General features: G+C 41.9%; 1 protein-coding gene across 1 annotated transcript; it reads left to right on the top strand.

The window, feature by feature from the left end:
* Positions 1-39,339: 39,339 nt before the first annotated feature.
* Positions 39,340-60,725, top strand: SLC30A5 (solute carrier family 30 member 5). Its single transcript, XM_048503425.1, has 16 exons — positions 39,340-39,566; positions 41,442-41,564; positions 42,730-42,796; positions 44,003-44,088; positions 46,083-46,170; positions 46,574-46,661; positions 48,309-48,385; positions 49,661-49,831; positions 51,754-52,042; positions 54,381-54,589; positions 56,014-56,171; positions 56,569-56,698; positions 57,507-57,738; positions 58,271-58,497; positions 59,082-59,210; positions 59,956-60,725. The coding sequence occupies exons 1-16, from the start codon at positions 39,490-39,492 to the stop codon at positions 60,124-60,126; spliced, it is 2,322 nt and encodes a 773-aa protein (XP_048359382.1). The 5' UTR covers positions 39,340-39,489; the 3' UTR covers positions 60,127-60,725.
* The last annotated feature ends 223 nt before the right edge of the window (positions 60,726-60,948 follow it).

Consider the following 60,948-nt stretch of genomic DNA (forward strand, 5'->3'; position numbering starts at 1 on the left):
AGCCTTGCAAACAGAAAGCCAGACCAGCAATCAAAATGTTGGAACTGAACTTATCTCCCTATTCTATTCTGTTCATAGGATACTGTTTCATGTAAAGTATTGACAGCCAAGCCCCTGTCTGTAGTCTAACGTGGTACAATCCCTTCTACCAACTTATTCCCATGTCCTTTTCCTGTAGAGCAGAACATCCTACTATGGAAAAGTGGCTTTGCTTTTTTTCACTTTCCCTGGCAACACTGTTGAGCTTTTAGAAGGCAAAAACCCTCCCCTGCTTAAGATGCAATGGTGGGAAAGATCCACCTGCTGATGTTTTAAAATGCGGCTATTAAAGGCACTGGAGCCCCACCACATTTTTAAAAATGTAACTCCAGAGGAAATTAGAATATAGAATAGTCAGTACTCACTGCAACCAATGGAAACAATGAAGTGTACTTTTTTTGCAACTGAATTATCAGCAGAGATCAGGAATAATAATCACTGTGCTGCTTACGGCTCACTTTGCAATTCTGTCCACTCCATTTGTTCTCGTTTGTTTCCATACACATTTAAAAGAAGATTTTGAAACGGTGTCACAGGATACCATTTCTTATGGTCTCATAAATTCAGCACCACAATCGGTATTTTTGTGAAGACCCTGCCCTGCTGTCTCCTGCACAATTAATCCTGCGGCCTCCCATAGATCAAAGATTAACCAGAGAACATGAAGTAGAAGAGTGTCACAGCTGCAGTGAGACTGGGGAGGTCAACCCCTGATGTTGCTGCAGGTTTTTACCACATACTTAATATTTGCCAGCCTGTTGGACTCCACATCTGGCTCCCTTAATTTAGAATGGTGATACACTGTCCAAAATAATTTAAAATAGTTTAAAATAATTCACATTCAGGCAACTTAAATTGCACTTCTGCATACCTGCAGGGAAAAGTGATAATCGTATATTTCTTTCAATACATCAGGAGGTATCCAACCCTTTAAGAACACAATGGTCCAATAACTCATGCCAAATTATCCAATAGATGCTTGGTGATTCTATATTTCAGGTAAATGATCAAGAAGAGAAGAAGATTTTGAGTTTATTCCCCACCTTTCTCCCCTGTAAGGAGTCTCGAAGCATCTTACAAACTCCTTCCCTTCTTCTCCCCACAACAGACACCCTATGAGAGTTCTGAGAAAACTATGACTAGCCCAAGGTCACCTAGCATGTAGGAACAGAGAAACAAATCAGTTCACCAGATAAGACTCTGCCATTTATATGGATGAGTGAAGATCAAACCAGGTTCTCCAGATTAGTGTCCGCTGCTCTTAACCATTACACCGTGCTGTATGTCTCTGAACAAAATATTTTAGTTATCAACAGAAAGTTCCTATGGAATGCAAATTATGGAGTGTCCATAATTCTTGATCAAAGGGACATGTGGCCTATCTAGGCAAGAAAAACATTAATCGGGGGCTATAGAAAGACACAATGCCATGCTGATGGACAGTTTCAACTAGATATATAAGAATCTGAAGACATCGGATGGGACAGAGACAAAGTTTTCTTCTACTTCTTTTTGGTAAACAACTTAAATTCAGGGGAAATGTAAATATGTCCAATAATTACTTTCTTATCAAACCGAAACTGATGCTGCTGTTTTAGCAATATAAAAGACATAATTGATAATTTAGCACCATGGTTCTGCACCTTTTTTTCACTCACATACCCCTGGAAACCCATTTCCCTGAAATTTTACCCCCATATTAGCTAAATGTTGATAATAAATACAGTTGCTGTTATTTCAAAATTATATGTTGTAACTGCAATTATATGGCCCAATAATGGGATTTAAAGCAATGGAAAAATAAGATGAGCAAACAATGCATAATTTTTTACCCTCAAAATTCAAAAGATAAAATGAGCTCAAATTAATAGTTTGTTAACATAAAGACTACATTGCATATACTTTTTTATTACATTTATTAACATGTGAAATCTCCAAAAGGAAAAGAGGGAGGATGGGAGAGTGGCACCGCACAATAAATGACTGAGCCCTGAGTTTGGATAGAAGGTGCCTCTGTCCTGGACCTGGGTTCAGGGGTATATCTATGCAAAATGACAGCCAAGGCAAGCTCTCAAGAAGTAAGCTAATGTTAATTTTAAAGCAGGGGGGTAGCAGGGGGAAGAGGAACAAGTGCAGCTTCCCCTCCCCACCCCTCCAGCTGCCACTGAAGAATTTTTCTACTGGCCAGAACCGTACACCAGCACAGTGCCTGGCAGAGGCATAGCCAATGCAATGCTCCAGCCCTCCTGCTGCCCACTGTGCCCTACAGCCACAGCCAGGATGGAGGGTACCTAGTGGCCTAGCATGCAGTCATGCAGACCAAAGAAGCAGTACCAGAGACAGGCAGACCCCCTGCTACCACTGTGCATTCCTCCTCGCTTGCTGGCAGGACAGAACTGCCGACTACTTTGGTGCCTGCCTAGCCATCACTGGGGGCACTGGAGGAAGCAGAAAATGGTGCAGCGAGTCCACCAGGAAAGGAGGAGGCTCCTTTGCTGACCCTAAGGGGGAAGACTAGGCTCAGCAACAGAGGAGGAGGGAGGTACAAAAAGTGCAATCAGAAACCCCAAGTATATGGCACCCAGGACAAATGCCCTGACTTTCCTCATCCTGGATACACCCCTGCTGCTAATTTACACCTGGGGAAGAGAGCATGCAATATGGATTGGAGACATCATGCATCGGAAGGATGGGTTGACTCTTCTCTCATAAATGTTCCCCTAAGCTTTAAAATTCAAGAGATGCAATAGTTTTATAACGTCGTCAGTAATGAAAAGCATGACTCCCACTCTAGGTGGAGTCAGTTCATGTACACCAGAGGCCCTGTTTCCACTCTGGCCAGTAGCATCCATCATGCCTTGGAGGCAATTCACTTCATCTTGCCCTGAGACTGAAACTCCAATAACTGTGGCACTGCGGCCTGTTCCCTGTTCCTGCTGAGGAGTTCTGAACTCTGGGTTTGCTCAACCATCTTCTTTACCCCTTCCTGGGAGGCCTTGAAATGGTTCAGCAGATTCATTGGGCCATCAGCTACTACTTGGCTTTGTTTGCTTCTGTTCATTCCATTTATGTTGTAACTTGGGGAATGGCTGGAGAGCCATAAGTGGTTGTGTTTCCAGCAACTGGCTGCACAGCTTCTACTTTTTAGTTAATTATGAAGTGTGTTCCGCCCAATCGGGGTCTGCAACCTGTGGCTCTCCAGATGTTCATGGACTACAATTCTCATCTGTCCTGCCAGCAAGCGAGGAGGAATGCACAGTGGCAGCAGGGGGTCTGCCTGTCTCTGGTACTGCTTCTTTGGTCTGCTGGCAGGGGCTGATGGGAATTGTAGTCCATGAGCATCTGGAGAGCCACAGGTTGCAGACCCCTGAGCCCAATGTTGTCCAATACATTTTGTGAAACAAATAATTTGAGTGATACCACTTTGGCATTCTTAAACGATTGGAAATAACCAAAGTGGCTGCCAAACTATTTTGGCAACAGAGCAGAGTTCTTTGAGTTAACATGCAATTCATCAATTCAATGTTTGCTACTAATTAGAGTAATTATAGCTCAAATTTGCTTCATATTGACTTTATGGCACACTTAAAGAAACAATCCATTTTCCTTAACATCACTTGCTAAAATTTGTTTGATCACAGTAACCCAAAACAAAAGCCAAAAAATCACTTAAGATCAGCAACAATAACAAATCCAGCATGAGTATCAATAACAAAAAATTATGTTTTTGTTTATAAATATCTATAAATAATAATAATCTTTTTATCTGCAGAGCTGGATTAATGAGGATATAGCCTCATTAAAAGCTTTCAAACTTTTGCATTAGAGAGTCAATCTTTTTTAGTAGATGTAAAGTTTGTGCTATAAGGGAGGACAGATCAACCAATTCAGAGCACATTTTGGTAAGAAGATTCTCTTCCATTGGTGGGGAACATTCCTTATCTGCATGGTTTGAATTCAAGTCATTATTGTCAGTTTGCTGAGTTAAACTAACTGATGTTTCCAATTGCTCCTCATTTTCTGAGTTTTCCTCTAAAGGTGAAAAATAGTTTTGGATAGGAACTACTGCTAGGAAGGTCTCCGTAACTTGGGGGGCTGCTGAAAAAGTTTGATTTACTTTGTTTCAATTTTGGTTGGTCTGAATTATTTGGTGAATCCGTTCTCTTTTTCTTTTTCACTGCCTGATTCTTATTTTTGTTAGAGATTTGGTTTTCAGAAGCTTATAAGCTGAGCAGAGTATATACATCACAGTCTTATCAGTAGATAATAAATATACAGTTCCCTGAAGTGGGAAAACCGTTTCTCTAGGAGGGTGAGGTACAATAAGATAAAACAGTCATCCTGGCAACTGAAAACACCCTTTATTCAATATATGTTGGTGCTTGACTTTTATGTGTGGTTTTTTGTATACAGATAATGTCATCATCTTGTTTTTGCCATCAATTAAAGATTTTTTGTTCTCTTTTAAAGGGAATTTAATCCATGTACATTAACCAATACAATCTTCATTTTACTTTCTAGGCACAAGGGCAGAAGTTTGGTACAGTTTATCTTCTTCTTTATTGGTTAACCCTTTTAGCTTATCTGCTAACTTGTCCTTAATAAAGTCTTTCTTCAGGCTTGCAAATGGACTGCTACCCAGATTTGTACTTTCTGGGAAGTCTTTTGAGGATTTCTCATCCTTAAGGTGTTCTGCTAGCTGTTTTGCTTGCTTCAACATTGAGGGGGGGGCGGTTCTTGCCAGTGGGCAGAATAACCTCTAGTGCAAAAGGAATACTCCCTAAGTGAATGTTGCTGAGAGCTGTGTTATTAACTCCCAAAGTGAGGCACAATGTTCTAGAAGTACAATCATAAGTAGTTTTACTCTAACCCCCTGAAATGAATGTGCTTAGACTGGAGTAACTCTCCTTAGGATTGCACTGTTAGTTAGCAAAGTTAATTTTAAAGTTTCCACTGCAACATATAAATAACTGATTAAAGTTTTTTTTTTTAACATTAGCTACCTTATCAGGATCACTGTTCTTTCCATCATCTCCTTCCCACAAACTGACCTCTTAAATCACTCTTACCTTGAGAGTCAAACAAGGACTACCATTCTGTACCAGCCAAGGGAAGACAGAAAGATGGTTTTAAAAGCAGTAACAAGCAACGTTGCTTATGCCCCAGAAATATTCATATTACTGTGCAAATACAGGGCATTTGTGGTAAGAAAACCAATTTCATTAAGAGAAGCCTTATCTGCAATGATATTTGATTAACAAAGAAAAGTCAAACAGACTGTGCTTTCACTTTGGCAACCAATTCCATTTCCTGGGTACAAGATCAAACTCTTTTTTTTAAAAAAAAGGAGATTATTTTTAGATGCAGAAACTATTTATTGCCTGCTATAGGCTGTTCCATCACTGTTTGCTGTCACTTTCGTAAATCTTTTGGATGAATGAACTGGGTGCATTTGAACATGAGCATCCCTCCATGAAAGCTGAAGAAGCCTGAAATCCTCAGTAAATAAAAAGAAATCTATAAGTATCTAAGAAGCCTCTCCCTCTATTTATGTATAGTGTAGACTGAAAGAAAGTTTGCATGAACTTTTTAAAATATGCAACTCAACCACAGTAAAGTATCATTTGTTACAGGATAGAGAATGTTCAACATTAGTTCGAACTCTCCCACTGAAACCAATAGGACTTCAGCATTTATGTGTTATTTAGGATACTTCATGCCACTTCTTCCAAGTCTTGCTTGAAGCATCTTATAATTAAAAACATAATAATGTAAATAAAATCCATAAAGATCAGCCATTGAAAAATAGCCATTGGACGTAAATAGCATAAAAAAATCTATAAAGCAGAGCAACCCATTATAAAACTCACAATAAAACCTGGATTAAAATATATGTTTTGGCCTGGAGTCTGAAAGGAAGTAAAGTAGGTGCCAGGTAAGACTCAAAAGGGAGGGTGTTTCAGAGGCAATGTGACACCCTATAACCGGGCTGATGGGAATTGTAGTCCATGAACATCTGGAGTGCCATAGGTTTGCCACCACTGCCCTATAAAATGCCCTGTCTCTAGTTACCACCCACTTAACTTCTCAAGGCAGGGGCACAGAGAGTATGGCTTGAGAGATGGATCTTTATTGGTGGGCTGGATAGTACCGGGGGAGTTGTTCCTTAGGTACCCTGGCCCCCAAGTCACATAGGGTCTTAAATGTAAGAACCAGCCCTTTCGTTTGTGCCCAGAAACTTATTGATAACCAGTGCAATACAGTATAGAGGTGATACAATTCTTGTAATCAACCCCTGCCAGTGGTCTGACTGCCACGTTTGGACCAGCTGAAGTTTCCAGCCCATTTTGTTAGGATTTGCAAGTGTCTGTCACAATCCTGACAACAAGGGGTTAACTGTGTGCATGTTAATTAGCTAGTGAGGTCAGTGTCTTGCTATCAATTCATTAATGAGTCATTGGGCAGTTAATCCGACATTGCTTAGGTGAAGCAGAGCACGTAGGTCAGAGGTTATAAAGTTAACTATGTTTTCTTTGTCTCACACACACGAGGTTTTTCTTTGCTACCTGTAAGATGGATTCACCTTAAGAGGTGAAATGCCTAGGCCACATGTGGGCTCACATGTGCCTAAGTTCTGCAACTAAGTTTGTACTAGAATAGTAAGGATTTGTTATGTTTATTCCATGTATACCCTACCCTGATTTAGTTAAGTAAAGTTTCTTTTTATAATCACAGCAAAAGTCTCCTGGTCTTTCCTCTCACTCTGCTTATTACCCAAATAGGGAAACAATTCCCCAACACATTTTCCAATGCATCCACATCTCATCACCATAATCTAACTTGGTTGTAATCACACAGCCAGATGAGATCACACATTTCAAGGAATGGTTGTAGCTGGAGAACAGTTGGAGCTGATTCAAAGGAGCTGTGTGCCACAGGAGAAACCTGAGCCTCCAACTGTAGGCTAGGATTTAGTAGCACCCCCAAGCTATCAACCTGCTCCTTCAGGGGAATGCAATACCCTTCAAGAGACTGACTCTGGAGTCCACTAGTAGCCTCTCTTTGCAGTTCAGATTTTTGTTAGTACTTAAAAGTTTAACACCACCAAATTGGGGGGGGGGGGTTTCACCAAATATACATTTTTAAAAAGAGTTTCTGATTTCATCTGCACTGAGTGTTAACACTCCATATGCCCAGACAACTTTTCCCAGTAGTTTCACATAAATATTAAATGGAATGGGGACAAGATGGAACTCTGTAGGACCCTATAGCATAAACACCACAGGGCCATGAAATAGTTTCTCCCAAATTAATTTCTGGAATCAGATGGTTAAGAAGGAACAGAATCACTAACGAATGGTGCCCTCTCTCTCAGCCTCGCTAGTGTCTCCAAAAAGACATCATGAGATGTCCAGAAGAATCAGTGGGGATGCATTCCCCATTTACTCTCCCTGTACATCCGCACACATGCTGAAGAAAAGGAATCACTAAAAAAGGGACAACATGGAGTACACATTAGACGAAAATCTTGGGATAAGTCCCCATTGCCATCCAATTTGATGGGTGACCTTGGGCCAGTCAGTCTTTCTCTCTCAGACTAAGCACTTTTACAAGAGTGTTTGAAGACAAAATAGAGGAGGGGAGAATAATATATGCCCCCCTGAAGTAACTGAATGAAAGGCAGGATAAAAATGCACCTATATCACCGAACAGGGTTATGTTCTGAGATATAGTAAATCCTCATGGACAAAGCTCAAGAGAACCACCAATCACCCCCAGTTTATCCTGAGGCAGATAACTTGGACAACAGAGAACCTGAAAATATCCAAGTTGTACCTTTTATTAGAGCCAACCAAAAATGACACAAAACATTCTGCAACAGAGAAACTGATCCAGAAATGTTTTATTTTGAGAAATACACTTATTCCAATTAACCCCCTGAACACCCACAGTGTCACTGAGCTCCTGCTACTTATGGATTGAGGAAGAGGGGGTCTCGCGGGCACTTTGCCACTGTCTTTTAAATTATCATTTCCTGAACTCGACATGAAATTCTTCTGCTCAGTACAGAAATTTGCTGCAGCACAAGAGCTAAATAACAGAACACTAGCAGATGTGACATAAATGATGTCATGCTCAAGTATTTCATTACGCATGCAGCTCCAGGCTTCTTCCAAGGAATAATTTATTACATTTTGTCAATCTCATTCTTAAGTATCCACATCATTTTTTAACATCATTTTTCTTCTGGACATCTTTACACTTTTTGCACATGAAGATCGGCATCGTAACAGGGCAGGCAGTGAAGTTAGCAATTTAGAAATAATGTTATAAACAAGCAAGTGGGTGTGGGAAGAGGGAGAGTGGAGGGCCGATCAAAAAGCAAAGGCAATCTGAAAAACTAATGTGCCTCAGAAATAATCAGGTGGGAGTGGAAAGCCCAAGGAGAAAACTTACTAATGTATCCTTCTGCCTAGGTGCAGAGCTGTGGGGAAAATGCTCACCTGTCGTCAGCTCGTTCTTTCATTCTTTTTCCCTTTATCACCTCAAACCTCAACTTTGGTGTCAAAGCTTTCTTCTGCCATGTATCATCTCAAATAAACACCAGCCTACACAGAGAAGACAGGGACTCCACGGAGGGCCAGAGTGAGACTGCACCTAATTAAACCACACTAACCTGAAAGCAAAACAAAACTGGCCAGAACTCTGAAGTAATCAAACCACAATTAGGAACGTTCAGTGGGTTTTTTGTCAGAAAAGACCCTCTCAGCCATCATTATATGCATTTAGAACACTATTTTCCCTGGCCTTTGGCTGAAGAAATGGTTTCTCCCTTCTGGTAACATGAATTTTTAAATAGGTTTTATGAATTTTTAAATGGGTTTTTATTAATTTTAACACGTTCTGTGAATTTTGGTAGTTGTAATACATTTTGTGGGTTTTTTATAAGTGTCATTGTTACAGTGTTAAAGGTTTATCAATATTTTATTATTTTTATCTTGTGCTGTAACCCCCCTGACACCTTCAGATATAGGGTGGGCGAAAATACATAAAAATAAACAAATATAGCCACAGGTTTACCAATTAACTAATTGTTCATATATCTATTACTTTACACAGAAGTCATTACCATATTTGAAACTGGCTAACTCTAAATCGTTTAATTTTTCTTGTTTTAATTAATTCCTGAGCCCCAAGAACTTTCCCCACCAACTAGCTTTGACCTTTCTGCTTGTTTTCAATTGGGTCCAATGAGTTGGGTCCAAACCCAATTCAGATTCTCCACATCCAAAGAGGAGTTTCAGGGAATGGATTTTTTTAATGAAGGAAAGCCCAAGTGTGTTCAGAGCAGTGCTGTGGGGAGACGAAGGATCAGTGGCATACCGCCTATAGAGACATTGGGTAACCCCTGTCCCCGGGCACACACCTTTCGGTTACATGGTGCCTGAGGCCGAGCCCAGCCACATGGTGGGGAGGCCCCTCCCCCACAGGGGGATAACACCAGCACCTGAGGCCGGGTCCAGCTGCATGGCCAGGGGATTGCGCTGGTGCATGAGGCAGGGCCCAGTCGCACAACATGAGCCCGTTGCAACACCCTCCCCCCACCTCCCAGCAGAGGTGGTCTGCAGAGAGCAGGCTGCCTCCTGCCCTCCCCAGGCCCTGGGGAAGGCAGAATCTGGCATGCAGGGAGGCAGGGGAGCTCAGACGGGCACCGTGGCAGCAGGCCAGCACAGGAGCCAGCTTGTGGCTGCAGTGCCCATCTGAGCCGACCCCAAGCCCCACCCCCGAGGACCTGGGGAGGGAAAAAGGCAGCTCCGATGGGCACCATGCTGGCAGGCCGGCTCCTGGGCTGCCTACCACAGGTACCCTGCCCCCACCTCCCTGTATGCCAGCTTCTGCCAGGAGGCAGCCTGCAGGGAGGCAGGGAGGCTCAGACGGGTGCTACAGCAGCAGGCCAGCTCTGGAGCCAGCCTGCCACTGTGGTGCCCATCCAAGCTCCCCTCGAGCCCCACCCCTGAGCACAAGGAGTGCAGAGTTGGGGGGCGGTCCGGAGCAGGTATTGTCCCTGGGTGCCATTTTCTCCTGATATGCCTCTGGGAAGGATTCCTACCTCCCCCTGAAGCTATTTTCTCCCACAATGATGGGGGGGGAGTTATTTCCCCATTTTTGCAGTTCTGCATGTATAGAATACTCTATGCAAAGCAGCAAAAAAATGGGAAAATAACTCCTTTCCCCCAGCATTGTTTCCACATGAGAAAATGACTTGGGGGAGAAGGCAGGAGCCTTCCCCCTCTTCCATATGAGAAGGATGACTAACTTGCTCATGTTGTTGCTGCTTGGTATTTGTCCACATCTGTCAATTTCCTCACCTTGATTTCTTACTTTAATCCTCTCTGGATTCTATGTATATTCCTTTATATCATCTAGACTGGTGGTAGTGTTTCATTAACCTGACAAAGATAATTATTGTTGGTGTTTGAGTCATTGCTTTATTGGTATTTTTAGAGTTATAGGACCTCTCCCCAGGACATTTTTGCTCTAACCAGTGGTAAAATTTGAGTTGGCAGGTCTACAATCAAAAACATGAGAGATTGTAGAGGAGAGGTAGTTTATTTCTTTCCATCACTTATAGTCTACATTTCTCACTTGGAGTCAACTTCTCACATGCCTTGAATGCCCTTGCTGTTGTTGCTATAAGTCGACTGCAACCTGACAGCACTTCACACATGCATGTAGACCTCTATAATATCTCACAGGGCAGAGAGGAAGCAAACATCGTGAATTATATTTACTATGAAATCCTAAACTGATTTACTCCATACTACTGTAGTCTATTCAATAAGGCTTAATCCAAGGAAAGTGTTCTTAGGTCGATTCCCCATTGTCAATTAATTGCGTGATACTTTCACAAAATATCAAGGATTCAGGAAGAACTCCCCACTGCCTGATCGACAAACAAGGATTCATCCCGGTTCTGGCGCTCATTCTCCCCCTTATCCCGCGTCTTTGCCGATCCTGCTTGAAAGTACTATTTTTTTAAAAAACACATCTTCGATCCAGTTTGGAGGGGAGGATCAGGGGTCTAATCCTCGTTCAAATTTCCCAACGTGGAATGTGACGCAGATGCCTTACAACCAATCAGTGCGTGCGATGCTGTTCTCGCAAGAGCACAAGAGAATGATAACCAACCAGAAACTTGGGCTGAGGAGACATGCTGACGTGCTGACATCATAACATGAGCACATTTTTGCGGGAGAAAAAAAAAAGGTCCCCCCCCCCCCAACACAGCATGACAGCCAATCAGGAGAGACCTGCCAAGCCAATTGTGTGATTGTGGGGATTGTTACATTTCTTGAATCCAAGATAGGCCTAGATGTCTTCACTGGAAACATGCTGCAGTGGGGAGGTTGAAACTTCTATGAAAAGGTGCAGTTTATTTTCAAACTTGGTTTGATCTAGATTGAATTTCCCGGTGGGGATTCGGCCTTGGTATGCACTGTTATGCTCCCATGGCAGTGCATAGTGCCAAAGCCAAGTTGTTGTTGCTGTTGTTGCTGTGACAGGGAAATGCAGTATATTTTGTTTAAAACACAAGAGACAGGCAGGTCACCCTCTTTCCTGGGGAGGAAGAAAGAAACTCTTTGAATTTTAGTCTGAACAGAAATGGATTCCAGTTATGGAGATAGCCAAGCAGGATTTAAATGTCCATTTATCCACTTGCTAAGAAGGAGAAAGATAGATTTTTGTTTGTTTAGATATCCAGAGTTAGGGCCATAAAAGTTAAGGGCATGCAAACAGGGAGAAATAAAGTAGTGTGCATCGACCAGCCTGTGTTTCAGAGTTCCAGCTTAGTTTATATCCATTCCTTGGAAAGGATTGTCAAGGTAAACCCAATGACTTGAACAATTTTGTTAGCTCTTGTTTTTGTTTCTTTTTTGTTAGTTCCTGTAACATTCCTTCATTGTTCTGATACTAGCTTCCTGTGCTCCAAGAAAATAAAGCTGTTCATTAGTAATAGAGAATTTTTTTTCTTTCTAGAGAGCTGAGACTGACCAAAAGAGTTCTTACACAAGCAAATGGCTGCTCTGCTATGCATAGACTAAAATACTTGAGAGGGGCATTTGAGAGTAGCAGCTTATTTATTGTATTCTATGTTGGCAGGTGCCCTGAGCCTGTAAGGAGAAGGGTGGCATACAAATCAAATCAAATAAATGAAACGCAACAAAAATCCACCTGAATTTTTGTAGTATTTTTCTCTCTTTGAAATAGTGATGTATTCTGTGAACTGTGCGTATGCTAATGAAGTCTGAACTTTGTGAGACTGAGAGGGAAAGAGACCTTGAGCTTGTAGTGGACAGCTCAATGAAAGTGTCAACCCAGTGGGCTGCAGAAGTGATGAAAGCAAACTCTGCATTGCAGATTATTAGGAAAAAATATTGAAATTAAAACAGCCAATATTATATGTCCCTGTATACATCTATGGTGTGACCTTGTACCCAAATTGGTCTGTTCTGTTCCTTTAATTAATTGGGGGAATTAGCTGGAAAAAGTCTGGCAATGCAAGAGGCGAGTATGGGGTCTCCACCAGTGTATATAGAATCAGTCCCCTAAGAAATCCACTCAAAACCAGAATTGAAGTGAAAGCACACAGAATTTAAGAAACTTAGGAAACAAAGAGATGAATAATAGCAGGAATAATAATGGTATTGGGAGGGTGATACTTACCATTCCAACAGTGAAGTAGTCCGAGGAGAGAAAGAAATGGCCAGCACTTCTCACAAGAAGAAAATCCAAATGCAGAAAGCCATGGATTTGGGAGGGGTCTAGTTATATGAAAAATTGTCCCTCTGGCAAAGTTAAGAGGGGCAGTCTTCCTGGAACATTGCAAGGTTCCATTCCCAGGTACATGTTGTGGAAATGGTTTGATGGGATTAAAACCTGGGAGAGTCCAAGACTTGATGAGATTTGGCAGGACTGATGAAATTAAAATGGGCCTTCCAGTATTGATGTGTTTGGACCAGGGGTCTGCAACCTGCGGCTCCAGAGCCGCATGCGACTCTTTCATCCTTGTATTGCGGATCCATGTGGCTTGGGTCCTCTCAGCCTCCTTCGGAGAGTCACCCTAAGAGTTAATGGGAAAGAGTCCCCGTTCTAGAGAGGCACAGCCCGAGACAGCTACTCCAAGCCACTTCCAGCTTCCCTGTTCCAGCTGCCTGGTTGGCTGATGACGGTGATGACGGTGCGGGGCGGGGGCGGAGCACCACTGGTGGATCCTTTTGAACAGGTGAGCGACAAAGGGCAGGAAATGGGAGGGAGTTGCTGGAGTGCAGATTTTCAATGCAATCCTAACCTCAGTCCTCCCGCCTTGAATGGGCATCAGGGGTCGACCCTGCTTTGGGTGGCCTCATTTCCCCCTCTCCTGGGTCCTTCTTGGGGGGTGGGACCACATGAGGGACCCCAGCAGCATCACCTTGGGTTGCAGACCCCCCAGCAGCCCCACTGAGCTCCAGGGGCTTTCCTAGCAGATGGCAGCCTGGTTGAGTCCAGGTGAGAAAGACAATGTCAGGTTTTAAAGGAGTTATTACCTGCAGCCCTCCAAGGTTGCACTTGTCGGGGCTGTTTGATGGGGAGGCGGGGGTGGGTGGGAATTGTTTGCTTCTGCATTGCCAAGGAGGGCAGGAGCGCATGGGGAAAGCCTTGCACGTGGATCTTGGAAGGTTTACTTCAGACTAAACCAGTGAGGGTGCATTTACTTCTTGCACCAACAGGGGTGCCCTTTAAACCAACGGAGGGGGCAAATACATCAGCATGAGGCTTCACTACTCCCCAAAGCTGTCTCCCTCACCCCACCCCCCAGTTTGGGCCATAAGACTGTAAGTCAGTAGAAATGAATAGGCAAAGGGGCTGATCCAGGCACATGGGTCAATGAGGAGGCTGACAAAAATAGAACTGGCAGGAAACAGGAGAGAGGTTAGGACATCTTCCCCTTGCATACATGCATAGATTTCAAGCTAAGCAGAACACATTAGGTGTCATTACCCAAAAAGCAAATTAGGGTTCTGTCGAAGGTGTTTTTAAGAGTCTACCACAAATATGGAAAGCAATTAAGTCAGTGGGGAAAGGATGCATTTTTCTCTCCTTTGGCAGGCTATTATCCAGCTATCCACCATATTTAAACTGGTACAAATGGGAGTTTCATTTTCTTTTCAGATTAAAGTCAGGATGCAAATGAGAATTTTATTTTGCACGGAGGAGTGACAAAGTATGGCCCTGAATCCTTCATGATTACAATCTTCCATCATTTTGATTTTATAATTACTGAATGGAATCAATCAGCTTTCAATTGTTACCTTGGTGAAGGATTAAAACATCATTACATGTCATACATATTTCACACTTTAGCAAATTTTAATAAACTGAATGCATGAGAAATGGTTGCATTATCTTTCATAGAAGTGGGATGCTAATGACATTTCTATTGATTTTAATTCATATTTGTTGGTCAGAATTACTCAGATTCAAGCAAGGAACGGTGTCCCATAATTACTGCTAACAAATGAAGACTACAGAACACTGAACCAGCCAAAATGAAATCATTAATCAAAAATACTGTAAAATAATTGTCTACAAGTTAGGCAGGTCTAATATTTTTAATGACCATCTTTTATGGTATATTGATCTGTTTATAATTTGTACATGTAGATGATTTCTCTATCAGAATTTTAAACAGATTTTTAAAAAGGCACTGCAAAATGAGCATATGGGAAGATGATGTAACTGAAGAAGAAGAAGAAGAGTTTGGATTTATATTCCCCCTTTCTCTCCTGCAGGAGACTCAAAGGGGCTTACAATCTCCTTGCCCTTCCCCCCTCACAACAAACACCTTGTGAGGTAGGTGGAGCTGAGAGAGCTCCGAGAAGCTGCGACTAGCCCAAGGTCACCCAGCTGGCGTGTGTGGGAGTGTACAGGCTAATCTGAATTTCCCAGATAAGCCTCCACAGCTCAGGCGGCAGAGCTGGGAATCAAACCCGGTTCCTCCAGATTAGATACATGAGCTCTTAACCTTCTATGCCACTGGTCATCTCACTGGTGGAAAATTACTAAACGTGGTACAGTGATGACTGGAGGCCACATTTCCTGCATGTTGGTCCTTCAGGAAAACTTGTTGGTTACTGTGATAAAACAAAATGTTCTAGATGAATCACTGGACTGATTGAAGTTGGTACTTCTTATGTTCAGGTATGAGGAAAAAAAACATTTCTGGGACAAAAAAAATTCCCCACCATAATTGCTGAAAACATGGTCTAGAACCATGATTCTCACTTTGAAAGTGAGGTCCAATGGCCATTCCCAAACAAGCCGATGGTCCAGGAGAAAGGCACACTACTACTCTGTGAAACAGCCATAGCTCAATGATATAGTACATACTTTGCATACAGACAAGTACAGTCCAGTTGTCTCCACTATCACGAAACAGGGATGGAGAAGATCTTTACTTGAGACCTTGGAGGAGTATCTGACAATGGAGAACATACAATGCTGGGGAACCAATGTGTTCAGAACTGGAAAAATATGCAATCCATCATCATCATCATGAATACACAAGTACTTATTTCAGTCTGGCTGTCAAACAACCAGTACAGTGATGCTATGTGAAAATGCTGATTGGTCATTGGCAGGCTTTCCAGAAAATTCCCACAAGGACCCTTAGTTGAGGGGGATCATATAGGGCAATTTTCAAAGTATTTACATCCTGATAATTTTATTCAACATTAAAGATTTGTCTAAGAGAATGAAGATTAAGATTAAGAAACTCTAGTGATGGGCTCATTCAGACACATTTCAGAAAAATCTGATGAAGTATGGTTTCGTTTAAAATATGTGCTTCGGTAACAATTTGCAGTACTTCCATATTTGTAACCTATTCTTTGCTCACCCAAAGTGTAATTTCACCTTTTCGATACTTAGATTCATTTTTAAAAAATCAGGACTATATCAGTATAGGAGGGAAACGCTGATTAAGAGAAGAGAGGAGAAATGTGTGTGTAACCTCAGCTTGTGGGTTCTGTGGGGCAGTACTTGGAAGGAGTTGCAAAGAACCAAATTTAAACAAAACAGTTTACTTCTCTTTACAAATAACATTAAACATCAACATTTAACATTACAATTCAAGGTCCTGTTCAGGTTGCATTTCAAGTCCTTCTAGTTACAGTCTACTGATACTGCCAAGTCCAATTCTTCTTTGCAAGTGGGTTGGCTCCTGAAGACTCCAAGGGCTTGATGAACAGGATGCAACATGATGAAGGTTTCCAGGAGAACTCTCACCCATTACAACCACAAAAAGAAACCCTGAAACAATAAACTCCAACATTTACAACATAGCAAAAACAAACAACTACCTTCCCAGTAGTTCCCAATAATATTGCAGTTTACCTTAACAAGGTGTTAAGGGCTTATAAAACCAAGGTCCGAGTCTAGTAGCCTTGTCTTCTCCAAAGAGCTCTGCAGCCTTTCTGCTGCTCTGAGTCTCCACCCCCTTACTGGTTCAACCCATTCTGGGCATGGGGGTTACATGTGCATGGTATAAAGGGAAAGAAAAATGTATTTCTTCATGGAAAAGAGCAAGCACAATGAAGAGTAAGCACATGTGATTAGTGGAGGAAGACTCTACAAGGCATGTCCATCTCCACTACCAACCTGGTGTTGCTTAGGCAGTTGCCAATTCTTTCCCCTCGCTATCTGCAATCAGTGTATGTAGGAGACCTGTGACAAACACTATCCCATTTCTTTAGTTCTTGTTGATTAAAATGAGCACTGCAAAACTTCACATTTTTATGAATGTTCTAATGCATGAAGATGAGCCCCTTGTAATGTAATATGATGGTAATATTCTAATGTTGTAATGCAGGAAGATGAGCCCCTTGTAATGTAATGTAATGGTAGAAGGCTGGAAAACATTTTAGAATGGCCCTGTACAATTCTGCCAATAATTCTTGAAAAAAATCACTTGGGAAGCTAACTTTATGAGGACAACTTACAACCATCATCCATCAATAGGTATTTATGCACAAAACCATTATTCATTGTACTTAGAAGGTATGGCTGGCTGGCTGCCTATTTTACCGTTCAAGGCCATTTCAAGATCTTAAAGAGCTTATTCCAGATTAGTTTCAGTTTTCCAGTATTCTGACCACTCTGAATGCATGAACTTTGAGTGCCACAAAACTATTCAGTATATATTAAACATTTTTTACTCCAAAGTTTGGCAGGCAGATTCATATTGATTGGTACTAGAGAAATAAGAGGCATTTATGTGAGGCTTTTTGGTGGTGATAACAGAAGATAAGAAAACATTCTTCCAGTGTTCCTGTCCATGTATGAGAAATCTAGTTGTTTCAACAGTCCAGTTAGGCCAGAAATCTAAAAAAAAGTTATTCTTCTTGGACTTGAGACACACACTGTTCTGTATCCTACCACTCTGCTCAGCAATGTTTGAAGCTTTCCTCCAGCCTAGGGAACCTTTGACCACTTACGTTTGAGGACCCTGAAATCAGGCTCTATCCCTGAAGACTGGAAGATGGCCAATGTCACACCAATTTTTAAGAAAGGATCTAGAGGGGACCCGGAAAATTACAGGCCAGTCAGTTTGACATCTGTTCCTAGTAAATTAGTAGAATCTATCATTAAAGATAAAATTATTAAACATGTAGAAAAGCAAGACCTGCTGAGAAAGAGTCAGCATGGCTTTTGCAGAGGCAAATCCTGTCTTACAAACTTACTGGAGTTCTTTGAGGGTGTAAACAGGCATGTGGATAAGGGGGAACCAGTGGACATTGTCTACTTGGATTTCCAAAAGGCTTTTGACAAAGTTCCTCACCAGAGACTATTGAGAAAACTCAGCAATGAAGGAATAAGAGGGGAAGTCCTCCTATGGATTAAAAACTGGTTGAGAAACAGGAAGCAAAGAGTGGGTGTAAATGGGAAGTTCTCACAATGGAGAGATGTAGGGAGTGGTGTCCCCCAAGGATCCGTATTGGGACCAGTGCTCTTTAACCTATTCATAAATGACCTGGAAGTAGGGGTGGGTAGCGTGGTGGCCAAGTTTGCAGATGACACCAAATTATGTAGGGTGGTGAGAACCGCAAAGGATTGCGAAGAGCTCCAAGCGGACCTTGATAAATTAGGTGAGTGGGCTAAGAAATGGCAAATGCAGTTCAATGTAGCAAAATGCAAAGTGATGCACATGGGGCAAAAAATCCAAACTTCACATACAAGCTACAAGGGTCAGTGCTATCAGTCACAGACCAGGAAAGAGATTTGGGCGTCTTAGTTGATAGTTCCATGGGAATGTCAACTCAATGCATGGCAGCTGTGAAAAAGGCAAACTCTATGCTGGGGATCATTAGGAAAGGAATTGAGAATAAAACTGCAAAGATTGTCATGTCCTTATATAAACCAGTGGTGCGACCGCACTTGGAGTACTGTGTCCAGTTCTGGTTGCCGCATCTCAAAAAGGATATTGAGGAGATAGAAAAAGTGCAGAGAAGGGCAACAAGGATGATTGAGGGACTGGAGCACCTTCCCTATGAGGAGCGGCTGCAGTGTTTGGGACTCTTTAGTTTGGAGAGGAGACGGCTGAGGGGGGATATGATTGAAGTCTATAAAATTATGCATGGGGTAGAAAATGTTGACAGAGAGAAATTTTTCTCTCTTTCTCACAATACTAGAACCAGGGGGCATTCATTGAAAATGCTGGGGGAAAGAATTAGGACTAATAAAAGGAAACACTTCTTCACGCAACGTGTAATTGGTGTTTGGAATATGCTGCCACAGGAGGTGGTGATGGCCACTAACCTGGATAGCTTTAAAAGGGGCTTGGACAGATTTATGGAGGAGAAGTCGATCTCTGGCTACCAATCTGGATCCTCTTTGATCTGAGATTGCAAATGCCTTAACAGACCAGGTGATCGGGAGCAACAGCCAAGCAGAAGGCCATTGCTTTCACATCCTGCATGTGAGCTCCCAAAGGCACCTGGTGAGCCACTGCGAGTAGCAGAGAGCTGGACTAGATGGACTCTGGTCTGATCCAGCTGGCTTGTTCTTATGTTCTTATGTTCTTAAGCTTCCTGAGGTTGGAAGATGGCTGCAGACTTTGCTGGGTGGTGTACAGAGTTGCCACCTCCAAGTAGGGAAATTGGTCTCTAGCCTTGGAGTTCCCAGGTCCATAATCCTGGGAGCTCCAAGACTAGTTACCAAGAGGGAGTTTAATGCAAGGAATCCTGGGCATTGACATGAGAGGGAGATTGCTGGAGCCCTTGCCCACTCTGACAGCTGTCCAGTGACTGATAGGCAAAGTTCAGTCTCTTTAAGAGCCTGGGAGCATGCTGCAGACACAGCTCCTCAATCCATGGCCCTGCCCTTTCCCTCCCCTTTGTTTCAATATCCAAAGGACCAGGCCCCTGCTCCAGCCAGTTCCTGATTGGTTCTGCCTGCTCTGTCCATCGCAGCCCTGGCATCACACTTAGAGACCTGAATGGGATGCACCAACATAGTTGCTGAGGGTGTTGATGCAGTTGCAACCTCAGCAACCCAGCTTCTGAGCGTTTTCGCACACACTGTTTGTTGCAGATCTGGCATGTGAGGTCGTTGCCGTTTCACACTTTTTTTGCACACACTTAAGCCAAAATGTGTTCCGACTCCCTTTCTGTGCCACATTCCAGCCGTTGTTCCGCATTTTTCCTGTCGCTCGATACTTGTGCAACTTTCTTGGAAAATGCAGTTTCCACCCACAATTTGGTGCCTAGTTGCGAAACGAAAGTGGAGCGAAAGTGGATCAAGTGGCAGCAAGGGTTTACGCCCACCATGTGACGAGATTTGATCCATCCAATGGGAGTGTGACTGGGCGTTCTGGCTGCGCGCGCACATTCCTTTGTTCCTTTTGGTTCTCACTCGACTTCCCCCCCTCATCCCGTTCGGTCGTGTACGCCTTGTAGCTCGACCCACAGATGGCCTCTTGAAGGGTGCTTAAAAAACCGCCACCCCTTTCTGCTTTTCTCTTTGTCCCTCCCATTGTCCGGAACTGAATGGCAGGCAGCTGAAAGCGAAAGCCTGCTTGCTTTGGCGGAGCCTAGGAGATGTTGCTTAAAGGATGCGGATTTTCAAGGAGGGCTGGAAAGAGGCCCGGCTTGCATCTTTGAGAGGAGCAGAGAATATTCTCTTGTGCTGTCATGCACAACGGGTGCCTTATTTGCCTGCAGACCTCCTTTGGGGGTGGGGTGGGATGTGTGTGGGTTTTTTCCCCCGTTTCCCTTCTCATCCTGCTAAAGTAGGGTAGAGAAGAGGGCATTCCACTGTTTTCGTCCCCCTCTCTTTCTCAAGGATCCAGTGCCGAAAAGTCCTCCTGGGAAACAGAACAAAGGTATTCCTGTGCCTTCTCCCAGAGCGGGAGAAGAGAACCACTGAGAAAACACCCCGGCCAGTGGCGTAGGGGGTTAAGAGCTCGTGTATCTAATCTGGAGAAACCGGGTTTGATTCCCAGCTCTGCCGCCTGAGCTGTGGAGGCTTATCTGGGGAATTCAGATTAGCCTGGGCACTCCCACACATGCCAGCTGGGTGGCCTTGGGCTAGTCACAGCTTCTCGGAGCTCTCTCAGCCCCACTCGCCTCACAGGGTAACTTAGGCCCCACCCCCGGACTGCCCCAGGACTGCACGCCAGCCAATCAGATTCGTCGTTTGCGCCGCATTCCTGAGGAATGCAAAAACCCGGGAGTTGCGAAGCAAGCGGAAGATGTGTGACTACCGGGCCATGTGTGAATGCCTTCGAGCGACGAAACTACATTAAAAAGGTAAGGAATCAATGCGGTTCGCTTTTATTTTGGAATAAAAAGTGTGTGCGAAAACGCCCTCTATGTCTTTTTTCTGCCTCTTGGAACCCTTCAGGGAGTGGATTAGCAGCATCATGATTACATGGGTGGTTGGCTGCCACAGCACAAGCAGCTTGTTGGATTGTACTGTTATAGCATCAAAACAGGGTCATCAACTGATTTTGAATATTTTTTTTACGTGTTGACACATAATATAATATATTCAATTACAAAAACATCATCAAGTTCTTTCAAAAGCTATAAGAATGATCTGATCTGAGATAGCAAATGCCTTAGCAGACCAGGTGTTCAGGAGCAGCAGCAGCAGAAGGCCATTGCTTTCACATCCTGCATGTGAGCTCCCAAAAGCATCTGGTTGGCCACTGCATGTAGCATGTGATGGGTCACTGCAAGCAGAGACTAGATAGACTCTGGTCTGATCCAACAGGCTCTTTCTTATGTTCTTGTTCTTCAGAACGAAATGAGCAAGAGTCCATAGAACCTTCAGGACTAACTAAAGTGCCAGAAAGGTTGTTAGTCTTTAAGGTCTATTGGACTCTTCTTCATTTCCACTGCTACATACTGACTAACCTGGCTACCCATCAAAAAGAATAAAATGCTATACAGTTCTACTTTCTCTCCCAGACTTAATGAATATGTGGGTTTTTTAATTGGATATATTCCAGAACTGTTCTAACCAGAAGAAGTGTCACCTATTTCCTGCTCCACCCATATCTTTATGATGTGTCCACAGTAGGATGATTAATTTTGCCACCCTGCATGAAGTTCAAGTCATATTTAATTTCTCCCTTGGAAAAGGGTGATGTAAAATGAAGAGATATTTGCTTGCAATTGTTACTAAGTTATTTCTTAGATAACATTCTCATATATATGACTTACATGGTCAGAAAATGTTGTGTTCCAGTGGTCTTTATAAACAAAGTCCAAATTTTAACAAATTGTTTGAAAGAACTCCCTCTCCTTTCACATCACTTTAGTCAGAAGTGCTAATAGTACAGATTCTTTCATATCTATTTCCAGTTCTATATCATTATTCCAATATGATTTTTTTTAATAGCAGAAGTACTTTAGGTTTTATCAGTGACATTACATATTTTTGATTTGTTTCCAGAACAGTATAATTCATTGGCATTTCCAGAACATATATGCATTATATCCAAAGCTACAGTATGACATCACCAACAATCTAATCAGTTCTATTCAGAACATTAATATGTTTCAACATCAAGGGGATTAAATATCACCCTACCTAGGTTTTTTTTAATTAGTTTTTCTCCAAACCATAACACAATATAAACAACATATTTCATGCTCCCAGCTACAGAAAGAAACAAAGAAGCATTATAATAATTCATAAAACAGATCTCATACCTCATTATTTCAAGACGTTAAAAACAACTCCAACACTCAATAAATTTATCTGAATAGCAAAATGATTTGTCTGGACCATTTGATGTGTTAATTGAATTAATAATGCAGTATTCCACACACACTGGAACCATTCGAAAGGAGGCTCTAACTTTTTCCCATATTTGAAAGGGCAACAAACCCTTTTTAAAAAGCCAAGAGAATAACTTTTGGAGGAATGGGATATATGGCAACCCAACATTTCATCAAAAAACTGAATTACCAATTTTCAAACTCAATTTAGGTTTTGGTTTGGCACAGAAACGAGTTGTCACCCTTACTGGTGACCTTTGCCAGGACAGGGAAAGTGTGTCCTTGTTGATTCTCCTGGTCCAAAGCATTGGATACTTTTAGTCAATTAACATAACTTCTCTAGTTTTTAATTAAACATTTTAATACCAAACTGGACATTTAGAAGAACACTATCACCATCACCACAGGGAGGTGTTAAGTAAATGGCACTGTAGAATCATACCACAATACTTTAGCTTGGTTAGAACATCTCATACCAGATTCAGGCCTGTTCCTCACAGGCCAATAAACATGTGTGTAGGACACTAAAAAAAACACAGCGGGGTGCTGTGTAGTTTCCGGGCTGTATGGCCGTGTTCTAGCAGCATTTTCTCCTGACATTTCACCTGCATCTGTGGCTGGCATCTTCAGAGGATGAATATCTCTACGTGAGAAATTGTTCCAAGACATCCTCTGAAGATGCCAGCCACAGATGCAGGCGAAACGTCAGGAGAGAATGCTGCTAGAACACGGCCATGCAGCCCAGAAACCACACAGCATCCCAGTGATTCCAGCCGTGAAATACATTAAAAAAAACATTTTGAGGGGGAACTTCTCACAGTCCCTGCCCCCCAAATGACTCTGCCCCATGTTATTTCCCCAAACCCAGGTTTTTGAAAATCATTAAACAAGCAAGTGTTTTCAAAAATCCCTGGTGGCAGTCACTTGCAAGTGAACCAAGCAGAAGGTGCTTTATTTGCCACCCTTTTTCTTTTTTTAATTGTGCGGCTTGCATCTGCGAAGCTATGCAAGTCAGATGGTCATGTGGGACATAGGCATGGCTGTGGGGGTTCATCTGTGCATGCCTGCATGACTTGCATGGGTGGAAGTGATTTTTAAAAATAGATGCATTTCGGTGCTAAAACCTGGATTGTTTCCATGGGCCCCAATCGCTGCCTGCACATGTGAACACAAAAACAGGAAAACGGGTTCCTTCATCCCAACTGCAATCCGTTATACATTGCTGTCTGGAATGGGTCTCAGTTTTTCTCTTTCCTGAGCAGACAGATGCGAAACCAACTCCATTTAGCAAGTAGAGACCAAAGGCACTGGAAACATTGAATTAATGCACCATTTCCCCAACAAAACTTTTATTTTCTCCCCAGTGAGTACCAAAACTGGCTTACAACATTTCTTCTCCTTCCAATTTAACTTCACAACAACCCCCCTGTGAGGTAGGTTAACCTGAGATACTAAGCAGTCCAACATCACCCAGTGAGCTTCCATTGCAGAGTGAGGAGTCAGAGTGGCTCTCCCAGATTTTGGGTCAACACTCTAATCACAACACCTATATAGACAAGTTCTCGCAAAGCATTAAGGCATTGGTGCCACTAGTTTTCAGATTGATTTTTTTTTTGCTATTAAAGCACAGCAGATTTATGGTAGCCCCATGGGGTTTTCAAGGGAAGAGATGTTCAGAGATGGTTTGCATTGCCTAACTCTGCATCAGAACCCTGGTATTCATTGGTGGTCTTCCATCCACATATTGACCAGCTTAGCTTCCAAGATCTGACATGATCAGGCTAGCCTAGACTATCCAGGTCAAGGCAGCTTTCAGATTAGACATCCCAAACTGTGTGCTATTTACACCCATAAACAGCGTCAGATTGCTTTATAGATCGTCAGTTTACTATGGCTATGTTAGGTGACATGCTGGGTATAAATGTCTTACAGCCTGTGCCAGTAAGAGAAGAGTGACCCTAAGCATCATGTATTTAGCTAAAAATATGAAAAGCTGCAGAAAACAACAACACAAATCAAGGAAGGAGGAAGAGGAGGAGAAAGGAACCTCTTGACTTTCACCTTAAAGATCCAGTAGCACTCTGCTAAATATTGCTTTTGTCCAGTTGGCAATGAAATACAAGTAGTACAATGCACACAAAAAAAATCTCTGAGTAAAGGGTCTAAGGAAAGCCCCCAAGCAACTCTAGTAGTTTCAGAACTTTTGTGTGAGCTGAGTGCATCTATTCAACTTTTCACTAAATGCCAGAACAAACCATATTTTTAAAACAGAATGTGAGCAGTTGACCCCAGACCCTGAAAACAGGAAATCAGAGCTGGGAGCTAAAAGATCAGCATTACTTATCATTCCAAAGATTCTTTGTTATGTTTTATTGCTATTTTTATTATACATATATTCTGAAAAAATATTATAGTATTTCTAGCTCCCACCAACACAGAAGAACGTAAAAACATAGCAGCAAATTTCCATCTATAACTGAAACAGGCAGCATTACCACTGTAAAATTCATTTCTATTTAAATTATATTAACAGGAAATTAGGAAGACATCTTATCAGGGTTATTGTTTGCTTTATAATGAAAACAAATACAATTTTAAAAATCAGCATAAACGTATTGAGAATTCAAAAATGGATGTAAACCATGTTTATTACAATCCCCATGTGTAGAGTATAATGACTGGCAATTTAGGTATGAATAACAGATGTGAAGCTGCTAAGAGAGAAAGGAGGTGATGCAAAGAACAGATTACCTTGCACAGATACAGGAGGTGTGCAAAAAAAAATATCTGCAGAGTAAGATATAAACACCAGTACATCAGTCCATTGCCATATATGACAACACCAAACACTTGTGGATTCAGTCTGGTGTTCTGCACCAAAAGCTAGCAATGCTTATAATAAAGCAAAATTTGACTCAAATTGTCTCTGTCTCCATCTTATAAACATAGATTAAAGCATAAATTACAACACAAAATTCCAAAAGGGGAGGAGTGGCATAGAAATCTAGTAAATAATAATGGAGGCATGGACAAAGGCTAGGTGTATGGTGGGGCAGAGAAATAAATATCATTTCAACAACACAGTTGCATGCTCGCAGGAAGTTGGCTCAGAAACAGATTTAAAAAAACATTGCAGTTAAAGTGCTTGGGAAAACAACTGAGGAAAAATGAAGGGAAAACGTTTCTGGAACCAAACAGAGGGGGAAAAAACAAACAGAATTAAAAGAAAACATGTAGCATTTGACTACAAAAGTACCTAATAAACGACTTGTGCAGAAAAGGTACATCTTTTCATTCCATACAAGCAATTAAGAAGCAACAAGATGTAATAGATTTGCAAAGATCTCATTTATTATTACTGCCTTTACTTTCATCAGTTAGACTTAAAATTTGGTTTTTCAAACCTCAACTGTAAAAACAAACAGAATTACACTGAAACTTGCTGTACTTTTATTTGTGACAGCCTTTGGCCAGCATTTAAAATGAAACATATGTGAAAACTGTACAAAGTATAGTAAGGCATATATGCACAACATCTTCCCAACATTCAGCCTAGAAAAATACCAAATATTATATTACATAACATCATAGGTCATCAAATACATAGCTATTAATATGACCTTTATTCAGTAAAGTACTCCTTTTCTTTGAGGCCACAAAGCAGAATTTCACTACATCATAAGAAATTATAGGCCTTTTATCTCCCAACAATAATTTAATAATTAAACTTTCATTGGCAACAGAGTGATTTAAGTAACTGAAGTGATATATTCAAGGATCAATAATAAGCCTTCTAATTTCAGAATAAAGATCACAGTCCAGGAGAGAGAGGCTCTATCACTTCTTCTGTGCATGAACATTTGCACATCTTGCATGGTTCATGATGAAGTCTACCAGAGAGGACAACAGAAGGTAGACCATCAAATCAGGTTCTAGGAAAAGTCCATTTTAATTGAGGTGATTAGATTAATAGGGAGCCAGGCCTACGAAAAGGCTTACCGAGACTGAGAAAACAATGGCAAAGAGGAGAAACGCTAACAGATCTTTGGAATGCCTTGTTGAAAAGTGATTTTTCCGACTGTCTTTGGTTGTGTTTTAACAGACAATTAAATTTTGGTTTTCTCTACACTGAAACTTAAAACCTAGTACCATAGCAAATGAAAAGTTGGTTTTGCACAGATTGACAACCAGGCTGTACTAGCATGTACTGATGCCTTGTTTTGCACAGTATTGTTACAATATCTATACACTATTGTTACAAAAGAGCCAGTGTGATATAGTGGTTAAGAGCGATGGACTCTAATTTGGAGAAACCAGTTTGATTCCTCACTCCATGAGTGGCAGACTCTTACCTGGTTAACTGGATTTGTTTCCCCACTCTTCCACACAGAGCCTGCTAGGTGATCTTGGGCTAGTCAGCATCTATCAGAACTCCAGTGGTGTAGCACCCAGGGGACAGGGGGTGTCTTGCACTGGGCGCGTGCCAGTGCGGGGGTGTCTCGGGGGCGTTCCAGGGCATGGCAGGAGCGCAGGGCACACATGTGCCCCAGGCGCAGTTCCCCCTCACTACGACTCTGCAGAACTCTCTGAGCCCCACCTACCTCACAAGGTGTCTGTTGTGGGGAGAGGAAAAGAATGAGTTTGTCGGCCACTTTGAGATTCTTTACAGTTGAAAACAGTAGGGTATAAACTCTTCTTCTTCTTCTTCTTCTTCTTCTTCTTCTTCTTCTTCTTCTAATTAAAAATATTTTTAAATTACAAAGCCTTGCAAAACCTGGGGGTTCAACTCTATATATTACTTCAGGGAGGTGCTAAAGCTGCAAAATATTTACTAGGAAATAAACTCTTCTGAATACAAAGATACTTTGTTCCAAGCAAACATGCCTAGTATTAATCTGGTCCAGTTTAAGTAGTGATAGATTTGGGGGGGAACACCCAGAAAATAGTTTCCAACATTTGTATTACCTCAGGATGTACAAACTGAGTTAGTTTGTACATCCTGAGGTAAAAAAAAATTTTTTGTCAAGCTAACACTAGGTATTCTCGGCCTCCTTCGAGTTCAGTTCATGGCCTGATCATTGCTTATGATCTAGTCATCAATTTATCAACAATTATGTTGAGATCTTGCCGAAATTCTCATCGGCGTCTGTTGGATGGCTTTTTGCCAAGCTCTGCACACAAGCATCATTGTGTCTGTTGTCTCTTACAGCTTAATAGCACTGCTGCAGAAGGAAACTTCTTTGCTCTGCAGCCAAATTAAAATCTATCACAAATGACTGGAAAAAATAGATCTGACATTTTGCTGCCTTTCATTAATGGTTTTGATTGCTTGCAGCCACCAATATGAGTGATTCAGCAATTTTTTTCAAATATACCTGGTTTCAGGGACAGGTAGTTTTCCACAATGATAGCTGTTCGGATTCTTAATGTCACTTTTGGAAGGTGCATGACATATTATTCTATACCAGGTTTTGCTGGTTGCAACTCCAGCAATTGCAAAAGTCATGTTTAACATGATTGGTTAAGTGCATATATATAAAACTGATACCTGCACATGTGCAAAAGAAGGCACAAAACTGATGAGCATAGAAGAAGAAGAGTTTGGATTTATACCCCACTTTAGAATGTCTTAAAGTAGTTCAGCCACGAGGTTACAAAAGCATGGATCAGTGTGTGGCCATAGCTAAGAAACAAGAGAGTTGTTGGTACAAATGCAGGTGGCAGAAGGAGTTCTGGCCCCTACATCAACCTGTTTCTCAATCACCAAGGTTGTGCCCATGAGCACACCCAAGATCTTAGCCTGCTCTGCAAAAGCCAACTCAACGTAACCCATAACAAGAAAATCCACATCCTTGAGAACATCAGCCTTTCCAATCAGCGTGACTTCTTTCTTGTCTGGATTCAGCTTGTACAGCTCCTGAGCAATGCAACAATCATTTAAATGATTTTTTTTAATACAGAACAGACAAGGGGGAGACAGAGAGGCAGCAGCAGAGATTGGGGGGTTGAAATGGGAAAACGGAGAAGAGGGGGTGGCAAAAGGATTAAGGAGAGGAAGCAAGAAGGCAACTGTAAAGGTGGGGTGCCCAGAATGATGAGATGTTGGATGAGATGGACCACTGCAGGGCTCTTCTTATGTTCTTAAATTGCATTCAGTAAACAGAAGAAAGATGTAAACATAATGACACAGCACAGTCCTCACATGGGAACTCTATCAGTTTAAATTTCACAAGAGGTGATTTTGACAAAAAAAATCTCACTAATACAAGTAGTCCTCATGTCACCTGTGTTGTTTTCTCCTCCCTGTAATGGGGACAGGCACGTATGTAAGAATGAGATAGAAATTGATTTCTAACAGAAAAACAGCACAGAGTGGAAAGAGTTAAACGTGTCAGTACCACCACTACCCAGCAGACCAGCTCTGGTCCAAAACACCTCCCCAGGGCTGCTTTTAAATCCAGTTCAATGTGTGGCTTGACCCTTCATCATACCAGATTTTCTTCAAATGGGTACTGAAGGGACTGTTTTTATAATGAAGACGACTCAAATAAATCCTTTCCACATTAAACATCAAGTAAGAGCCTATGTGAGAACCATAATACCTTTTTATACTTATGTTTAATTGTCTTCTGTGGTCATTTCCACCCGGTCAAAATATCCTGGGTTGAGCAAGAGAATTCTGTACCATTCCGTACAAAAATTCTGCACAGTTTCCAGTCCTAAAGCGGGTTTGCCCCGCAATATTTCCCTAATCCCAGGGTATTCAAAAATGGCCAAATTGGTGGTTCTTTTTCAAAATTGCAGGGTGAGCCTGCTAGAGCCTGCTACAGTGCAAACACCAATCAGGAGCAGCACCAGTTTCTTTTTCCTGCCCAGCCACCTGATCTCCCTGCCTGACTTCATTCAAGCTGCCACTCAAAAACAACAGCCAGTCAGAATGCAGGACACTGGGCATGCTCAGATAAGCTTGCAATGTAAATACAGAAGTCCCGGGCTCATGCAAAACAAGCTGGAGCATTTCCACCCAGCCTTCACTGCATTCCTTCACAAAACGGGCAGCCATGCGAACAGGCACCCCGGGATAAAACCTGGATTTTATGAAACCGATGGTACACAGGTATAATTTTGCCACGTGGAAACAACCTATATCTGTTCAGGCTATGGTTAATTTGGGCCATTATTAATGCATCTTTTGCCCCAAAGTAGCCTGTACTACAATTGCCCTGCTTGCTATATATCCTGTGAAATAGTTATCCCTTCATTTGTAAGTGTGTCTGGTGAACATGAAATCAGTGTTTCTGAGTTGTTTCAATAACTTTTTAAAAAGTCCTCTGGCTACAAGAGGCAACAAAAAAAGTCCACTTCAAAGTGAGATGTTCCTTATGTTGGACGCCAATGGCATACAGAGATAATTTGGTGTAGTTATGATAAATGTCCTGAGCGCTGGCATAAAACAGCTAACAACTGGCATAAAACAGCTAACAACTGTTTCAAAGGAATGCAAGATTAAGCACATTTGGGGCAGTTATCTGGGGAACTGTCTTGCTGGCTGCGTACGGTCTTGTTTTTACAATGTGTAGAGCATAGAAAAGCTTCTGACATTTATGTGCTACGGAACAGTGGTATTTCTGAGAATTAAAAAAAACCCCACAGGGCTATTTTTGGCCAGAAAGAATGAAAAAACAAAAACAAAATAAACCAAAGCAGTCGTCTCTAGCCACTGCTGCAGTGGCTCCGATACTAACCCATCTATGTGGGCAGAAACACAGTTTAGAGGGTCTAGTTCCTCCTTTTCGCAAGAATTCCACAGTCGAGATGGTTGAATGGATTGCTAATCTCCTGACAGAAAATTCCAGGCTCTCGTAACAAACTGAATTTAAAGCGCAGCCAAAGTCTAGGCTACCTACCCTATATATAGGATCACTCACTCATTCACCCACCCACGTATATGCACACAAATAGAAAAGGCAGATACTACAGAGAAACGATGCCTATACTTTTTGTCAAGGCATATGGCTTGCAGAAGGGAAGGCAACATAGTATAGTCCCATCTTGTCAGATCTTGGAAGCTAAGCGGGATTAGTATTTGGAGGGGAGACCTCTAAGGAAGGCTCTGCAGAAGAAAGCAATGGCATACCACCTCTGCTTCTCACTTCCCTTGAAAGCCCCTTGTTGGAGTTGCTTTACACACATGTGGCCTGCAAAAACTGCACAGGGACAAAGTAGAAACAATGGGCACAAATTAAGTTCTGTTCTCAGAAGAAGGCCGGCACTGTCTGGCAGGTGATACTACCATTCCCCAATACTCATCAATTCAGTGACGGGAGAGGGGCTGTGGGAATAGGAAAGATTTATTTACAACATCAGAAAGAAATGAAAAATCTGCCCCCCTCCCCCCAGTCATTTGCAGACTGTCCTTTCTCTATCCTCCTACTTTCCAGGAAGAAGGGTTCAATGTTTACTAGGCTGCCTCTGTGTGGTCCCCTAGAATCCCAGGCATGAAAATTTTAAAATAAATCAGCCTTTATTTTAAAAGTTCTTTGCAAGTGACCTATGCATTTTCAAGAATGTTAAGATCCATCCTCTCTAAAAGTCTGCTAAGGGGTTTTTTGTGGTGAGGTGGGGGTATTTTAGTTTTAGTGGAGGAGTTTTTCTAACAGTATGTGCCATCCCTGGAATTCCCTGCTTCTTGCTGGGGATCCTATTACTTAACAGAGGTATTAAGAACTGAACCCAGAGCCACGGAATGCAGCCGTCTGCATGCTTCTCCGCAACAGCTTACCCCGCTCGGTCATATTTTTGTACTTGAAAATCATACGTAGAAACGGTGGCAGGAGCAGCCGAATGAGAAAACCAAAAATACAAAGCAAAGCCTTACCATATGTTATAGCCTCTTGTGCTAAAATGGGGGGAGGGAGGGAGGCAGAAGAGGCAGACAGATACACCCGCATCATCCCCATGCCTGGTTATTTTGTTACTCAGCTGTCTCCTCCTTGACTAGCCCCCTGGTTGCTATTGCTTGATAAACACTAGGCCACAGATGTTGGACATATAGTCTAAACTTCAATACAACAGTGAATTAATAGATTTGCTGGGAAATGTATAATTTTTACCAGCATCCATTTATTAAGCCTTTTAGAAAACATTAAGAACAAAATCCTCAGCTAATAATTGGTTTCGGGTTTTTTTATCTAGGAGCTCCCCCCACTTTTGTTTAAATTTCCAGCTTTTGGTCCTTTTAAAATATTTATGGCATGTATTTACCAGATATTTGTTCTGTCAATGTTTAAATGCTTATTTTTTTTCCATTTTGTGCTTGCACAAGGATTTCTTTATTTTTCTTACCTTGTTCTTCTCACTTTGCCTTAAACAGAAGAGTGGCATTTAAAGAAAAGAAGTAGGTATTTCCCAACGCAGAAAGTTAAAGAAGGATCTTGAGATATAAACACACAGGAGACAATTATAGATATAAGTGCCATGCATATTAATTTGGCCTGTTAAATAGTCCTCTCCCATCTTTCTACACCGCAGCATTGTAGATCTAAATGCCAAAACACCCTTCCATACACAGATAGACCTGAGGGATCAAGATCCACCCATGCAACATGGTGCTACTTGCATGAATCTTTGGCTGGATTCCCTTTGGGATTGTGCCGAGGCTTCTTCATGCCAAATTGGGGACCACACACATGACAAGCACAACTGTGGACTGGATGCAAACTATAGCTCCCAGTTTTGTGTTGGGAAATATCTGGGGATTTGGGGGAGGGAGGGGCATAGAGCCTGAACATGGCAAGTTTTAGGGAGGAGAAGGACTTAAATTAGTACAATATCATATAGTCTATCCTCCAAAGCAGTCATTTGCTCCCTGGGGATTGATCTTGGTCACCGGGAAGTCAATTGTAATAGTTGGCAATCCTAATACAAATCCATTTGCACAGTGGGGGATGCCTTCCCACCACAGGTCCCACTGTTTCAGCTGCTTGGGGAAGCAGTGGTAGACCATCCCTTTCTATTTAATGAAGCAGTGGGAGCAAAACTGGAGGGGGAAAATCAGTGGAAATCAGTGTCTCACTGACCCTGCAACACCACTTTGGGCACAGTACCCTGAACTGCTGTCACAATGGCAGAGTAATGCTCTAGGATTCATCCTACACTTCATGGTAAATCTATAGAGTTTCAGGTGAATCCCAGACTGTTACCCCAACATGATGTTTGGTAGTGTCTACAAACAGGACATGTGCTACTCCAGTAATGAGCAAGAGCAGATAATTTACAATTCACAAATGCCGGAGGGAGAACCTATGGGAGACAAAAGGCATAAAATTTGAAGAATGAAAGGAGGGAATTTTAAAGGAACAGTAGCACTGTGAAGCCTCACTTTGATGGTTTGCTGTTGCAAGTGTGTTGTTGCAAGTGCTATATTTTAAGTTTTTAAAAACATCCTACAAAACAAGGCTGAGAAAAGAAAGAAAAAGAACACCTTCATGCAACAGGTTGACTATTTATTTTTATAGGGTTACCAACACAAGGTTATGAAATTCCTGAAGATTTGGGGGTAGAACCTTGGGAAAGCAGTGTTTGGAGACAGGAAGGGCCCAAAACTGTAATGCCAGAGTCTTGTTGGGATTTTGCAAGTCTCTGTCACAACTCAGTTATAAAAGGTTAACTGTTTGTATGTAAACAAGTTGCTGAAGTCACTGTTTATGACCTAATCTATTGATTAGTTATTGGTCAGTCAGATAGCCATCGCTTACATGATAGTGAGCACTTACATGATAGTGAGCACGTACATCTGAAGTCATAAAATTAACTCTGTTTCTTTGTTTCAGCAGACAGGACACCAGAGAGGAGACACAAGGTAGACGACATCATGTAAGACAGCAGCTAGGTACCAAGATGTAACCAAATATACAGTAATGTAGATGTGTAGCAGGAAAGAAAGGATTTCTTATGTTACCTCCATGTAACCCTCCCTTACAGTTAGTAAATTCATTTATAAGAAGCAACTGAGAATCTGTCTCTTCTACTCTGCTAATACATACACACGCGCACACATGCACACACATCAAGTCTACCTTCCAAAGCAGCCATTTTCTCCTATTGATTTCTGTAGTCTGGAGATCAGTTGTACTTTTGGCAGACCTCCAGACCCTACCTGGAGGATGGCAATCCCAATGTCATGGGATTTTGAAATATCACTACCATGCCCATTACCTAAAAGCTCAAAGCAGCTAACAAAAATCAAATAATTACATTAACATGACCTGAACAAAAACTTCACTATACAAAAAACTACTACATTTTTTAAAAATGAAATCTTTGGAAATCTATTAAAAGTCAAAAACAGATTAAAAACAGCATTTTCTCACGCATCTGACTGAACAACAAAAGAAAACTAATTGATCTGAATATTAACAGAAACCCATTTGAAAAAGAAATCCTCCTAAAAGCCTATTGTATATGATCTCAGGCAAATTATTCCACAGTGGGGGTGGGAGTGGGAGGGAGGTGCGGCCTACCAAAGGTGGTATGCAGGTATTATGAGAGGCAGTCCCTCACATATGTGGGTCCCAGAATGGGAAGGACTGTGATATCATCATCCGTATTGGCTGTAAAAACCAAATGACCAAATCAGGTCAATTTCAGAAGGCATACATTGAAGGAACTCCAATTTGCTATCTAAGCTACCATTATATCTTGAGTATACAGTTATCTCTGTGATCTCTTACCCTGACTAACCATTCAATAAGTTTAGCACCTGGTATTCAAGAGAATGCTTATAAAAGTGATGATTGCATAATTCCAGAGATTTTTAAAAAAAACGGTGCAAATGTTATGCAAACAGTCACTCTTGACTTCCAATATTTCACTTAAGTGCCTTCCTGAGGTCAACTCTCCAAAATTATTTAAATATACATTCTGCTGTTTGGCAACATCTCCCCCTTCTGGATATAAAATCTACAGTTAAATATATAAAGGGCAGGGGGAAGAGAATTCGTACAAATCTCAGCATGAAACTTCAGTTCCACTGGGGCTATTTCCAAAAATTCAAAACCAAGGCTTTTAGCCTACTGTAGAATTCTCTGGTCATTCATTTTGCACACATCAGAGTTAGGTGCCCATGAATGGAAAGTGTCTATCTAATGGAACAGCAATATCATACAGTCAAAAGTGGCTCATCGTATGGATTTGCATGGGTGAATTTGAAAATGGACAAGGTCATCAAACACAGGTTATAAGTATGCACACACACACACACACTCTGCATCTCTCTCTAAAACCTCAAGTAATACATCATGAATTGTACAGCTTGAAGGAGCTTAAATCCAGGCTATGAATCACTAGGAAAATCAATGCCATAGCAACACAGTTCTTCTAGCCGGGCATCAGCCACTTTAAGGAAACATGACCAGCTGCTAAGGCTGGCGCAAATCCCTCCTTCATCTTGATGAGCAAAATTGTTGTATGGACAAATCTGGGCCAAAGCCCTGATCTCCCAGTCAAGGCAGTATGAGTCATAGGAAGGGTCTGTGCTGCTGCTTCTATCACTAATTCAACAGTGCAGGAGACTTTTTAAAAATGAACCTATCAACACTGACACCCAGGGATTTGCTTTTGTGACCAGGGGAGAGGTTTGATTCTAAATCCATTATGCAAACAAAACAAAACCAGTTCTCTTACAATGACATAGGAGGACCAAGATTAACGGCCAGGGGGACACAGAGTTGGATTCTAACCAGTGGATGGCCTTTTTCCACACAGCAAAATTATAACACCTTGAGGACGTTATATAAAGCGTTTTGGAAAGGATGTTCACACAGCTCTCTCCCTCAAAATGTTTTCATGTTGATTTATTTTTCTCAACCCAGGTTTTTCCAAAATTTGCTAAACAAGCAATCTTTTTTCTCCAACCCAGGTTGAAGATGTTTCTGCTTGCCCTGCACAAACAAAGCAGGCAAGAAACATCTTATTTCTCCCACCCAGTTTCTTTCACCTGATTTTAAAGCTCCCCCTGCCCTTATGTTTTTACTGCCCCTTGCCATTTTAAGCGGACTTTCTGCCCGCCCATCATTTTGGGTTGTTCCCAAAGCACATTTTATTCCATGGCAGCGATGCAATCCACCATTTCCCTCACCATAGTATAGTGACACAATCATTACAGCATGCCTGTTTCATAAAAATACCCTTCTCTCTCTCTCCCTCTCTCTCTCTTTGGTATTTTGTCTGTTGAAAATATGAAGCTGCAAAGTTGCACACAAGGGTAGCACGAGTGGGCGTGTGTGAGAGGGTGGGGAAGATTTTTGCATTTATTACCATCATATTTTTATTGATGATATCGTTCATTCTAAGAGCGATGGAGAGTGGGGAATTCTTTCCATTGTTAAAGTGCTGTACTATACTGGAGAAAAAGGAGTGGGAGGTATTGGTTGGACCATTCAGGTCTGCTGTAGAAAGTCACTAATCAGAAGTCTTCTCTCATCTTCATCCAATAGAAATTAAGGAGACAGGGAATGACAGATGCATCCAATCAAAGCACTGGCAACAAGTAACAGCCAATCAGATTGCTGGAAAATCAGCATGACTGCATCATTGTGGCTTTGTAGCTATGCATGCATGGTAAAACAAATAAATAAATAAAAGTGTTTTCTATGTGAATGAGCCAAAACAACACGAATTGTTTTCAGGAGCTTAACACGCTTTGCAGAACATTATGAAAGGCACCAAGCCAAAAAAAAAAGAAAATAAAATAGGTATTTTTATGACATCCTGAAAATGTAGTATTTGTGCTGTGTGGAAAAGATGTAACCCCTGGTGCATATCCTGAAATATTTTGTAGTACCTACTTGGAAGTCAGCCTATTCATAAGTTTCCCTTAGTTGCTCCAGCAATTCTTTTCCTTTCAATGAGAGAAAAAGTGGTTAGCATTTCTTATAGGCAATTCCTACATGTGTCCAATGTGTGGCACTGTTGTAACACAATTCCTCAACCAAGTACCATTCCTACATAACATTCTATTGAGAAGTCATATTGCACAGCAAGGAGACCACAGTGAACTTCCTTTGCAATTTCTTTCCACCTCAAAACCCACATCAGACTGGAAAGGGAAGCTTGTATTAGCAAACTGAAAATCTATGGGCTGCTGAGATAGATTAACATGAAGTTCACTGGGTGAGCTTGCTTCACTTACCATTTATCAGCCTCCCTCACATAACTGTCATAAGAATAATTACTACACACACTGGACAGAGCTCCTTGGAGAATAGAATCACATCGGGTTTTTTCAGTTACAGATGACTGAGTGTTTGTCTGATGTATGATACATTTACAAAATAACTATTTATTTATTTTGATGTTTATGTAGCATGCTACCTCAGTACATGGGCCAGCCAATATTTATAGAGACAATATAAACCAGTGGTGGCGAACCTTGCCAAAGGTTCGCCACCACTGATATAAACTATAATGTCTGGGGTCAAACCCTTATTTCCATGCAAAAATTGCTGAATAACCTTGAACAAGTGACTCTCTCAGTTTAGCCTACCTCATTGGACTATTGTAAGAATCTGATAGACTGCCATGTCAGCCATCCTCTTAGAGGAAAGGCAGGATAAAAATATGATATAAAGAAACAGAAACATCTGTGGGACCCCACTCAGTGGTAGGATTCAGCAGGTTCACACCACTTCAGCAGAACCAGTTGTTGAAATGGTGCTTGTAAACAACCAGTTGTTAAAGTATTTGAATCCCACCACTGACCCCACTGTAATATCTACAGCAAGTCAGGGGACAACCTCCCCCCCTTTCATTCAATTTCCTTCTTCCCGAAAGTTACTGATGGGGGACAATGGGGAAATTTGGCCAAGCCCCCCCCCCCCCCGCAGCAAAGCAAAGGCCCATTACCTCACCTCTTGCATATACCATCAGTTTTATCCTCCCCAGAAGGAGTCCTTGTAAGGGATATCTGCAGGGGTCCCAAAACTGCAACTTCCCATAAACTTTCTAGGCAGTCCTTCCTCCTCCTACAGGTTTTCCAAGCAGATATTGTAGTGGTGGAGAAGGATCTGTAAGACCTAGATTCGAATCCCCACTGTGCCATGGCCTGTTATGTTCTATCGGCCTAACTCACCTCCCAAGATTGTTATGAAACAAAACGAAGGTGAGGAGGGACAGCTTTGGGCTTCCATTGGCAAGAGAACCAGGGTACAAATAAGTCAAAATGAAAAAAGTTCACTCCAACTCCTGTCACAAAGTTGCAAACATGAATGGGAGGGCAAAAGCTTCTTCCTCTCTTACTCCATGTTCAGGAAGAAAAGCCCCTGAATAATAGCATAGATTACACCATGCCTACGTGGCAGGCAGAAATTTAGGTAAAGCTTCTCCTGTTCACAGAGGAGATGCTCCACTTGTTGAATTCCTGCTTGTTACACAGCTGTCAGAATCACTCGGGGGGAAAAGAAGCTGGCAAGCCTTCTTCTAGGCATGGGTTTGGGTCCCCTAAGGTGATCAGCCCCTGCCCTCTAGAGGTCTGTGGTTTAAAGTATGCAACTGGGGTCATTAATCTGAGTTAAGTGACACTAGGGTCAGGTTGACATGGCCTGATTCTCATTTCTTGCCCATTTGCTTGTCATGGGTCAAATTACAGGGCAGAAGCCAACATCAGTGCTGTATGTTAAATGACCACATTTTGAGTCACAGGGCTGGTAGTGAGTCTACATTGGTAGGGTCAGATGGGGCCAGCTCCAGTGTCACCTTTCACAGTGGCTGGATTTGCCTGTCTCTTGCTGAGCTTACTAAGGCAGGGCTTCCAACAAGAGTCCAGCTGGTGTGCTGGGGTGGATGGACAGAGAAGCAGGCAGAGAAGCAAGCAGAGCGTGCCTTGATGGCCAGTGTCAAGTCAGATCACATCAGGGGGTGAAGCAGAATGTAATTTCAGACTCTCGGGCTCCCGGGCCTCCCTCGCAAGGTGTGAAATTACACTCGTTCCTCAGTGTGGAAGGTCAGGAAAGAGGAGAGCAGCGCTCTTGGACTGTCATCGAATGCATGCTGACTTGGGAAGAAGTCCAAATGAATTTCCCAGGACTTATTTCTGAATCAGTGTGCACAAATTCAGGTTACAGCATGGCTGTGATCCTACACTATTATTTGAGAGTAAGTTCTATTGAATGTAACGGACTTGCTGCCAAGTAAATGTTTATGGTGATTCACCTATTCAACAGCAGAGTCTTCCTTGTGGTCCCCCTTTCGAGCATCAACCCTCTTTAGCTTCTGCCATTTGATAGGATAGGACTATACCATGGTGCTTTCCCTCTAAACAGGAGTCTTACAGTACCTTAAAGACCTATATGTCAGAATAGGGAACTTTGGGATAGAATTATTTTAAATGAATAAACACCTAAAATCTTCTCGTTGCACAGAAGTGGGCTCAGCTCCACAAAAGATTTTAATTTCCATGCTGAAATTAAATTGTTGGTCGTAAAGGGGCCCCCCCCCCCCCCCCCCCCGGCTTGTGGGTAGAACTGCACAGTTACAATGCAATTCTAACCCCGCTGATTATCACAGAATGGAACAAGTCTATTCCCCAACTGGGTACCGGAAAGCGCCGATGGGACCGATGTTGCACAGATCTTGTGGGAGGCAGTTTCAGACCTTTGGAGAAATAAGGAAGATGCCACCAGGCAGTACAGGTTGTTTCTGCTGCAGATGACTGGTAGCCAATCATCCACAACTTGTGTCATTTAATAGATTGTACAGAAAGAGAAAATTAAGCATGGGGATGCAAAACCCCTAATAAACATCATGTGGTAACAGCACTGCATCTACGCCAATAGGTGGCGCTGCACGGCAGGAGAATCCATTTTGGGACAGGAGGAGAAAAACTTGAGTCTCCTTCCTCTTCTGCTCTCGGCCTCCCCTCCCCAATTGCGATGAGCGGTTCCGGCGGCAACGAGAGACGTGGCTCTTGGCGCAACTGTTGGCCCGCCTCTTCCTGTTCCGGTGCGGGCCGAGGCCTGCCTCCTTGTGGGCCTTGCATCGCCTCGTTACGTGGAGGATGAGGAAACTCCGCGCTGGAGAAGTCGCAGGAGGCGGTGGCGGCTGACGAAGCCCCGGCCTGAGAGCCGGCATGGAGGAGAGGTTCGGCGGCGGCGAGGTCGTGGCCGGAGGCGGGCGGCTGGGCCCCGTGGATGTGCCCAGCGCCAGGTAACTGCCCCTTACCTACTTGTTCACTTTTATTGATCTTCCGGGGATTGAACCTGGGATCTCCTGCCTGCTAGCAGATGCCGGGCCATTGAGCTGCGGCTCCTCCCCAGGTGGTGGGTAGTAAGAGAAGATAAGGGGGAGGGCGTGCATGGGATCATTTAATTGTACTCGGTCTCAGTTGCAACGTGGAATCTGAGGGTTGTTCCAAAGGTAGATTTTTGAATGTCTGGAGCAGGGGTCTGCAACCTGTGTCTCTCCAGGTGTTCATGGACTACAATTCCCATCAGCCCCTGCCAGCATAGCCAATTGGAGAGAGAATCAGGCTTGGTGTTGCACAGGTCTCGTGAGATGCAGTTTCAGACCTATGGACAAATAAGGAAGATGCCACCAGCACAGGTTGTTTCTGCTGCAGATGACTGGCAGCCAGACATCTTCAGCTTGTGTCATTTAATAGGTTGCATAGAAAGAGAGAATTCAGCATGAGCATTAGTTCTCTGATGTGGTAGCTGCACCGTCTAAATTTTGACTTCTATATGATGATTAAAGGCACCATGATTGCAAGGAGCCATGTAGCACTTTCTAGCTCAAGAAGCTTATGCCACAATGCATTTGCTTTTCTAAAAGGTGCCACCAGTCTCCTTGTAGTTTTAGTTACAGAATGCTAACATTCCTTGTTTACAGGAAGGTGAAGGTACAGGAATCCTCTCCTGTGTTTCTGGCTGCCTCTGAGATTCTGTATCTAAGTGTTAAGCTAGATGAGGACAATGAGCCAGGAACAGCTGAAATCTGATGTTGGGCTCTCCCTCTTCCCAAATTTATGGCCCTACATAACATGTTCCTACACACAAGTTGTGTGATTTATGATCTATACACAGAATATACAGATAAGTTAATTTCTATATTGTATACATTGTGAGGCATCATAATTAATGAGTGTTCAATGGTTTAAATCAGGGGTAGGGAACCATGCTGATAGAGGCTGATGGGAATTGTAGTTCCTGAACATCTGGAGAGCCGCAGGTTCCCTACCCCTGGTTTAAATGTAAGAAGATCACGTTGAAGTCCCATAATTTCTTTATAGACACTTAATAATATGTGAATTAGCCCTTAAAAGTTCAGAAGTCTTTTCAGAATGCGGACCTGGAAATGTGTTCTTTTTATAAGCTGCTTAGTATGTCATAATATTTTAAATTGTGCAGCAATCTGGAAGAGGTATATGCTTATTACTTTCTTTGTCCCATTCACCTTCTTGGCATTTATTATCTAGTTATAGTACTGTTCCTTATTTTTCAAAGAAACAAAGTGTCATGATATTCTGTCAATTTTCTGTACATTTGCAGTATCCCTTTGACTTCTTGCACATGCACTATAATATAGTGTTTGTGGATCAGTCCAGCCTGATAGATAACCACTCGCCTATTTATCAATCAGTAAATCTGGGTCATATCTATCTTAGGACTATTTTTGAAATTTGCTACCCTAGAGCAGGAAATCGATATCTCTGGAGCACATTATAAATAAATGCAGGTTCAATTTGAATGAAAGGGTTGATAGAGGAGATGTGCCACATGCTGGAAGTTTGTATTTCAAAACATTATAGTCCAGGGTTGTTTTGTATACTGAGCAGGCCTATTGGCTAGCAGTGCTTTATTGATCATAGTATTTGGTACCATAAACCAAATCCCATGTTAATTTTCTATCAATAGCAAGGAAATGCTCTAATGAAATAACCTTAAATATTGGTGATTTGTGTCTGGTCTACTGGTCCAATGCTCTGAACACTAACCTATTGTCCATATTCCCCATCTGATAATATTTTGTATCCTTATTAGATTACCCTAATTTCATATTAATTTTTGTTCCTTTTCCCTCCAGGCTGACCAGATATGTTGCGTTGTTATGTTTAGCTAAGTTCTTAAAGGCTTTAGGAACGTTTGAATCCTATGATCTTCTGAAAGTAGTCCATCTTGTACAGTTTATCTTCATAGTAAAACTTGGGTAAGTTGAATTTTACGTGAGCATTCTACAACTTTTTCCACATGCTTCTGAAACTAGTCTTGTATTGGAACATCAAGGGTTTTTCCCCTTTTTCCTAAACATACAGCTGCTAGGAGCAGTGCAGGCCGTGCCAGTGGATTGGCCCTGCCTGGACACTATCTAGTTAGCTAAAATATAGGTGTAATGGTAACCTAAGGATGCTGTCGAGGTAATTGGAACAGTGGGGCTTACCATCTTCATGTTTGACCCTTGCCCATCCTGACCACAGTTGACGTTTGGGTCTAGGAGGAGGGGCGGTCATGTCTTGTTAAGAGAGGGGATGGTTCCTTCCAACTTGAAGGGAGTAGTAGTGAGACAACTCTTCTCTAAGCTGATAAAGCTCTTCTATGAGCTGATGTTCCTTTATGGTATAAAAAAGCATAACCTGGGCTTTATTCTGCAAATGCTTTGTGGGGAGGGGGTAGATTAATATAGTGGATGCCCATAACAGAAATATCTGGGAACAAAGACTCACATGCCCCTCCCTCCACTGGTGGCTGGTCTTATGCCGTGGGACTATATAAATTACTGAGCAATGGCTGCAGGTGCTGTGCACTGCAATCTGCAATGGAAGGATGCTGCTAGAAGAAAAGAAGACAGGCCACAGGGAAGAGCCTTGGTAAAGGAGCAGCCTGGGTGACCACCAGGAGTAACTCTGGCAGCACGCTACAAGAAAATATGATTGTCACTTAATGAATCAGTTTACATGGAATGGCCAAACTGTAGCAAGACATTTATTCCCATGTCTCAGGCCCACATGCTTCCTTCCTCTTTCTCCATCGCTTTCTATTGTGCAGTTTACCCACAAACCACAATGGAAGCCATAGTTTCTTCAGGAAGTGAAGAAGCATGTGAACTGACAGCACATTTTTCCAAGCATTTGGAGATTTAGGAATATGATATGTGGACCTGTTGAGATTTCACATTAACTTCTAAAAGGAAATAATATCGTAAGAGGGAACAAGGTAATTTGTGAAGCAACCCCCTGGTAGGTGAAGGTGCATTTTGTACAGTTGTTAATTTTGTGAGAAGGGGAGTTCTCCTTCTAGTCAGCATTGATCTGAAAATACTCTGTTTTTGTAATTATTGTAATTTCATGATCTAACAAACATCCCCATTCACCCAGGTCTGCATTTTTTATGGTTTTGTTCCAAAAACCATTTTCTTCTGGAAAGTCTGTAACGAAGCATCAGGTGAGTAGAATACTTATTGCTAACAAGTGCCACCCAAATTCCACGTTTTATATAGGAAATATGTGCATCTAAGACAAAAGACTTGAAATTTAAGCCTTTCCCTCCATCCCCTCCCCCCAAGAATGGGAACTGTATTGCTAACTCAGGGTAACAGCTCCATTGAAGTGAATGGAAGTGATTAAATTGCTTGAGTGTTCTTGATGGATTTAAGCACAATTGAACTTTTGAAAATCCCATCCTATGGAAAGTCTTCATGCTTTTATCAGCTTGGCATGTTCACAGGTATAACATATATGTATTCATACATGTATAACATATTGGTTTACACTATTTCTGAGTTTGTGGAAAAAGGATGTCTCTGCATGCTCAGCCCTAAGCTACTAGCAGAACCAAGGGACTTTGTGTAGCTTCCCGCACCAGAGGGATGCTCACAGAATGTGTCCTTTAGGTATACATTCACAAAAAGTAAACCTCTTGACGATCAGTGCTAGAAGAAAGCAACAGGCCTTGGCCTTTTTACCTTGGTTGTTGTCCTTTCTGAGCAGCTGGCTAACCACTGTGTGAGAAAGGAAAAAGGATGTTACACAAGACAGACCACTGGTCTGATCCAGCAGGGCATCTCTTATGAACAAGCTGAAGGTTGGCCAGGGGGGTAGGCAACAGAAATGGCATAAAATCATATGGTGTGGATGCGTAGCAGTAGGAGATCATGTCCTTTAAGGTGGGAAAGGGCTTGTACAGTAACAAAAAAGTCTGATATTCCAAAGCAGTATTAAAATTGTCAAAGGCTTTCATGGCCTTAGTCAACTGGCTGTTGTGGGTTTTCCAGGCTGTGTGGCCATGGTCTGGTAGTTTTTACTCCAAACGTTTTGACCGCATCTACGGCTGGCATCTTTAGAGGCACGTCATGGTGCCGTGACATGCCTCTAAAGATGCCAGCCACAGATGCAGACGAAACATTTGGAACAAAAACTAACCGGCTGTAACAACAAAGCCCAGAAAACGCACAATTTTAAATTTTAAAACAGCCAATATTAAAATTAATTTAAAAGTTTGTATCATTACACTGTTTATTGGAACAAAGCTGCCAAGTATCCATTTTCTTCTTTAGGTAGACTGTGGTAAAAGTAGCCAATAATATTTTTTAAAAATTATTTGGTATTCAGATTGTGTGCCTGTGTGTTGTTAAAATATTTTATCTTGCAGTGGGTGAAAATAATTAAACATGCTGTTGGCGGCTGCATAATTTCACTCTTGTGGTTTTTTGGCCTCACTTTATGCGGACCTCTAAGGTAAATATACATCTTCAGAACTGTTCTGTGCATTGTAGGCATTTCAATTGACAACTTTTCTGCTTTTCTAAAGGATGAAGTGTTCTAGTCATGCTAAGCAAACTATCTGAAATAAAAGATCTTGCCACAGTAACTGCTCTGGCCAGTGTTCAGTTTCATATTTTGAAGTATATATTAGAAGGCTCTTTTGAAGATTGTGCTTGTTTTATGTACAAATTGTGTTTTTGTTTTTTGTTTTTCTGCCAAAATATGGCTCTTGAAGCAGGTTCCAGAAGCCACAAAATAAAATAATTTTACATTATATATCATATCAGTTAAAATGCAATAATTTAAATTTCCTTTTGGATATTTGTAGGTATGACACTAACTTCTGTTGTCACCAGTGTGCTAGAGAAGCCTGTGGATATTGACAGTAATTAAGCACTGACCTGCATGGCCCTTGTGAGATCTCAGAAGCTAAGCAGGGGTTGGCCCTGGTTAGTATTTGGATGGGAGACCACCAAGGTCATTACCAGGGTCATTATCCAGAGGAAGGCAATAAGAAACCACCTCTTTTAACCTTGAAACCCTAGTGGGTTGCCATAAGTTGGCTGCTGATGGCACTTTACGCATACATGCAGACACACACGGTTCCGTGCTGCTGCTTGTAACCAGAAAACAGAAATACTGGTTTAGGATGTGCTGTTTTGAGTGAAAGTAAGAGAGAGCTCAGAAAGCTTAATATTGTAGGAATTAATCCAGTAAGGTTCAGAAGATTTTGCAGAATGCCAGAATCTGTTTTTCTCTTCCAGACATAAAACAAATCAAACATAATTTGTTTTGACGGGTTGTCAAAGGCTTTCGCAGCTGGAATCAAATGGCTGTTGTGGGTTTTCTGGGCTGTGTAGCTGTGGTCTGGTAGTTTTTGCAGGTGAAATGTTAGGAGCAAAAGCTACCAGCTCCCAGGCATAAATCCAGAAAACCCATAACAGACAAATAATTTGTTTCTTATGGAGAACTCTGGAGACTGGCTTTGAACTGTGTGGAATGAAGGTTGTGACCCGGAACATGTTTGGCAAAGGGATGACCTTGTCCATGTGTCTAGCTAGTAGAGATCTGGTAATCCTAATGATGATTATATTAATGAGAACGTCACAAAACTCTGTAATAGATATTTCATTCTTCCTGCCACCCCATCAACACTTTGGCCAGGTATGTCACATAACTGAAAATGATTGACAGTGATGATAACTCGATTTTCAAAAGCATGTTCACATCCTTTGGTTTACTTCTTATTGAATCTGTCAAAGTTCACTGGAATTACATCTCCAAAGCATCTGATGTTAAATGTATTGTCGGAAGACTTTCCTGGCTGGAATCACTGGGGTGTTGTGGGGTTTCCGTGCTGTATTGCCGTGTTCCAGTAGCATTTTCTCCTGACGTTTCACCTGCATCTGTGGCTGGCATCTTCAGAGAATCTGATGGTAGTAAAGCAAGTAGATTGCACCCTTTACACTTGTTAACCAATGCAAATGGTTCTTTCTCCCACCCTGGACATTCCACAGGTATATATACTCCACTTGCTTTATTACCATCAGATCCTCTGGAGATGCAAGCCACAGGTGCAGACGAAACGTCAGGAGAAAATGCTACCGGAACACGGCCATACAGCCCGGAAACCCCAAAACACCCTATCTGATGTTAGTTGTTAGTGTTAATCTCAATTTTTGTAGTATTTCAGCTGACCTAATCACATTTATTAGTTGCTTTTCAACTTCTGAAGTTCTCAGAATGACTTGGACGATAAAATAATGTACTCTTACTGACCATTTCACTCATCAGCCTGTGGTGGAATGGCTGGCCAATGACACAGAGGGGCCCTGCCCTTGTGGCTCCTCAGGATGCTGCTAGAATCTGCAGTCTTCTCCGGAGCCTCAGACGGTATGGCTGACCATCAGTTTGTCTCCCTTAAAGTCAATATTCTAAAGTGTAGGTTTGTATCTCTTATTTTGCAGAACCGTATTGCTCTTTGAGCATAGCGATATTGTTGTCATTTCACTTCTCAGTGTACTGTTCACGAGTTCAGGAGGAGGCCCAACAAAGGTATCCATGTTACTTTATAAAAATATATATAATGGTTCGTCCAAACCTCTTCCCCAAGTAGAACGATAAGGACTCCTATAGAACTTGTCTATCAGGATTTCTTGAATTACCTTCTTGCATACATACCGATGTACACGTGTGCCCCCTTTTTTATGTATTGCAGTATTTCACTAAGGAGCCCTATATGAGGACTGAAGATTTGCAGTGCAGTCCTATGTAGTTTGCATCAGTGGGTTTCGTTGGGAATAGCTAGACACTGTAAATTCCTTCTGCTTCCCCGCCCCCCCCCCCAAAAAATTAAACGTAATTCCATTGCATGTTCTTTGCATATCTTTTCGAAGTTTCTCTGCAGTTTCAAATACTTGCTTTACGATTCAATTATTATTCATTTCTTGCTTTTCAGACAAGAGGTGTGGCATTTTTCATCATTGCTGTGATCTGTCTGTTGCTTTTTGATAATGATGACCTCATGGCTAAAATTGCAGAGCATCGTATCCTTTCTGGCCATATGAGAGGAATCTTGTTTCAGCTGCCTCTGCTGGAGTACTTGTTACTGTTAGCTAAGAAATCATGTGTGGTACAATTTGTGCTCCTGGATTATGTCTCTGCTGTAACCTAAATAGTCCCAGGCTAGTCCAAGCTCATAAAATCTCAAAAGCTAAGTAGGGTCAGCCCCGGCAAGTGTTTGTATGGGAGACCTTGCAGGAATGCTGGGGTTGTGACATGGAGGCAAGCTGCCTCCAAAGGTTTCTTGCCTTGAAAACCATGTGGGGCCACCATAAGTCATTTGTGACTTGACTGCCAAAAGAAAAAAAAAACCTTTTTCTACTGGGTAGGCTGCTTTCGTACTTTTTTGGGAAGGTAAGGAATATATATGTTTCCCCCATCAAAGGTTACAAGTTCTCTGCTTTCCCAGCAGTAATCCCCTGGGGACAAAGGACTGATCCAAATTTTTGTGAGCGAGGAGTTTGTAGCAACATAATCTTCCTGGCTTTGCCTTCTTCATATAGCCCGTGATGCCCGCTGCTGACTGAGCAAAATGACATGAGACGTCAGGAGGCAGACTGCAGGAATAACGGGCAATTGGGCAAAATACACACACACCATTGCACTTGTCAGTGCATTGGGTCCTATGTAGTCATTTAAGAGAGTTATAATTTAGCAGGGATAGAACAGATGGAAAGGGGAGGGGAATCAGTAGTAGGGCATCTGGTTTGCACTCAGAAGGTTCATCGTTCAATTCCCAGCATCTCTGGTTAAAACCCATCAGTTACTAGCTGCTGGGAAGACCTCTCTCAAGGCCCTGGAGTCTTTCCACTGAGAGTAGACAGACCTGACCTTGACAGACCAATGGTCTGCATATGTACAGGGCAATGTCATAAATGTTCAGCTAGGTCATGAAACTTGCTGTATTTCCCCAAGAGGATGACTTCTCCAGTTCTTCCTGCCAACATTCCATGTAAGCCACGCGACTGTGCAGACACCATATTGGTGCTGCGCAGCTCAGGTGGCTGCCAGCAGGGGGAGCTCCCTCAGGCAACTCGCTTCCACACAGAAGTAGGGAACTTCTGCACAGTTCCCTACTACAGTTGCTTCCTGCACATTCGCACCCTGGCTTCCTTTGGTTAAGAGGGAAGAGAAATCTGCTTCTTCAGGTTGCTGTTTGTAAATGTTTAGATGCAGCCCTCCTGTAGGAAACACATTGCACATCCTTATTTTAACTCTTCTGGAGTTTGTTCTTTTTCCAACAGAAGAAAGATATGAACTGTCTACCAGTGCCTCACTTTTTTGCTACAATTCCCTTAAATATTACCACTTCATTAATGTCTTTTCTGAAATCTCTATTTAGGTACCACTCCGTTTTGCTGGAAACCATTTATCTGTTTAAGTGGCAGTATGTTATGTCGGATAGGTCAGTTAACCTATGGTCAGTTTAGTCTCCAGTGAAGCCTGTTCCATTGTGCTAGCCAGTTTGACTCCTGAAGGTTACACTTTACATCCTTTAAATTTCCTGCAGCTTCCCTTACTATATTTGTATTCCCCTCTATTTAGTTTGCCCAGAGATGGAGATTCTGTTCATATTAAACACAATTGAAGTAGGATTCTGTGTTACATTTTCCTGATCTTAATTTCTTCAGCTGAGGGACATCACGACAGTGCTCTAACACACATACTTTATACCGTCATCGCTTTCTTAGGAGTTGCAGATCACAAGGTAAGTTATGTTGCTTATAGTACATACAGAATTATTTGAAAAGTGTATGGTGCGTGGTATTAGGGAGCGGAATGAACTTTTGTACTAGTGGTATGTAGTAGCGATACCCTTTATTCAGTTACCTTTAACTTTCCTTCAGTGCCATTCTATTTCAACAGACTTTAGATATGCCCAGCATTTGTATGCTGAGACCATTATGGCAATGCTATGTTAATGAAATTTGGAATCTAGAAATAAAAAAGCAAATAAAGCTCTGTTAAACATGCAATACCATATTCATGACATTTGGTTTGAACATGGATTAATGTGCAGCATTTCATTCTGCCTATGTGTACCTTCGTACTAATCAATGTATTTAGTCATTTGGCTGGATCCATACCTTCAATTTCCTCTTCCTGTTGCAGACCACCAATTTACCTCTCCTGGTGTTCCTGAGCAACATTTTCATGAGATCAGTGGGCTGCATAAGATGGTGGGAAGCAGGAATGTTCTTTTCCACTGACAAAAGTGCCTTGCATGAGTGGAAAAATTGGTTTGGATCCAACCTCTTCATTGTGTAGGGGTTGAACCTTAGGATAAGAGAGCTACATTTTACACTACTTTCCCTCTCTTAGCACAGACTCAGGAGTTGTTCTTGTCTGTTGAAATGTCTGGTACAGAAATGAGGAAGAGAACTAATAAAAGTGAAGTCTGAACATGGAGATCAAATTAAACAAGTTTAACGTCATGCCTAGATTGGCAATCACTGTAATTCATTATCATGATTAAAAGTGCACTTGGTTGTTGGTAATATATAACTGGCCATTTTAATGACTGTATCTGCTGTGCAGCAATTATCATAATTTCAGCGGGTTAGTGAGAAAGCGCAGAGGAGGAAATTCCTGTTCATGGTCTGTAATCAGCCTTGTAGTACCTCCAAAGCATAGCATTTACATTCATGGAAGAGTTGCTGATTTTCCCCCATCCCCTCGTCCTACACCAGATCTTCACTTTATTCCCTGGGTTCTTTATAAGGGTCCACTGGTCCTACTCCCCAGAACAAAATTTTGAGGGCTCAGTACAATTCAGCAGGTGGGAAAGCCTGCTCTACAAAGTCTACAGGTAATTGGAAACGTTCTATAATTCACATAATGATCAAAATGAGAAGTATTCTGAAGGAGTAACTTGATTGGATAGCAGAAGTATTTCTTACCTAGTCTCTATATAAATGTTATAATGTTGGGGTGGGGGAACTGATTTTTAGATTTACTGATTGGTATCCTCCTCTGTTTTCAGGGCGGAGTGCTTCTGCTTGTATTAGCATTGTGTTGCAAGGTTGGCTTTCACACGGCTTCCAGAAAGCTCTCTGTAGATATAGGTGGAGCCAAACGTCTTCATGCATTATCTCATCTAGTTTCTGTTATCCTCCTGTGCCCCTGGGTGGTCATCTTGTCTCTAACAACTGAGGTAAATAGCAACATTCAAAACAGTTTAACGTTGAAATGGTCAAAGCTATAGTGCTACAGAATAAAATGAAACATGTTGCAGTTGTTTCCAAAACTGGATGTTTTGACAAGTTTTGAAAGAATACCGAACAAGATCTTTGGAAGAGAGATTCCATAATTAAAGCTATGTAAAACATTGGTTTCAAGTCTCCAAGAGGTGAGACTGAGCAGAGCTTCACCTGACTGCATGGTGGAGGGATAGTGGACCTAGCCAACATCTTAAATCCTGCCTGGAAACCACCCAGTGAGCAGTGCAGCTCAGAGAATACTGGTGATTTAAGCTGTCTGCAGATGTTGAAAGAAAACAAATATCTACTTTGTGCAGTATTAAGTTTCTAGACAGCTTCAAAAAGGAAGTATGCAACTGTTATAGAAATTATCTAGCCATCAGTGGAGATTTTATCATCAGTGTGTCTAATTTTTCACATGACCAGGTCTGTGAAATGGGGATTTGAACCTACACCATACTGCTGCATCCACTGTCACTAGTGCTTGGGCTCCAATTCCCTGCAGATATAGGCCGGACTGAGTCCTGTTTAGCTTTAAGAGGGTAGCAGCATCATGTGTTGTGAAACTAATGGATGCCACTGCTACAGCCAGATTATCTCCTCTAAGGTACAATAGGGAAGACGTGTCGTCCTTTTTTCAAAGACCCAGTTTGTCATAAACATACAGACCATTGACCCATCCAAAAGTCAGTACGTGTGCTCAGCACTTTCCATGATCAGTAGCATCAGTAAATTTATGCAGACCATCATCTCTGTGTTCAGCCATTTACACATGATGCTGGTTTATAGGCAGTCCAGCAAAGTTAGCAATGTCTGCAAAATGGCCGTTCTCCAGGTTCTCCTGTCACCTGTTACCTGAGCCTTTTAGCTGAAGATCCTGGATATTGAACCTGGGATCTTCTGCATGCACTACTGAGCTACGGCCCCACTGAGTCATGTTGAAGACCAGTATGGAATTCTTTTTAGTCTCCAGAGTTCATGGACTATAATTCCCATCAGCCACTGCCAATTAGCCATGGTGGCAGGGGCTGATGGGAATTGTAGTCCATGAACATCTGGAGAGCTGTAGGTTGCAGACCCCTGGCTCTAATCAGTAGAGAAGATTCTGTGTGTGTGGCAGTCTGCCAGGCAACAGATGGGATTTCCAGCTATATACTCACCTCTTGCTTGGAATCCAGGGCTAGATGTTCAGATATTTAATTCCAGTGGTTCAAACCTTGTTCTATTTGATCTCCCCAATTCCTCCATTCCTCTACATGGGTTGAACAGAAAGGATTCTATTTAAATCATGCCTAAGGTTTTCCCCCCCTCTTATTTGAAATGAATACAGTACAGCAATGGCAAACAGCCTTGAACAAAATCCACTCTCCTAGTAGTAGAGCCAGTCAGCATTCAGTCCTTAGTTTGTTGCTGGTCTCAGTGAGGCTTGGAGCCAGCTTTAAATTGCAGGCTTCAGCTGACCAGTAGCAAATGGAGATTGGGTGGCTGGGTCTGTTCGCATACTCCATGTGGAGTTTGCGGACAGGGCCAGCTGGGGGTGCAGCGCCCAGGGTGAGCCCCAGGTGCTGTTTCAGTAGGCTGAGATGACTGGTTAATTTTTAGTAGACTACCAAATACTCATTTGTTGCTGGGATTGTTGTGAAAAATGCTGACCCGGTAGACATTGGTCTAATCCAGCATGTTGTTTCTTAAAATCTTAAACAAGAGTTGTAAATTCAAGATAATGAATATGGACAGCTTATGCCAGAACTGATAAGAAATCTTGGATAGACATAGCTTGGATAGACAGATTCATTGTTGCGTAACAAAATTTACTGTGCATGTGCATTTGTTGTACCACTCATGCTGAATGTGTGTGTTTTGTTTTTAATTGCAGAGTAAAGTAGAATCCTGGTCTTCTCTCATCATTCCTTTCACTACGGTTATTTTTTTTGTTGTGGTTTTGGACTTCTACGTAGAATCCATGTGTTCCATCAAGATGGAGGTTTCAAAGTGTTCTCGTTATGGGTCATTTCTCATTTTCATCAGTGCACTTCTTTTTGGAAACTTCTGGACTCACCCAATAACGGATCATCTTCGAGCAATGAACAGGCCAGCACATCAGGAAGCTACAGAGCATGTTCTTTCTGGCGGAGTGGTAGTTAGTGCCATTTTCTTTATTTTATGTACGTCTTAGTCCTCATATTCAGAAGAATAGTAGCATATTACTAAGAATTTTTCATGCATTAAGAAGGAATTTGGCATGCCTCAGTATAGCAGAATGTGTTCATGCTAGGAATGGAGCTAGACATTACTTACATTATGTTCTGAAGGAGTAACTTGATGGATCAGAATGTTGTTCTGAAATATCTTGTTATAAATCAGAGGCTGAGAACTGTTTCTGCTGGGGAGGCCACGTAGTTACTTTTGGATTGGTTAATGAACTACACCAAAAGTGTTTTGTGCTTGTAATAGGAAGGGCCACATTCATATGTACATTTATGTGCCCTTTTCTCATTGAATGGCTTGATCAATTACAGAAATGGCTGCCTTTCCCCCAATTTCTGACTGCACTTCCATTGCCAGTCTGTTGAGAACCCCATCCCTTTCAAAAATCTCACCCCAGTAAATGGGATGAAAGGCTGACACTAAGTCAAACTGTGGCATCAACAGTGAGTTCTTTGGGCGTCTTTCTCAGAGATTACTAACCCATTTGATCAAAGACATAGCTGTGAATAAACTGTAGCAGTTTTAATGTCTGGTTAACTAACCAACTTGATGCATAATACATCCTACAAACAATAAGTGTATTCCCAGTGTTATAGAGTGACAAGCTGATGTAGTATGATATAAAAGCTGTTGCTGGGATGATTTGCACCACTATAAGGAGCACCATGACACAGCATCATAAGCTGCATTACTGAAGTCCAGGTCCTGTTCATGGCCTCCGTTTGATCCTGACAGAAGTCTGTTTCAGGTAGTCAACTCAAGGTTCATCCTTCCAACCTTCTGAGGTTGGTTAAATGAGTACCCAGCTTCCTGGGGTCAAGTGTAGATGATGGGGGAAGGCAATGGAAAACAAGTCTGCCTAGTAAACGTCATGATGTGACATTCCCTCATGGGTCAGTGTTTACACAGGGAACTACTTTTACCTTCCAAGTAGAGAAATGTTCTGTATAAAAGCCCACTTCCCATACTGGACCCAAAAGTAGACACACATTGTCCATCATTTTTGTTCTAGGTGAGAGCTGCAGACTAAAAGTCTAAGTCTCAGCCTCAGTTTCATGTCCAAATCTCTATTTAAACCAACACTGTTTTAGGGATCTGTGACAAATGGGATAGGACTCCAGAGCACATTTGGAAAGAGAACTGAGATCTGGATGAAGTAGAAAAACCAAGATAGTGGCTTGAATGATTTATATTCTATTTGCATATTTGGACTATTGGAGTAGTAAAATTCTCACACTAAGATTCATGATATCCCAGCATCTGCTCATGCTTGTTCAGTGTGCGGACTCCAGAGTAATCTTAGAGAGTGAGTAGATGGAAAAGTGTTTTTCCTATGCTAAATGAGGAGGCTTACCTAGGGAGGATGCCTACTGCCTTTAAACCTGCACCAACTGGAAAATTCCTGTTAAAAGTTTGCTAGAGCCACAGGGGCCCCCAAACAAGAGGTCTGGTGACATTCATTGTGATTCCAAAATGAAACGCACAGAAGAGGCCATGCCAGATGTGCAGTGAAAGCCAGAACTTGGGGTACACAACAGAGCAGGACCAGATCAAAATCTGATTTCTTTGGGTGGGTCAGGACAGCTGATAGAGGAGTGGGGTGAGGTACAATAGAAAACCAGGCAGTTCTGTTTTTCCAAGCTTGCACAAAGGAAGTGTGTTGGATTATGGCAGCAGATGGCTACCTAATTACAGACCAATGTGTTGGCAGCTCACTCCAGACTCCTGGGATGGCATTATTGGAGGCCACCCTGCCTCCTGCAGAGGACTTTTCGGTGGCACAGGGTGGCAGAAAACAGTTAAAACTCTCCCCATATCCAAAAAGCCCTCCATTGAGCTGAATGGGCTTATGCCACCCAAAAGGGTGGAGTAAATCCAAAACCTGGGCACCAGTGTCCCAGCCTCCCTTATGCCGGCAGAGCTGGTGGGGATGCAGGAGTACTGCCCATAGTGGAGGACTGCAGTGACCACCCACAACAGGTCTGCCCCTCCACTGGTGTAAGTATGCAGGGGAGGGCAAATTGGCCGGCATTGGACCCCACTGCCTCCACAACTTCTTTTGCCCCTCCCCCCCACATTGGGCTGTAAGTCTTCTTGTATCAGAAAGGAATGAGACTGGTTGTTCATGAGCCCCAAGAGGGTAGAGAAGGTGATCAAATGAAGGCTTATGCAGCATGGTAAACAAGCAGTGTGAGAGCAATTGCTAGCTGTATGAATGCCTTTGAAAGTTTTTTATTTGTATGTAGTCCTTGGATTAATATAAAATGTAAATGACTCTTTGTTGTTACTTTTTAGCTGCCAATATCCTCTCCTCCCCAACACGGAAAGGGCAGAAAGGCACTCTTATTGGTTATTCTCCTGAGGGAATACCACTGTACAATTTCATGGGTGATGCTTTGCAGCACAGCTCTCAGTCCTTACCTCGGTTTATTAAAGAATCCCTGAAACAAATCCTTGAGGAATCTGACTCAAGGCAAATCTTCTATTTTCTGTGTCTAAATTTGGTAAGCATACTTCTTGAAACTCGGGATGGAATTGTGTTGGGTCAAGTTAGTTTTAGAGCACTGATTTAAACTCATCTGGTAGGATCTGTGTAAGGCATCTAGACAAGTCCTTCAGCCTAGGGCAAGATGCCCTTGATAATTCTTGACAGTTGTTTATTCAGCTTTGTTTTAAGAAAGAACTTCTCCAGTCTACCTGAGTCAGCAGGCAAGACTGTATAGCCTGATAAATTTTAAACTGTGCAGTAATTAGCCTTCAGAACACTATCCAAATGTGCACCTATTTTCTTTCTTTAAAATATTTGTACTCTATTTTTCTCCTGGACAGTGGGACCATGGAGGGGGAGTTCTTTAGCGCAAATATACAAATTATATCTGCAAAATGTATGAACAAATGCATTAACATTATCCAAAAGAACTTACTGTTCCAGATATTAACCTGTATGGAAAAAGTTCATGGTCAGAATCCAAAGTCTTGCTTTTTCTTGAACAGTAGCCCACCTATCCTGCAAGGCAGGCTGCTTTTTAAACTTCTACTCAGTTTCAAAAGTATGGAAGTCTGGGGGAAGGGTCAACTAGGCTAGCAGAATTTGATAGAAGAACTGAAACTACCCAGTTCTTTAGCAGAGAAAAACAACAAAAAACGCAGCAGAGTGCTAAAAGGAAGTTATCCTTTAATAAAGTTCTAAGTATATTTAATAAAGTTCTAAGTATATATATATTTACAAAAATATATATTTACAAAAGAGGAAGACCAAGCTTGCACAATAAGCAAATAAGGGGAAAAAATACAACAGCACAGCAGCATACAATGCAGCATAAGGACAAGGAGGAGAGTAAAAGGGTAAGGGAGAGGAAGGGGTGTGGAGCATGAAAGCTACACCATCATATGCAGACATTAAAGGTCACCCTCAATCAACCAGTTAACTACCCAGCTGACCTGCATCAACACACAGTAACCAAATGGTGCAACTATCTTGCTCCTGCAGTTACTTACATAAGAGATGCCAAATATTCTAACAGAATTTGGATCCCAGTCCTTGTCTTTTTGGTGGTTCCTTAGTAATATTGGTCAGTTGCATAGTTGTGTCTAAAATGGGAGTGTTGAGTCCCAGCTCAGTTGTGAATTAGTTGTATTAATTTCTGCTGCTCTCTATCCCAGACTCTGGAGTGGGAAGGGAGAAGAGTATGGCCTTTCTTACCTCAATATGTGCATGTTCTTCTCCCTTAGAAAAAACAGACAAGTATTTAGTGTGTAGCTTTCTACTATATCATTGTTCTGAATAGTGTGTGAAGATTTTCTCCATCATTAGATGAAACCCTGTTGCGTAAGAGAGTTTCCAAATAATGTTCACTGTATCTTTTTTCCAACATGCAGTGTGTCAAGATCAAGGGTAAAATCAAATTTGATGCACCTTTTCTTCTAGGCATTTACTTTTGTGGAACTGTTTTATGGTGTGTGGACCAACAGTCTTGGATTAATCTCAGATGGTTTTCACATGCTTTTTGACTGTTCGGCTTTAGTGATGGGTCTGTTTGCGGCACTGATGACTCGGTGGAAAGCAACCCGTATCTTCTCCTATGGGTATGTATGTTGAATAAATTATAAGGATTGATTCAAAGGGTGCTGCCCAATTTATCACTCCTTCAATCTTCATGTGGTATTTGGACACAGCTGAATTCCAGTAGTATCTGGCACAGTAACACTTCTGAATTGTGACGGGTGCGCTGTCTCTCCAAACGCACAGTAGACCAATAAGGCAGCTGCTGGCATTTGGAGGAGTAGGGAGTCAAATTTGGTTCTCTGAATTTAGGTTCGTCTCTTTTAGCCACTACACCATGCTGGCAGTAGCTTATTCTCTTGCCTAATTTGCTTGAATGTCTGTGGACTTTCTAGAAAATGCTTCACAGTTTTAGTTTGGTTGAGGATTTCTGTTGTATATTTCTGCAGCCTTTTTGATTCCTCACTTTGTCAATTTCAGGTATGGCCGTGTAGAAATTCTCTCTGGGTTTATTAATGGCCTTTTTCTCATGGTAATAGCTTTCTTTGTCTTCATTGAGTCTGTGGCCCGATTGGTTGATCCTCCAGATATTGACACAAATATGCTGACTGTAAGTTAATTCAATAATCTTGAATTTACTCCTCTTGAGCATTCTTTCATACTGAACATAAGGAACACATTTTGTTCATAGGATTGCAATTGTCTGTTTATATAAGGCGAGTGCAGCTGTAACACACCTTTGCAGGCGTAGTTGAAGGATGTGATCTGGGAGTGCATGCCCCATCCATCTACTCCTTTCATGACAAATCCTTCCACCACTCTGAGCTGTGATTAAGGGTAACATTAGCACTAGTGTTAAGTACAGTTGATGCTAAAAGACACAGTGTGCGTGGTTGGAAGACCTGGGTGCAAGTCCCCACTTGGTCATGAAGGGGGTGCTGTTGAGCTAGCCAGTCTCTCCAAACCTAATCTATCTCACAAGGTGGTTCTGCAGGCAGAATGGAGGCTGAGATATAATAGAACAATATTCATATCCTGACTAACAATTAGCCCAAGTTAGTGATAGCCTTGATTGATAGAAAGGTAGACATAACTGCTAGCTAAGCCCTCTAGGAGAATTGATGCATAACAAAAAGTGTGCAGATCTACAGCCCAATGTCTAGCCTTGAACTCTCTATGCTTAAAGAGTCCACAACACTATGGCTGCCTGTGCAGATGTTTTGTTCAAAATGGGTCAGTAGAACAAGGATCTTTTCCCCCCCTGCTAATTAGTACAGTGGCTATTTGAATATAAAAATTAACTAGTTTAAAAAGTAAACAAGTTGTATAAATTGTAACGAGCTGTATAAATTGGTTTCTTGCACTTATGGAATGACAGGAAATGGAGGTTAAAGAAGATTTTTCTCTCCCTCGTGCAGCCGGTCTCAGTTGGAGGATTGATAGTAAATCTTGTTGGTATCTGTGCCTTTAGCCATGCCCATTCTCATGGGTCTTCTCGAGGAGGATGTCCTTCACACGAACACAGCCACTCACATCATGGGCACGGCCACAGTCATGGGCATGGCCATTCCCACAGTGATTACGGGCACAGTCACAATCATGGACATTCACACGGATCACTCGGCGGTGGCATGAATGCCAATATGAGAGGTAAACAGTGGATTTTTGTGAAAATTATCTGAATAGAAAACGTAGCAATATGTATTGTACGCGTATGATCCTGTCATATACTGAACGCGATAATTGGTTCTGTCCGTTCTGTGAGTGGCGGCAGCTTTCTAAGTTCTGACATCGAGGTTTTTCCTATCACTGTCTATCTCAGGGGTCTGCAACCTGCGGCTCTCCAGATGTTAATGGACTACAATTCCCATCAGTCCCTGATTTGTAGTCCGTGAACATTTGGAGAGCCGCAGGTTGCAGACCCCTTATATATCTGATAGCTTCCACTGGAGAAGCCAGGGATTGAACCTGGGATCTTGCGCAAGCACACCAGATGCTCTGCCACTGAGCCATGACTCCTTACTGAATTTGTTGAGAACATCAGTTGTGCGGTTAAGAAAATAAAGTAAAGGCCTTTGGGTGTGAAGCTCTTTGTGTTTTTAGGCGCATTGCTTTCTGCTGCCTGGATTAGCTGCTGTGTTGTCACATGAATGGTCTAGGAAATTATTTCTTTTTGTTTCAGGTGTGTTCCTGCATATTTTGGCAGACACTCTTGGCAGTGTCGGAGTGATTGTGTCAACCATATTCATTCAGCAGTTTGGATGGCTCATAGCGGATCCTCTGTGCTCCCTCTTCATTGCTACATTGATTTTTCTCAGTGTTATTCCTTTGATAAAAGATGCCTGTCAAGTGCTCTTGTTGAGGCTCCCCCCGGGGCATGAGAAAGATCTGCACATAGCTTTAGAAAAGGTTTGTCTCTTTATTTCTCTGCACATTTAGTTATAGACAGAGCGATTAATACTCTTCTCCATATCTTTGAGATAAGCTACAATCTAGTAAACAGTATTCATTTAGAGAGGTCCTTAAATATGCTTTTGAGCTCCTACCCCTCCCCACCCCCACTTTAAAATCAGCAAAGTGGGCATACAGAGCTGAGGGACGGTGGCATAGCGCTCAGAGGGCGGGAGGGGAGTGTCTTGCCTTGGGGGGGCGCTGATGTAGGGGTGGGGGCACAGGGCACACTCGTGCCCCAGGCGCAGTTCCCCATCACTATGGCTCTGCTGAGGATACAGAATACTGTTTTTTCAGAAACTTCTCTTTCAGTCTGAAAAGAACTCAGATGTTGAGAGAATAATTTCCAAATTAAAAAGCACAAGATCTTTAAACATTAGTTATATTTAAGCAAGGTTCAGATTTGTAAGGGTACCCTAATCCTGTGTACTTTTCATGCTATCTTTTTTGCTATATAATCTTCTGTGGTTGATTGGAAGCTGACTGTAGTCATAATGTAATTCAGGAGCATCACAAGTGCTGTTACATATCTGTTTCTACAGATCCAGAAAATAGATGGTGTCATCTCCTGCAGAGATCCTCACGTCTGGTGTCATTCTGCACATGTTGTAGCTGGCACAATACATGTACAAGTGATGTCAGATGTAATGGAGCAGAGAATTATTCAGCAGGTAACTTGTTACAGTTGTACTTAATGCATGGATGGGCTTTTGTGGCCCCAGTTCATGCTACTGTTAAGAATAATCCTTTTCCACTGTGAACTTCTGTATCGCTATGATTGGGTTAGGCCAGGGGTGGCCAACCTATGGCGCTCCAGATGTTCGTGGACTACAATTCCCATGACCAATTGGCAGCGCAGATGGGAATTATAGTCTATGAACATCTGGAGCACCATAGGTTGGCCACCCCAGGTTAGGCCCAGCAAACCTTGGAGCCCACTTCTTTCTGTGTTACATCTCTCATATGGTCTCTGGATTCCACCAAGGATACCAGCTATACGTGCCATCTATGTCTTGAGCCCAGGCAAGAAGGGTAAGACTGAGAAATGATCAGTGACTGCCATTAGCTGCGGCATTCTTTCCCATCACAGACTTAGCATAGTCTGATCCTAAGCACCTTTTGGAACTGCTTGAAAAATTCAAATTACTTTGAAACTTTATTCAGTTTGTTTCAGAGAGATTATTTTAAGACCACCTTGAGCCACTTGCAGTGGGGCAGGCTATAAATAAATGGGAACTGGAGATTCTTATTTTTTTCAATTTTCCTATCATTACATCAGCATAATTGAGGGAGTGCTGTCTCTGCTCATGTGACTCTTTCTGGAGGGAAGGATTGTGATGACGGGAAAGCTGTCTTATGCTCAAGTTGGAGAACCACTGGTCAGAGACTCAGTGCCACTGTTTTTATTTTGCTCAGGTTTCAGCTATTCTTAAAGATAGCGGAGTAAACAATTTGACTGTCCAAGTGGAAAAAGAGGCCTATTTCCAGCACATGTCTGGCCTCAGTACCGGATTTCAAGATGTCCTTGCCATGACGAAACAAATGGAATCCATGAAGTACTACAAAGATGGTACTTACATCATGTGATCTGAAACTACGTATTTGTATTATTTTGTCAAAAGAGTTTGCACATAATTGTACAGAAACAAATGTACTATATATTTGGATTTTCAGAAGATGTTGCATACATTTGAAACCCAGATCAAAAAGTTTAAAAAGAGGTGGGATTACTATAACATCTGTTGTATATGTGGAAATAATGGCAATGTAAAATATTGTATTTGGTGTCAATTAAACACATTTTGTTACATGAGTGTGGATGAGCACAAATGTCTCCCATCTTGGAATAGCAGTCATTTCTTTTCCGTCTCAAACCCTTTTGGGTTGCAGCAGAAACACACCAAAAACAATGTCTTCAAAATTATGTTATCGTTTTGTTCTTGAGTGTGTATTAACCTATTAAAATGAGTGCAATTGAGTTTTTCAAGGTTTATTAGATACAAAAGAGTATGTGAGACTTTGTATTTGGCTCTTGTATATAATTCTATTTTTAAGCATATCTTTTATTAAATTAGGGGAAATTGATTCTACCATTTTAAAATTTAGTGAACTAATTTTTTTAAAGTGAAAAGAATAGTCATGTTGGCAACACGCTAGGGAGAAATAAAACCTTTTTTATTCTTGCACTCAATGTTTCTGTTCAATGGGGAAACTTGAAAAACTAATCAGAACCACTATGTGAAATAAACATATTTTTGTAAATAACTGAAATTTGACATATTGCTTTAACTAAGCCTCAAAACTGGTCACTGTAATCTGTTCTTTTGCAGTGATGATGATTTAGGCTGCAGTCCTAAAGATATTGTGCTGGAAGTAAGACCTATTGAATAACATGACACTTACTTTTGA

The sequence above is a fragment of the Sphaerodactylus townsendi genome, linkage group LG07 (assembly GCF_021028975.2).
Source record: "Sphaerodactylus townsendi isolate TG3544 linkage group LG07, MPM_Stown_v2.3, whole genome shotgun sequence".
Classification (NCBI taxonomy): Eukaryota; Metazoa; Chordata; class Lepidosauria; order Squamata; family Sphaerodactylidae; genus Sphaerodactylus; species Sphaerodactylus townsendi.

What these genes read in the sequence shown, in the direction of transcription:
- SLC30A5 (XM_048503425.1), top strand. Translation starts at nt 39,490, where the DNA reads ATGGAGGAGAGGTTCGGCGGCGGCGAGGTCGTGGCCGGAGGCGGGCGG. An exon ending in GTGGATGTGCCCAGCGCCAG is followed by an intron (nt 39,567 to 41,441) that starts GTAACTGCCCCT and finishes TTTTCCCTCCAG; the next exon opens with GCTGACCAGATATGTTGCGT. An exon ending in AGTCTGTAACGAAGCATCAG is followed by an intron (nt 42,797 to 44,002) that starts GTGAGTAGAATA and finishes TTTATCTTGCAG; the next exon opens with TGGGTGAAAATAATTAAACA.